The 72,089-nt window shown below is 40.5% G+C and overlaps 1 protein-coding gene and 1 long non-coding RNA gene across 9 annotated transcripts; one reads left to right on the top strand and one right to left on the bottom strand.

Annotated features, from left to right (window-relative positions):
* Nucleotides 1–34,506: 34,506 nt before the first annotated feature.
* On the bottom strand, nt 34,507–59,762 carry GNL3L (G protein nucleolar 3 like). Of its 8 annotated transcripts, none has more exons than XM_036930866.2 (17): nt 59,623–59,762; nt 59,054–59,143; nt 57,485–57,550; nt 53,545–53,585; nt 52,564–52,671; nt 51,781–51,897; nt 50,960–51,043; nt 50,660–50,795; nt 49,616–49,719; nt 48,134–48,278; nt 45,994–46,081; nt 45,326–45,500; nt 45,101–45,243; nt 44,643–44,779; nt 42,719–42,846; nt 36,407–36,626; nt 34,507–34,829 (listed from the first exon to the last, which is right to left on the bottom strand). In XM_036930866.2, exons 3-17 carry the CDS (start codon nt 57,501–57,503, stop codon nt 34,759–34,761), a joined length of 1,716 nt encoding a protein of 571 aa, XP_036786761.2. In that variant the 5' UTR covers nt 57,504–57,550; nt 59,054–59,143; nt 59,623–59,762; the 3' UTR covers nt 34,507–34,758. The 8 variants fall into 8 exon arrangements, with proteins under 8 accessions (XP_036786761.2, XP_036786765.2, XP_036786762.2 ...); XM_036930870.2 differs by having other exon boundaries at nt 59,054–59,138; nt 59,623–59,761; XM_036930867.2 differs by having other exon boundaries at nt 59,054–59,111; nt 59,623–59,752.
* Nucleotides 59,704–71,695, top strand: LOC130681973 (uncharacterized). Its single transcript, XR_008995276.1, has 3 exons — nt 59,704–59,841; nt 70,976–71,068; nt 71,569–71,695. It is a non-coding gene; the product is annotated as an uncharacterized LOC130681973 (long non-coding RNA).
* The last annotated feature ends 394 nt before the right edge of the window (nt 71,696–72,089 follow it).

Here is a 72,089-nt window from a genome sequence, read left to right as displayed (position 1 = left end):
CATTCACAATAGCATCAAAAAGAATAAAATACCTAGGAATAAACCTAACCAAGGAAGTGAAAGACCTATACCCTGAAAACTGTAAGACACTCGTAAGAGAAATTGGAGAGGTCACTAACAAATGGAAACTCATCCCATGCTCCTGGCTAGGAAGAATTAATATCATGAAAATGGCCATCCTGCCCAAAGCAATATACAGATTTGATGCAATCCCTATCAAATTACCAACATCATTCTTCAATGAACTGGAACCAATAGTTCAAAAATTCATATGGAACCATCAAAGACCCCGAATAGCCAAAGCAATCCTGAGAAGGAAGAATAAAGTGGGGGGGATCTCGCTCCCCAACTTCAAGCTCTACTACAAAGCCACAGTAATCAAGAGAATTTGGTACTGGCACAAGAACAGAGCCACAGATCAGTGGAACAGAATAGAGACTCCAGACATTAACCCAAACATATATGGCCAATTAATATATGATAAAGGAGCCATGGACATACAATGGGGAAATGACAGTCTCTTCAACAGATGGTGCTGGCAAAACTGGACAGCTGCATGTAAGAGAATGAAACTGGATCACTGTCTAACCCCATACACAAAAGTAAACTCGAAATGGATCAAAGACCTGAATGTAAGTCATGAAACCATAAAACTCTTAGAAAAAACATAGGCAAAAATCTCATTGACATAAACATGAGTGACTTCTTCATGAACATATCTCCCCGGGCAAGGGAAACAAAGGCAAAAATGAACAAGTGGGACTATATCAAGTTAAAAAGCTTCTGTACAGCACAGGACACCATCAATAGAACAAAAAGGTATCCTACAGTATGGGAGAACATATTCATAAATGACAGATCCAATAAAGGATTGACATCCAAAATATATAAAGAGCTCACGTACCTCAACAAACAAAAAGCAAATAATCCAATTAAAAAATGGGCAGTGGAGCTGAACAAACATTTCTCTAAAGATGAAATTCAGATGGCCATCAGACACATGAAAACATGCTCCATATCGCTAGTCATCAGAGAAATGCAAATTAAAACCACAATGAGATATCACCTCACACCAGTAAGGATCACCACCACCCAAAAGGCAAACAACAACAAATGTTGGTGAGGTTGTGGAGAAAGGGGAACCCTCCTACACTGCTGGTGGGAATGTAAATTAGTTCAACCATTGTGGAAAGCAGTTTGGAGGTTCCTCCAAGAGCTCAAAATAGAAATACCATTTGACCGTGGGATTCCACTTCTAGGAAATTGCCCTGAGAATACAGCAGCCCAGTTTGAAAAAGACAGATCACCCCTATGTGTATTGCAGCACTATTTACAATAGCCAAGAAATGGCAGCAACCTCAATGTCCATCAGTAGATGAATGGATATAGAAGATGTGGTACATATACACAATGGAATATTACGCAGCCATAAGAAAAAAAACAGATCCTACCATTCGCAACAACATGGATGGTGCTAGAGGGTATTATGCTCAGTGACATTAGCCAAATGGAGAAGGACAAGTACCACATGATTTCACTCATATGTGGAGTATAAGAACAAAGGAAAACTGAAGGAACAAAACAGCAGCAGAATCACAGAAACCAAGAATGGACTAATAGTTACCAAAGGGAAAGGGACTGGGGATGATGGGTTGGAAGGGAGGGATAAGGGCGGAGAAAAAGAAAGAGGTCATTATGATTAGCATGTATAGTGTGTGGGGGACACGGGGAGGGCTGCGCAGCACAGAGAAGACAAGTAGTGATTTTACAGCAGCTTACTACACAGATGGACAGTGACTGTGAAGGGGTATGTGGGGGGGACTTGCTGAAGGGGGGAACCTAGTAAACATAATGTTCTTTCTGTAATTGTAGATTAATGATACCAAAAAAATTCTTCATGACATTGATCTAAGCAATGATTTCATTGATATGACAACAAAAGCAAGACAAATGGGACCATATCAAACTAAAAACTTCTGCACAACAAAGGAAACAACAGAGTGAAAAGGTATTCTACATAATGGGAGAAAATAGTTTTAAACCATATACCTGATAAAGGGTTAATATCCAAAACGTGTAACGCACTACTACAACTCAATGGCAAAAAAAAATAGGAAAGGGTGTCCAAGATGACAGTGTAGGAAGAGCCCGAATTCACAACACACACACACTGAATTTCATCTACATACAGAAAACTTCCTCCTGAGGGAGAACTGAGGGCTGAGTGAACACTTTCTTCACAGTGAGGGATAGAAAGACCACATAAAAAAATGGCAGGAGAGACAGACCAATAGTGGGAACAACACCCACAACAGTTACCTGTTGTAGGGAGAGATATCACTGATGGACACAAGTACAGATTCACCTGCCCTGGAGCACATACACACACAAAAAAAAACACTCTGTTTAAAGGGCAACTAGACTGCAAGTGAAGGTAGCCAGTTTACAAAACTAAAGCATCCACCAAGTGGTGGGGAAACATAAGGAAATCTCTCTGGAATCAGAGGTGCTGGAAACTGGTATTGTTTAGTTCCTCCTGCACATTGATAGCACAGATAGAAGCAGTGTCTAGATGTACTCACCACCCCCAGACTTAGATGAGGTAGCCTCCCAGCCCCTGCCCACACCATAACATGCCTACCAGAGATCCAGCAGTCCTATAAAGGCAACACAAATACAGCACTCATGAAAATTCTCCTGGCCCACACCCCTCCACCTATGTGACTCCTGGATTGTGCCCCTCAGCCCTTGATCACCACCACCAGTTTGGCCCTAGCAAAGAACACATCCAAAAGCCCCTGGAACATATCCCAGAAACACCAACACTAGTACATCCCTGGCCCATGCTCAGACAGCCTCCAGCCAGCCAACCAAAACCACCAGGGACATGCAATCTACCTATGGGAAATCCATACAAAAGACCACTGCTTCTAGATGGGGAAAGGTAATCCTTTCACCTAATTCCTAAAAACACAGAAAGTTAAAGAAAATGAACAGACAGAAAAATATGCTACAAATGAAAGAACATGAGAAATTTTCATAAAAAGAGCTAAATTAAGTTAAGCAATCTATCTAAGAGTTCAAGGTAATGGTTATAAAGATGTTCACTGGACTTCGGAGAAAATTGGGTGAACTCAGGGAGGACATCAACAAAGAGACAGGAAATATAAAAAAGAACCAATCAGAGATGAAGAATACAATAAATGAAATGAAAAATACACCAGGGGATTCAGCAGTAGATAACAGGATGCAGACAAACAGATGAGTGATCTGGAAGATAGAGGAACGGAAAGCACTCAAGCTGAACAGCAGAGAGAAAAAAAAATTATAAAAATTAAGATAGGTTAAGGAAGCCTTTTGTGGGACAACATAAAACATACTAACATTTACATTATAAGATTCCCAGAGTGAGAAAAGAGATAAAATGGGGTGAAAAATCTATTTGAATAAATAATAGAAAAATTCCCTAACCTGGGGAAGGAAAGACACATCAAGGAACACAGAAAGACCCAAATGAGATGAATCCAAGGAGGTCCACACCAAGATGCATAATAATTAAGTTGTCAGAGATTAAAAATAAAGACATAATCTTACAGTAGGAAAGGAAAAACAGTGATTTATGTACAAGGGAAACCCCATAAAGCTATCAACTGATTTTTCAGCAGCAACTCTACAAGCCAGAAGAGAATAGCATGATGTATTCAAAGTGCTAACAGGAAAAAACCTATAACCAAGATTACAGTATCTGGAAAGGGTATCATTCAGAATTGAAGGAGAGAGAAATACTTTTTTGGATAAACCAGTTAACAGAATGCCTTCAAACTGAAGTGAACTTCAACTTAACATAGATTGCTATATATGTAAGATGTCATATATAAACCCCCATGTTAACCACAAACCAAAAACCTATGATAGAAACACAAAAAATGAGAAGAAAGGATTTCAATGAAACACCAATAGAAGTCATCATACACAAGTGAAGAGGGCGAGAGAAGAAATATCAGAGCAGAATAAAAACCAGGAATCACTTAACAAAATAGCAATAACTACATACCTACCAAAACTTACTTTATTTTTAAGTATTTTTTATTGAATACAGTTGCTATACAATATTATACTGGTTTAAAATATACAACACTGTCATGCAAGTTACACATATTACTGAATTCTCACCCCAATTAGTGCAATCACTATCTGTCTACTTACAAAGATATTAGAGAACCATTGACTATATTCCCCATGCTGCACTTCCATCACCATGATCAACCTATATTATGATTGAGATTTCTGTGCCACTTTATCCCCTTCACCCACCACACCAACCCATCCCAACCCCTGCCCCACAGTAACCATCAGCCATTTCTCAGTATCTATGAGTCTACTACTATTTCTTCATTTTGTTTTCTTTCAACACATATTCTACACATAAGTGAAATCATAGGGTATTTGTCTTTCTCCACCTGGCTTATTTCACTTAGCATACCTTCTAGGTCGATCCATGTTGTCCCAAAAAGCAGTATTTCTCACTTCTATATAGCTAAAAAATATTCCATTGTGTATATGTACCACACCTTCTTTAACCATTCATCTATTGATGGACACTTTGGTTACTTCCAAATTTTGGCTGTTGTAAATAACAATAAACATAGAGGTGAATATGACTTTTCAAATCAGAGATTTTGTTTTCTTTGTGTAAATTCCTATAAGTGGAGTTACTGGGTTGTATGGTATTACTATTTTAAGTTATTTGATGAACCTCCATACTGCTTTCCATAGTGACTATACCAATTCACATTCTCAGCAACAGAGGAGGAGGGTTCCCTTTTCTCCACATCCTCACCAACACTTTTTATTTCTTGTCTTTTGGATAGTGGCCATTCTGACTGACATCAGGTGATATCTCATTGTGCATTCCTGATGATTAGTGATGTGGAACATCTGTTCATATGCCTATTGGCCATCTGTTTCTTCTTTGTAAAAATGTCTGTTCAGGACCTCTATCCATTTTTTAATAGGGTTATTTTTTTGGTGTTGAAGCATATGAGCTCTTTATATTAATTTTGGATGTTAGCCCCTTATCACAATTTCACATACTGTATGTTGCATTTTTGCTTTGTTGATGGTGTCCTTTGTTGTGCAGAAGCTTTTTAGTTTTATATAGTCCCACTTGTTCATTTTTGCTTTATTATCCCTTGCCCAGGGACACGTGTCCACAAAAAAATTGATCATGCTTATTTTGTTCAAGAGATTTTTGCCTATGTTTTCTTCTAAGAATTTTATGGCTTCATGTGTTACATTTAGGTCCTTAATTCATTTGATTATACATTTGTGTATGGAGTTAGTAATCCAGTTTCATTTTCTTGCATGTAGCTGTCCAGCTTTCCCAAAACAATATTTGAAGAGATTTTCATTTCCCCATTGTATATTCTTGACTCCCATCTCATATATTAATTGACCATATGTGAATGGGCTTATTTCTGGGCTTTCTATTGTTACATTTATATATGGGACTGTTCTTGTGCCAATGCCATACTGCTTTGATTACTGTAGATTTATGGTATAGCTTGAAATCAGGGAGCATAATACCCCTGGCTTTGTTCTTCTTGCTCAAGATTGCTTTGCATATTCAGGGCCTTTGTACTTCCATATGAATTTTAGTATTTGCTATATTCATTGAAAAATGCCATTGGTATTTTGATAGAGATTACATTACATCTGTAAATTGCTTTGAGCAGGATGGCCTTTGTGACAATATTAACTCTTTCTATCCATGAGCATAGGATAGATTTCCATTTATTTCAGTCTTCTTCAATTTCCTTCACCAGTGTCCTACAGTTTTCAGAGTACAAGCTTTTCACCTCTTTGATTAGGCTTATTCATAGGTATTTTATTCTTAGTGATGCAATTGTAAATGGAATTGTTTTCCTGAATTCTCTTTCTGATTGTTCATTATTAGTATATAGCAATGCAAAATGTTTCTTTATTTTGATTTTGTATCCTGCAACTTTGTTGAATCCTGTTATTCATTCTACTATTCTTGGTGGAGTCATTAGGATTGTCTATATATAGTATCATGTCATCTGCATATAGTGAAAATTTTACTCTTCCTTACCAATTTGTATGCCTTTTATCTCTTTTTCTCAACTGAGTGCCGTGGCTAGGACTTCCACTACTATGTATGTTGAATAAAAGTGGTGAGAGGGGGCAACCTTGTCTTGTCCCTGATCTCAGAGGAAAAGTTTTCAGCTTTTGGCCAACTGTGGGTTTGTCATATATGGCCTTTATTATGTTGAGGTATGTTCCCTCCATACTCATTTTGTTGAGAGTTCTTATCATGAATGGATGTTGAATTTTGTCAAATGCTTTTACAGCATCTATTGAGATTATCCTTCTGTTTCTTAAAAAGGAAGGTTTTTATCCATTTGTTAATGTTATGTATCACATTCATTGAGTGATGAATATTGTACCATGCATGCATCCCTGGAATAAATTACAGTTGGTCAAGATCAATGATCCTTTTGATCTTGGTGTCAACTGGGTTTCATATGTTCTTTTTTCTTTAGATGTGAGTTTGGACTGTTTGGGATTGTCCTTTTCTCTTGAGGTATGCTTTTATTGCTATGTACAATTTTGTGGCATATGACATAGTTTGAACTGCTGATTTTTGCTTTCATTTGTTTCCATATATTGCTTGATTTCTTGTTTGATTTGTTCATTGATCCATTGATTATTTAGAAGCATGTTGTTTAGGCTCCATATGTTTGTGGGTTTGTTTTCTCCATGTAATTGCATTCTAGTTTCATAATATTCTGATCTGAAAATATGCTTGGTGCAATTTCAACCTTTCTTAATTTATTAAGGCTCTTTTTATGTCCCAATATGTGATCTATTCTGGAGAATGATTCATGTTCACTTGAGGAAGATGTGTATCCTGCTTCTTCTGGATTGAGCATTCTATATAGATCTGTTAAGTCCATGTTGTTTAATGTGTCATTAAATGTCTCTTTCCTTACTTATTTTCTGTCTTGGTGATCTGTCCATTGATGTAAAGGGGTGCTAACATCTCGAAATATGGCTGTATTGCTACTTCCCTTTTTAGGTCTGTTAGTACTTGATTTACATATTTAGGTGCTCCAATTTTGGACTCATAAACATTTATAATTGCCACATTCTCTTATTGGACTGATATTTTCATCATTATGTAATATCCTTATTGGTCTCTTGTTACTTTCTTTGTTTTGAAATCTATTTTGTCTGTCGTAAGTACTTCTTTTCCTGCTGTTTCTACCTTTTATTAACAAGAAATATCTTTTTCCATCCCTCCAGTCTGTGTATGTCTTTGGGTTTAAAATTAGTTTCTTGTAGGCAGCATATAGATGGGTCTTGCTTCTTTATCCATTCTGCCACCTTATGTTTTCTTATTGGTACATTTAGTCAATTTACATTAAAGGTAATTTTTGATAGATATATACTTATTGTCATTTTAGTAATTGTTCTCTATTTGTTTTTGTAGTTTCACACTGTTCCTCTCTTCCTCTCTTTAACACATCTTTTGTGATTTGATGGTTTTCTTTATTGTTATCCTTGGACTCCATTTTTTAAAATTTTTGTGTATCTACCACAGGCTTTGAGTTTGTGGCTACCATAAGGTCCATAGATAGATTCCTAAATAAATAACAGTCTATATAACGTTGGTGGTTGCTCTATATTGAACACAACCTAATGTACTACTTTTTTATTCTTCTTCCTCCTCCACACTTCATGTATTAGATGTCATTATCTGCATTTTATGTGTATCCCTTGACTGATTTTGTGTATTGTTGGTTTTACTACTTTTGTTTTAATTTCATACTTGCTTAGTAAGCAATTAGTTCACTGTATTTACTATAGGTTTATTTCACTAGTGGAAAATATTTAGCCTTAAGAACATTTCCATCTGTACAAGTCCCTTCAACATATTTGTTAAGGCCCACTTAGTGGTGAAGTCTCTTAACCTTCATTTATCTGAGAAATTTTTAATCTCTCCTTCAATTCTGAATGATAATCTTGCTAGGTAAGGGATTCGTGGTTTTAGGTTCTTTTCTTTACATATTTCAATTAAATATTTCATGCTATTCCCTTCTTGCCTGTAAAGTTTCTGCTGAGAAATCTGCTGATAGCCTTATGGAGTTTACTTTATAGATAACTGCTTCTCTCTAGCTGCTTTTAAAATTCTCCCTCTTTAATCTTTACCATTTTAATTACTGTATGTCTTGGTATTTTCTTCCTGGCTATCCTCTTATTAGGGGCTCTCTGCACTTCCAGGACCTGGGTGTCTATTTCCTCCCCCAGACTGGGGAAGTTTTCAGATATTATTTCTTCAAAGAGACTTTACACATCTTTGTCTCTCTCTTCTCCTTCTTGGATCCTTACTATGTGAATATTGTTTTGTTTGGAGTTGTCACATAGCTCTCTTGGCATCTTCTCATTTTTAGAAATTCTTTGATCTCTTTGTTCCTCAGCTTGGTTGTTTTCTTGTTCTCTAATTTCCTTCTCATTGATTTTCTCCTCCACTTCCAGCAGTCTACTATTCATTTCCTCCATTGTATTTTTCATTTCAGTTATTGTATTCTTCAGCTCTGAATAGCTCTTTTTCAAATTTTCTATCTCTTTGTTGAAGTTCTCACTGAGATCATCCATTCTTTTCCCCATGTCAGTGTGCATCTTTATGCTTCTTACTTTGAAATATTTATCAAGAAGATTGGTAATCTCCATTTCACTTAACCCTCTTTCTGGTGTCTTATTTTGTTCTTTTGTTTGGAACATGCCTCCTCATTTTGTCTGGGTTTTGGTGTTTCTTCCTTGTATTAGGTTGCTTAACAATGTCTCCTGATCTAGAATGTAATGTCTTTATGAAGAAGAAGTCCTGTGATGCCCAGTTCAATCCTCTTTGCTCATCAGTGCCTGGTTCTCCTTTGCAGTGGAGCCAGAGTTGCTGTTGGTGGGCTGTGGGTGAGGCCACTGCCTACCTGTGAGCATTGGCTGATCTCCCATCTGCTGAGGCTGACAGCTCACCTCTGTGGGCCCTTTATGTGCTGTGCACACTTTGTGTGTTGTGCAGTGCTTCTTCTGGTGTTGTGGGCAGAGCCACACTCTGTCTGCCAAGCAGCAATGTCAGCTGTTACTGGGCTAGTGTGGTGGATGGGACATGTGTGCAGGGGAGCACTACCAGAGGGCTAAGCTGCCATTGAGGGAAATGGAACATTTGTAGCTGGATCTTACAGGTTTCTCACCTGTTGGGCTGAGTGAGGGCAAGGAAATCTGCAAAAACATGCTGCCTGCCAAACAGCAAATTCTGATCACTGTTTAGCCAAGAAGACTGGGTGGGTGAGTGGGTGGGTGCTGAAGTGCCACTTTAACATCTCATTGTGGTCTTCTCTTCTTCACCAGGTATTTATAATCTGTTCTTCTATCTTCACATCATTTTCAGGGTTAGTCATATTTGCTGAAGTTGCTTCTTGGTGTGTATGTGGGAGGAGGTTTTTGCCTTGCCTTCCTACTCCACCATCTTTTCCACCGTTTTCTATCAATAATTACTTCAAGTATAAATGTCTTAAATGCTCCAATCTAAAGAGAGAGGATGACAGAATGGATTAAAAATCAAGACCTATATATACGCTGCCTAAAAGAAACACACTTCAGACCTAAGTACACACAGAGACTGAAACTGAAGAGATGGAAAAGATTCAATTCAACAGCAAATTATAAAATGTTGGAATAGCAATACTTACATAAGACAAAACAGACTTTAAAGCAAGGAGTGTAACAAGAGATGAAGACATTGTAAAATCAGGAGCTAAATCCAGCAAGAGTTTACTTAACAATTGAAAATATCTATGCACCCAAATAGAAGCATCTAAATATATAAAGCAAATATTAACAAAAATAAAAAGAGAAATTGACAATAACATAATAATCACAGGGGACTTTAATATCCCCTCTTACATCAATGGATAGACCATCTGGACAATCAGTAAGGAAACAGGGCTTTAAATGATACATTATAACATATGGACTTGACACATATACAGAATATTCTTTTAAGTTCACATGAAATATTCTCCAGGAATTATTACATGTTAAGCCTCAAATTAAATATCAATAAATGTAAGAATATTGAAGATGTATGAAGCATCTTACCCATAATAATATGAAACTGGAAGTTGATTAGAGGAAAAAACTGGAAAGAAACAAAACATCTGGAGCACAAACAGCATGTTACTAAACAACAAATGAGTCAATGAAGAACTCAATGAGATACTCAAGAAATACTTTGATAATAATTAAAATAAAAACACAACAATTCAAAATCTATGGGATGAGGCAGAAGCAGTCCTCTGGGAGATGTTTATAGGAATACAGGCCTACCTTAAGAAACAATAAATATCTCAAATGAACAGCCTAACACTACAGCTAAGGGAACTAAAAGGAGGAAAACAAAGTCCAAAGTTAGTAGGATGAAGGAAATAATAAAGATCAGAGTGGAAACAAATAAAACAGAGAATTAAAAATTAATTAAAAAATATCAGTGAAACTAAGAGCTGCTTGTTTGAAAGAAATAAAATTGATAAACTTACTGATAAACTTTTAGCTAGACTCATCAAGAAAAAATAAGATGTCTCAGTTAAGTACAGAAGTGAAAGAAGAGAGGCTGCAATTGACACAGGAGAAATACATGCAATTATGAGATTTCTATGAAAAACTATATGCCAACAAATTGGACAACCTAGAAGTAATGGCTAAATTCCTAAAAACATGCAATCTGCCAAGACTGAACCAGGAAGAAACAGAAAATATGAACAGACCAATTACTAGTAACAAAATTGAATCAGTAATAATAAGACTCCAAACATACAAAAAGCAAGTACCAAATGGCTTCACAGTGAATTCTACTGAACATTTAAAGAGTTAATACCTACCTTTCTAAAACTATTCCAAAAAATGGAACAGGAATGAAACCTTCCAAATTCACTCTACAAGGCCAGCACCACCTTGATACCAAAATTAAACAGACACTACAGCAAAAAAAGGAAATTATAGACCAATATTCCTGATGAATATAGATGCAAAAATCCTCTACAAAATAGCATATCAGCAAATCAAAAGACTTCTGGGAATATGGTGGCATAGAAAGAACTTGAACTCACTTCCTCCCCCCTTCACACTGTATACCTACAAATAGAGCAATTCATCTTGAGGAATATGGCATAGAAAGAACTTGAACTCACTTCCTCCCCCCTTCACACTATATACCTACAAATAGAGCAATTCATCTTGAGGAAGACCTGAGAACTGAGTGAGCACCTTTTGCACAATGAGGAACCACACTCCCAGCACAGCTACCCACAGAGGGGTGGGATATTGCTGAGGAATAGGGACATAGATTCCCTGCCCCAGGGCATAGAAAAAAACTGTGCTTTAAAGTGCATCTAAACTATAAGTTTAAAAAAATTTACAGAGCTATAGTACATGCCATTTGACAGGGGAACAGCTGGAACTCTCTCCAGATCACGGATCTGGCAAGCTCCATTTTTTTTTTGCACTCTTTTGGCACATTGAGAGTGATTCTGGGAGCAGGGTTGGGGTACACACACCAATTTCAGACTAAGTATAAGCAGCTTCTCTCCTGTACCCACTCCTTGACATATCAACCAGAGCACATTTGGGCCACAGCTGCTGCAATGGGATGAATCCAAGGGGAAGGACATTTCTGAGAAATGTGGGGAGAGTTCTGTCCTGGGATATAGGAAAAAGGTGTTTTAAAGTGCATCTAGACTATAATCAAAAAATTCTAATTTATAGAACTAAAGCACCCACTACTTGGTAGGGGTATGGCTAGAACTCTCTCGATTAGAGGTCTTAAAAATGCCACTGCTTGTACTTTCTCCTCATATTAAGAGTGATGCAGGAAAGATGGTTGGGACACGTACACCAATTTCAGATTTGGTCTGGGTGCCTGCCTATACCCTGCCCACACCCAGACCCATTAGCTAGAGAGAGTTCTTGGAAACAGTAGTCCTAAGGTCACCGAGTCAGTCAACCAAAACACCTGGTATGTGCCCCCTGGCCACCACTTCACTGTGGGAACTCAGCCAGTAACTGTGCAGGTGGGGCTTCCCTGGATTCAGTCATTGTGTTCCCAAGCCACTGCTGCACTGTGGACTCAGATTCAGAGCCATTGGCCCTGGGTGGGGCATTCCTGAAGGTTACCTAAGCTTGGGCTGCACCATAGGTGTGCAGCCAGTCTCTCACAACCCCTAGAGAACATGTCTGGGACCATTCCCTTCCCACGAGTATGGACTCCATTTGTATCTACTTGGAACCCCTCTAATTGGGCTCTTCTGACTGTGCCCCCCTCCAACCATGGCCTGAGATCCCTAACCTAAGACTCCCAGCTCATAAACTGTAGGCCTCCAGCAATCCAGACAAAATCATCAGGCACATGCATTCTACCAAGGGGACCTTCCATATATAAGACCAATCCTTAAAGACTGAGAGATGTTGCTGTGGATAAAGTGAAGGTTCCTATGGCCAGGATTCTCACCTGTCCCTGGTTGGCTAGTCCACTACACATGTGTGGGCAATATGTTATTGACTCTATATAAAGAGCTCCACCCAGTGCTCTGGGTGACATGGTGGCACAGCTGCAAGGCTGCAGGAGAGAGAGACAAGACTGGAGTGGTGGCAGCACCGAGGACAGATACTGAGATGGCTGCAGGGATAGAGAGGCCCAGAGGCAGAGGCAGAGACCAGCTTGCTGCATGCAGACTCGCTCTGAGTGGACAGAATTCTAGTGATTGACCTGCCACCATGGGAATAAAGTTGGGTGTAGCCCTTTCACCCCAAGAACATTCTACTGTCATTTCTTTTGTGTCATTGAATCCAGTGAACTTTTCCAGGGCTGAAACCCATTGGCAAGACAGTTGCTCTTTCTACTAAACCATAGAATCAACTACAGAAAGTCAGCAAAAAATGCAGAGGCAGAGGAGTATGTTTGAAACAAAACAACATGACAAAGCTTCACAAAAAGAACAAGATGAAACAGAATTAAGCAATCTACAGGTAGGGAATTCAAATTAAAGATTACAATGATGCTCACCAGACTTGAGAGAGGAGTACAGGAACTCAGTAAGAACCTCTACAAAGAAAAAATATAAAACAAGCAATCAGACATGAAAAATACAATAAATGAAAAGAAAAATAAACCAAGGAAATCAATAGCAGATTACAGGACATAGTAGAAAGGATTAGCAATCTGGAAGACAGAGTAATGGAAAGCACTTAAGATGAAGAGCCGAAATAAAAATGAATGAAAAGAAATGAAGATAGGTTAAGGAGATCTGAGTAAATATCAAACATTCAAAAATTTGCATTATAGGACTTCCAGAAGGAGAGAGAAAGTAGTATTATTTAAAGAAACAATACCTAAAATTTCCCTAACCTGGAGGAGGAAACAAACATCTAGGTCCAGGAAGCAGAGAGAGCTATTAACAAGATAAATCAAAGGAAGGCCATGACAAGACACATTGTAATTAAATTGTCCAAGAGCAAAGACAAAGGGAGAATCTTCAAAGCACCAAGAAAGGAACAGAAAAATGACAGAGTAGGAAGGCAAGGCAAAAACATCTTCCAATATACACAATGAGGAAGCAACCAACCCTAAAAATGATCTGAACACTGCAGAACAGATCGTCTACACATGGTAAAGAAAGAAAGAACAACATTTACAAAGGAAAAGGGGCAGAACCATGATCAATCAATCAGTACCCAAGCCCTTCCCCATCCATCCCACAATTGGGAGATAGAGGAGAAGTGGAGAGAGCATTAACATTAAGGAACCTGGCACAATTGCCTTGGAGATCTGCTTCAGGAATAGGAGTCTACATTGCATTGGGCTTTGGTAAAAAAAGAGGCTGGACACCAGGGGCAGTTGGAGCAATGTTGGGGGCTGAGACTCCTGCTGTTTGTGGAAGACAGGAATGCTGTCTTGGTCCTAATGATACCCAATAGAGAGATGAAAGAAATTTGAAAGATTTACCCGAATTTATAAGTGTGCCAGAGGGGTGGGGGTCAGAGTAAGCTCTCTCCAGAGAAGAAAGGACTTTCCAAAACCTCAATGAGCCTAGCTGGTCAGGTGCTTGCAGGATCAGCTCCAAAATGCTTCAGCCTCCATGCTCGTGGCTCAATCTTGCAGAGGTGCATTCCATAGTAACCACACCACCTGACCCGCTCAGCCTATCAGCAGTCCATCTTTGCTAACTGGCTGGCAGAGTGCAGCAGAAACTTTCCTGGCCTCCCCAGCCTGCCTTCCTCCAGCCCAAGTGGTCAGGAGCTTGTGGAATTCCGCTCTGAAATTCTCCATCTCCTTTGCTGGTGGCTAAAACCTGTGGTGGAACTCCCTTACATACCCACAACACCCAGCAAACTCAGCCCAGAAACAGTCAGATTATGCTGAATGTCAGGCAGAAGGTGAACTACACTTTCCCACCTCTCCAGGCCCTCCCTCAACTCAACTCCCATATGTTTCTGGGACCCAGTTCTAAACTCTCCAACTGCCCATTGGCTCAACACCAGCAAACAAGAGCATGACTGCCCCACCCAGTACACTCAACCCAGAAGTAAGCTGCCATTGATGACAAGCAGGCAGAGGACAGCCCAGCACAAAATGAATCCCAAAGAAAGACCTTACATCACAAAAAGGGTACACAAAAGGAGCTCATGGAGATTAGCCACTGCTCGCAAGCAGGCAGAAAGGTGGGCCTCACACAAAGCCTACCAAGAGCAATTATGATTCCCCGACAAGATAAAACCAGACATGGGTGAGCAAAGGATCTTGAACTTCTAGGCACCACAGGATGACCACTTCATAAAGCCATTGTTTTCAAGACCAGGAGGCATAGCTGCTTTATACAATACAAAAAAAAAAAAAGGAAACATAGAGACCCACAAAAAAAATGGGGAGGCAGGGGATTATGTAGCAAACAAGAGAAAAAAATAAAACACCAGAAAAGGGGCTAAATGAAATGGAGATTAGCAATCTTCTTGATAAAGAATTCAAAATAACAGTCATAAAGATGATCACAGAATTGGGGGAAAGAATTGATTATCTCAGTGAGAACATAAACAAACAGATAGAAAATATGAAAAAAAGCCACTCAGGAAGGGGAGCCAAGATGGTGCCGTGAGTAGTTCAGTGGAAATCTCCTCCCCAAAACATATATATTTAAGAAAATACAATAAATACAACTATTCCTAAAACAGACACCAGTGGATGCAGTATGACAGGCAGGATACATCTACATCTGCGAGAACTCAACATCACATGAAGGGGGTAAGATACAAGCCATGGCCCGGAGGGACCCGAACACCCCCCAACCCCAGAACCTGCCGGGAAGAAAGGAGTCGGAATGGGGAGGGAGTGAAAGCCCAGGACTGCTAAACAACAAGCTCTAAGAATTCGCACCCGGAGCACAAACACATGGTGCATGGGGTGCTGGATATTAGAGAAATGGAAAAGCAAAACCTGTGGGCAGGTCCCCGCAACTGGTGCCCCTGAGACAAAAGAAAAGCAAGTGCTTTTTGCAAGTCTTAAACAGACAGGGACCTCACAGCTGGATGAAGTAGTCCAGCACACTAAGCCAGCAGCTGGGAATCCTGGGGAACTTTAGGTACCCTAACCACCTGGGTGGCAGTGCAGCACTGAAGGCCTTCACGGCAATAAGCAGCCTGCTGGTCGATCCCCCAACAGGCACGGACCCCAACACAATGGCCCAGTCGTGGGAGAGAGGCAGCATGCACCGGGGGAGGTGGCACCAGAGGGGAACGGGAGCAGCCTGTGTGAGCCCAACATGGCAGAGACCAAGCGGACCGGGAGTGGCCCATGCACGCTGGTGACCGCGGCGCCACAGGGTCCCGGGAGAGGCCCGTGCAAGCTCACGGTGGCGGCGACCGAGCGGCCAAGAAGCGGCCCACATGTGCCGGCAGCGGCAGCGCCAGAGGGGAACAGGAGAGGCCCATGCACACCTGCGGCAGTGCCAGAGTGGCCCAGGAGCGGTCCACATGTGCCGGCGGCGGCAGCACCAGAGGGGAATAGGAGAGGCCCATGCACACCTGCAGCAGTGCCAGAGTGGCCCAGGAGTGGCCCACAGGAGCTGGCGGCAATGGCACAGGTGCAGCCCAGTAGCAGCTACACCCCCAGCAGCCGCCAGGAAACCCAGACCGACACACAGCCACCCTGGCCAGACCCAAAGGCCACTGCCGGCACACAGCTGTGCAGCAGGAGCGCCGCTTTCATGTGGGAGCACACCCAGCATGCCTGCCAACCCCCTCAGGGCTCAGGGTGGCTCTGATGGAGACCCTGCCCACAGCAGCTTAGGGGATTAACCTGGTGGCTGCTCCAGAAGTGTGGGTAACCGACACAGGCAGCGGAGAAGGGTAAGGCATCCAGAAAGCAGGAAAGGACTTTCTTCTCCCAGCTGACACACCCGCTACCTGCCAACAGCCAGCACTATCACTATGAAAAGGCAGAAGAATTTAGTACACTCCAAAATAGTCCAGACAACCCCTGAGAGAGGACCTATGGAGACAGACCTAACCAGTCTCCCTGAAAAAGAATTCAAAATAACAATCATAAACATGCTGATGGATCTGCAGAGAAATACGCAAGAGCTAAAGGAGCAAGTACAGAAGTAGACTACAGAAATAAAACAATCCCTGGAAGGACATAAAAGCAGAATGGATGGTATGCAAGAGGCCATTAATGGAATAGAAACCAGAGAACAGGAATGCATAGAAGCTGATGCAGAGAGAGATAAAAGGATCTCCAGAAATGAAACAATATTAAGAGAACAGCGTGACCAACCCAAAAGGAACAATATCTGCATTGTACGGGTACCAGAGAAGATGAGAGAGAAAAAGGGAAAGAAAGTGTCTTTGAAGAAATAATTGCTCAAAACTTCCCAAAACTGGGGGAGGAAATAGTTGCTCAGACCATGGAAGCACATAGAACACCCAACAGAAGGGGCCCAAAGAGGAAAAAACCAAGACACATAATAATTAAAATGGCAAAAATCAAGGACAAAGACAGAGTATTAAAGGCAGCCAGAGAGAGAAAAAAGGTCACCTACAAAGGAAAACCCATCAGGCTATCATCAGACTGCTCAACACAAACTTTACAGGCCAGAAGAGAATGACATGATATATTTAAGGCAATGAAACAGAAGGGCCTTGAACCAAGGATACTTTATCCAGCATGATTATCATTTAAATATGAAGGAGGGATTAAACAATTCCCACACAAGCAAAAGTTGAGGGAATTTGCCTCCCACAAACCACCTCTACAGGGTATCTTAGAGGGACTGCTCTAAATGGGAGCACTCCTAAAAAGAGCACCGAACAAAACACCCAACATATGAAGAATGGAGGAGGAGGAAAAAGAAGGGAAAGAAATAATCATCAGACTGTGTTCATATCAGCTCAAAAAGCGAGTGAGGTCAGACATTAAGGTAGTAAAGAAGCTAACCTTGAACCTTTGGTAACCACAAATCTAATGCCTGCAATGGCAATAAGTACATATCTTCCAATAATCACCCTAAATGTAAATGGACTGAATGCACCAATCAAAAGACACAGAGTAATAGAATGGATAAAAAAGCAAGACCCATCTATATGCTGCTTACAAGAGACGCACCTCAAACCCAGACATGCACAGATTAAAAGTCAAGGGTTGGAAAAACATATTTCAGGTAAACAACAGAGAGAAAAAAGCAGGTGTTGCAATACTAGTATCAGACAAAATAGACCTCAAAATAAAGTAACAAGAGATAAAGAAGGACATTACATAATGATAAAGGGCTCAGTCCAACAAGAGGACATAACCATTATAAACATATATGCACCCAATACAGGAGCACCAACGTATGTGAAACAAATACTAACAGAATTAAAGGAGGAAATAGAATGCAATGCATTCATTTTGGGAGACTTTAACACACCACTCACTCCAAAGGACAGTTCCACCAGACAGAAAATAAGTAAGGACACAGAGGCACTGAACAACACACTAGAACAAATGGACCTAATAGACATATATAGAACTCTACATCCAAAAGCAACAGGATACACATTCTTCTCAAGTGCACATGGAACATTCTCCAGAATAGACCACATACTGGACCACAAAAAGAACCTCAGTAAATTCCAAAAGATTGAAATCCTACCAGCCAACTTTTCAGACCACAAAGGTGTAAAACTAGAAATAAATTGTACAAAGAAAACAAAAAGGCTCACAAACACATGGAGGCGTAACAACATGATCCTAAATAATCAATGGATCAACGACCAAATTAAAATGGAGATCCAGCAATATATGGAAACAAATGACAACAACAACACTAAGCCCCAACTTCTGTGGGATGCAGCAAAAGCAGTCTTGAGAGGAAAGTATATAGCAATCCAGGCATATTTAAAGAAGGAAGAGCAATCCCAAATGAATAGACTAATATCTCAATTATCAAAATTGGATAAAGAAGAACAAATGAGGCCTAAGGTCAGCAGAAGGAAGCACATAAAATGATCAGAGAAAAATAAATAAAATTGAGAAGAATAAAACAAAAGAAAAAATCAAAGAAACCAAGAGCTGGTTCTTCGAGAAAATAAACCAAATAGATTAGCCTCTAGCCAGACTTATTAAGAGGAAAAGAGAGTCAACACACATCAACAGAATCAGAAACGAGAAAGGAAAAATCAAGACGGACCTTACAGAAATACAAAGAATTATTAGAGAATACTATGAAAACCTATATGCTAACAAGCTGGAAAACCTAGGAGAAATGGACAACTTCCTAGAAAAATACAACCTTCCAAGACTGACCCTGAAAGAAACAGAAAATCTAAACAGACCAATTACCAGCAACGAAATTGAAGCAGTAATCAAAAAACTACCCAAGAACAAAACCCCCAGGCCAGATGGATTTACCTCAGAATTTTATCAGACATATAGAGAAGACATAATACATATTCTCCTCAAGGTTTTCCAAAAAATTGAAGAGGAGGGAACACTCCCAAACTCACTCTATGAAGGCAACATCACCCTAATACCAAAATCAGGCAAAGACCCCACCAAAAAAGAAAACTACAGACCAATATCCCTGATGAATGTACATGCAAAAATACTCAACAAAATATTACCAAACCGAATTCAAAAATACATCAAAAGGATCATACACCATTACCAAGTGGAATTCGTCCCAGGGCTGCAAGGATGGTACAACGTTCGAAAATCCATCAACATCATCCACCACATCAACAAAAAGAAGGACAAAAACCACATGATCATCTCCATAGTTGCTGAAAAAGCATTCAACAAAATTCAACATCCATTCATAATAAAAACAATCAACAAAACGGGTTATAGAGGGGAAGTACCTCAACATAATAAAGGCCATATATGATAAATCCACAGCTAACATCATACTGAACAGTGAGAGGCTGAAAGCTTTTCCACTGAGATCGGGAAGACAGGGATGCCCACTCTCCCCACTATTATTCAACATAGTACTGGAGGACCTAGCCACAGCAATTAGACAAAACAAAGAAATACAAGGAATCCATATTGGTAAAGAAGAAGTCAAACTGTCACTATTTGCAGATGACATAATATTGTACATAAAAAACCCTAAAAACTCCACTCCAAAACTACTAGAACTAATATCAGAATTCAGCAAAGTTGCAGGATACAAAATTAACACACAGAAATCTGTGGCTTTCCTATACACTAACAATGAACTAATAGAAAGAGAAATCAGGAAAACAATTCCATTCACAATAGCATCAAAAAGAATAAAATACCAAGGAATAAACCTAACCAAGGAAGTGAAAGACCTATACCCTGAAAACTACAAGACACTCTTAAGAGAAATTAAAGAGGACACTAACAAATGGAAATTCATCCCATGCTTCTGGCTAGGAAGAATTAAAATTGTCAAAATGGCCATACTGCCCAAAGCAATATTCAGATTCGATGCAATCTCTATCAAATTACCAACAGCATTCTTCAATGAACTGGAACAAATAGTTCAAAAATTCATATGGAACCACCAAGGACCCAGAATAGCCAAAGCAATCCTGAGAAGGAAGAATAAAGTGGGGGAGATCTCACTCCCCAACTTCAAGCTCTACTACAAAGCCACAGTAATCAAGAGAATTTGGTACTGGCACAAGAACAGAGCCACAGACCAGTGGAACAGAATAGAGACTCCAAACATTAACCCAAACATATATGGTCAATTAATATACGATAAAGGGGCCATGGACATGCAATGAGGAAATGACAGTCTCTTCAACAGATGGTGCTGGCAAAACTGGACAGCTGCATGTAAGAGAATGAAACTGGATTACAAACCCCACAGATAAAAGTAAATTCTAAATGGATCAAAGACCTGAATGTAAGTCATGAAACCATAAAACTCTTAGAAAAAAACATAGGCAAAAATCTCTTGGACATAAACATGAGTGACTTCTTCATGAACATATCTCCCTGAGCAAGGGAAACAAGAGCAAAAATGAACAAGTGGGACTATATCAGGCTGAAAAGCTTCTGTACAGCACAGGACACCATCAATAGAACAAAAAGGTACCCTACAGTATGGGAGAATATATTCATAAATGACAGATCCGATAAAGGGTTGACATCCAAAATATATAAAGAGCTCACACACCTCAACAAACAAAAAGCAAATAATCCAATTAAAAAATGGTCAGAGGAGCTAAATACACAGTTCTCTAAAGAAGAAATTCAGATGGCCAACAGACACATGAAAAGATGCTCCACATTGCTTGCCATCGGAGAAATGCAAATTAAAACCACAATGAGATATCACCTCACACCAGTAAGGATCACCACCATCCAAAAGACAAACAACAACAAAAGTTGGCAAGGTTGTGGAGAAAGGGGAACCCTCCTACACTGTTGGTGGGAATGTAAATTAGTTCAGCCATTGTGGAAAGCAGTATGGAGGTTCCTCAAAAAGCTCAAAATAGAAATACAATTTGACCCAGGAATTCCACTTTAGGAATTTACCCTAAGAATGCAGCAGCCCAGTTTAAAAAAGACAGATGCACCCCTATGTTTATCACAGCACTATTTACAATAGCCAAGATATGGAAGCAACTTAAATGTCCATCAGTAGATGAATGGATAAAGAAGATGTGGTACATATACACGAAGGAATATTATTCATCCATAAGAAGAAAACAAATCCTACCATTTGTAACAACATGGATGGAACTAGAGGGTATTATGCTCAGTGAAATAAGCCAGGCGGAGAAAGACAAGTACCAAATGATTTCACTCATATGTGGAGTATAAGAACAATGTAAAACTGGAGGAACAAAATGGCAGCAGAATTACAAATCCCATGAATGGACTAATAGTTGCCAAAGGGAAAGGGACTGGGGAGTTTGGGTGGGAAGGGAGGGATAAGGGTGGGGAAAAAGAAAGGGGGCATTACAATTAGCATGTATAATGTGGGGGGGGGGTACGGGGCAGGCTCTACAACACAGAGAAGACAAGTAGTGATTTTACAGCATCTTACTACACTGATGGACAGTGACTGTGAAGGCGCATGTGGCGGGGACTTGCTGAAGCGGGGAGTCTAGTAAACACAATGTTCTTCATGTAATTGTAGATTAATGGTACCCAAACAAACAAACAAACAAACAAATAAATAAATAAAAGAGAAATGAAAAAAAAAAAAGCCACTCAGATTTGAAGAATAAAACAACTAAAATGAAAAATACAATAAAGGGAATGAATATATGACCGATATAAGCAGAAGAAATCATCAGTTTGATGGAAGAGAGAGAATAACAGAGTAACCAAGTTCAGGAACACAGAGTTAAAAGAAATTCTAAAATGAGACGATGCTAAGAGAGTTGTGTCCCAAATTTAAATGAAACAATACTTTCATAATATGGGTCCCAGAAGGAGAAGAGAGAGACAATAGAGTAGAAAGTCTCTTTGAAGCAATAATAGCTGAAAACATCCTCAATCTGGAGAAAAAAATAGACAATCAGACCCTGGAAGTGCAGAAAGCCCCTAACAAAAGGAACCCCAGAAAGACAATCGCAAAACATTTGGTAATTAAAATGGTAAAAGTTGATGATAAAGACATAATCTTAAAAGCATCAAGAGAGAAGCTGATAGTCAACTATAAAGGAAATTTCATAACCCAATCAGCAGATTTTTCAGCAGAAACCTTATAGGCCAGAAGGTAATGGAATCAAATTGTCAAAGTATTGAAAGGGAATAATTTACAACTAATTATCTACTGACCAAGGTTATCAGTCAGATTTGAAGATTAAAATTTTTCCAGATAAAAGAAAGTGAAAATAATTCACCATGACTAAACCAGTTGTACAGGATATGTTAAAGAGACTTTTTTAAAACTTAAATGTCCTTAAGTCCGAATATTTTTCATCAAGGGAAATAAGCTTGTACTAAATGTAGTATACCAATTACTTACTAAGCAAAAATGAAGTTCAAAGAACAAAAGTAGTAAAATCAACTCTACACAAAATTAGTCAAGGGATACACAAAAAATGTAGGCTATGATACATTGAGTGCAGAGGAGGAAAAAATAAAAACAATACATTAGGTAGTGTTCAAAATAGTGTGAACATCAACTTATTATAGACTTGTATATTTAGGAAACTATCTATAAATATTATCATGACCAAAAACCTAAAGCTTATTTTATATATATATATATATATATATATATATATATATATAACTTTTAAAAAAGGAATCCAATCATTATACTTAAGAAAACCATGAAATCACAAAAAGGTATAAGAGATGAATAAAGGAACAGACAGGAACTATATAAAAACAACCAGAAAAGAACTAATAAAATGTCAATAAGTACATAACTGTCAATAATTACCTTAAATGTAAATGGACTAAATGCACCAATCAAAAGACACAGGGAGGCAGAACGGACAAAGTAACAAGACTCATCGATATGCTGCCTAACAGGAGACACATTTCAGACCTAAAGACATATATGGGAAAAGAGTGAAGAGATGGAAAAGATACCTCATGAAAATTAAATGGAGAAACAGCAGGAGTAGCAGTACTTATGTCAGACATTAGACAGCAAAACAAAGAAAAAAGAGATGAAGAAGGACACTACATAATGGTAAAAGTGGCAGTCCAACAAGAGGATATAACCATTACAAATATCTATGCACACAACATAGGAGCATAAAAATATATAAAACAAATACCAGCAAATCTAAAGGGAGAAACAAACAGCAACAGAATCATATTAGGGGATTTTAGCACCCCACTTAAAGCAATGAATAAACAATCCAGAGAGAAAATAAATAAGGAAACAGAGGAGTTGATGACACATTACACCAGTGGACTTAACAGATATATACAGAACAGTCTACACAAAAACAATAGGGTACACTTTTTTCTCAAGTACACATGGAATATTCTCAAGAGTAGATCACATATTAGGATGTAAAACGAGCCTCAATAAACTTAAAAAGATAGAAATTGTATCAAGCATCTTTCCAGACACCATAGTGGTATGAGACCACAAATCAACTACAGAAAAAAAAATAACGTAACATATGGAGGCTAAATAACATGCTTCTAAGTAGTCAATGGATCAATGAACAGATGAAAACAAAAGTTGACCTATAATGGAAGTAAGTACCAATATAGGCCCACCTCAAGAACCAAGAATTATCCCAAATAAATAACTTCAACTAATTACTAAAGGAACAAGGAAAAGAAGAACAATGCCCAAAATTAGTAGAAGGAGGGACATAATAAAGGTCGGAACAGGAGTAAATAAACTATAGAGTAAGAAAACAATAGAAAAATATCAATGAAACCAAGAGCTGGTTTTTGGAGAAGTAACCAAAATATACAAAACCCTAGCTAGATAAAGAAGATGTGGTACATATACACAATGGAATACTATTCAGTCATAAAAAAAATCCTACCATTTGCAACAACATGGATGGAGCTGGAGGACATTATGCTCAGTGAAATCAGCCATGCAGAGAAAGACAAGTGCCAATTGATTTCCCTCATTTGTAGAGTATATCAATGAAACAAAACTAAAGGAACAAAACAGCAGCAGACTCACAGACTCCAAGAAGGGACTAATGGTTACCAAAGGGGAGGGGTGTGGGAGGGTGGTTGGGGAGGGAGGAAGATGGGGATTGAGAGGTATTATGTTTAGTACACATGGTGTGAAGGGTCATGGGGAAGACAGTGTAGCACAGAGAAGGCAAATAGTGAATCTGTGGTATCTTACTACACTGACGGACAGTGACTGCAATGGGGTATGGGGGGGGAACTTGATAACATGGGTAAATGTAGTAAGCACATTGTTTTTTCATGTGAAACCTTCATAAGAGTGTATATCAATAATACCTTAATGAGAAAATTAAAAAAAGAAATAAAAGGCATCCATATTGGTAAGGAAGAAGGCAAACTGTCATTGTTTGCAGATGACAGATATTGTACATAAAAAACCCTGAAGAATCCACCCCAAAACTACTAGAACTAAAAAATGAATTCAGCAAAGTTGCAGGATATGATACACAGAAATCTGTTGCATTCCTATATACTAACGATGAACTAGCAGAAGGAGAAATCAGGAAAACAATTCCATTCACAACTGCACCAAAAAGAATAAATGCCTAGGAATAAACCTAACCAAGGAGGTGAAAAACCTATAGTTTGAAAAATACAAGACACATATGAGAGAAGTTAAAGATACCAATAAATGGAAATTCATCCCACACTCTTGGGTAGGAAGAATTAATATTGTCAAAATGGCCATCCTGCCTAAAGCAATCTACAGATTCAGTGAAATCCCTATCAAAATACCAACAGCATTCTTCAATGAACTGGAACAATTAGCTCTAAAATTTATATGGAACCACAAAGGACCCTGAATAGCCAAAGCAATCCTGAGAAGGAAGAATAAAGCAGGGGGGATCTCACTTCCCAACTTCAAGCTCTACCACAAAGCCATACTAATCAAGGCAATTTGGTACTGGCACAATAACAGAGCCATAGATCAATGGAATAGAATAGAGAGTCCAGATATAAACCCACACACATATGACCAATTAATATACAATAAAGGAGCCATCTATATACAATGGGGAAATGACAGCCTCTTCAACAATTAGTGTTGGCAAAACTGGCTACATGTAAGAGAATGGAACTGAACTACCATCTAACTCCATACACAAAAGTAAACTTGAAATGGATAAAAGAACTGAATGTAAGTCATCAAACCACAAAACTCTTAGAAGAAAACATAGGCAAAAATCTCTTGAATATAAACATGAGCAACTTTTCCTGAACACAACTCTTTGGGAAAGGGAAACAAAAGCAAAAATGAATAAATGGGTCTACATCAAACTAAAAAGCTTCTGTACAGCAAAGGACATGATCAGCAGAACAAAAATGCATCATACAGTATGGGAGAATACATTTGTAAATGACATATCCAATAGGGATTTAACATCCAAAATACATAAGGAGCTCACACACCTCAACACCAAACAAGCATGGTTAAAAAATGGGCGGAGGATCTGAACAGACACTTCTCCAAAGAAGAAATTCAGATGGCCAACAGGCACATGAAAAGATGCTCCACATTGCTAATTATCAGGGATATATAAATTAAAACCACAATGAGATATCATCTCATACCAGTTAGGATAGCCAACATCCAAAAGACAAGGAACAACAAATTGCTGGCAAGGATGTGGAGAAAGGGGAACCCTCTTACAGTGCTGGTGGGAATGTAAATTGGTGTGACCACTGTGGAAAGCACTATGGAGGTTACTCAAAAAGTAAAAATAGAAATACCATTTGACACATTAATTCCACTCCCAGGAATTTATCCGAAGAAAAAAAGATCCCTGATTCAAAAAGACATATGTACCCTTATGTTTTTCACTGCACTATCTACAATAGCCAAGATATGGAAGCAAGCTAAATGTCCATCAATAGAAGATTAGATAAAGAGATGGTACATAAACACAATGGAATATCATTCAGCCATAAAAAGACAAGATACCCTACCAAATATTTTCAACAACATGGACAGAGCTAGGGGGATTAAGGGACACTATAATTCACAATCACAATACAGATGGGTCATGGGTAAGGCAGTACAGCATGAAGATGATAAGTAATGACTCTGTAGCATCTTACTATGCTGATAGACAGTGACTGCAAGAGAGAGGGTGAGGACTTGATAATATAGGTGAATGTTGAAGTCACGGTGTTGTTTATGTGAAACCATCATAAGATTGTATGTCAATGGTACTTTAATAAATGCTTTAAAATTTTTTAATAAAAAAACCTCAAATAGGTAAGAAGTAAAAGGATGAAAAAGATTACCATGCTAAAACTGGTCAAAAAGAAACTGCAGTGGCTATATTTATACCAGACAAAATACATTTCAAAACAAAGAATATAAAGAAGTTCATTTCATAATGATAAAGGGGTTACTTAGTCTAGAGGACATAAAAATCCTAAATGTTTATGACCTAACACAAGAGGTTCACAATACACGAATTAAAACTGGTACCAACTACAAGGGGTAACAAGACATATCCATGATTATGGTCAGAGACTTTAATACTTTTCTCTCAATAATTGAAGATCCAGCAGGCATAAAATCAGCATGGATATAGCAAACAAGTGCAACACTATCAACCAACTTGGCATGACTTACATTTATGGAACCCTCCACCCAACAACAGGAAAATACATATTTGCTTGAAGTGCACGTGAAACATTTTACCAGTAGAGACCATATTCTGGGCCATAAAACAAGCCTTTATCAATTTTCAAGTATTCAAGATATAAAGTACATTCTCTTACCACAATGGAATAAATTAGAATAAAGAACAGAATGATCTCTGGAAAGTGTCCGCATATTTAGAAGTTAAATAACACATTTCTAAATAGCCCATAAATCAGAGAAGAAATCAAAAAGGAAACTAGGAAGTATTTTGAACTTAATGAAAATGAAAACACTACATATCAGAATTTGTGGGATGCTACTAAAGTACTTAGGAGAAAGTTTATAGCACTAAATACCTATATTAGAAAACAAAAAAGGCCTCAAATCAATAGATGCCTCCTTAAGAAATCAGAAAATAAAGAGCAAATTTAACCCAAAGTAAGCAAAAGAAAGTAATAAAAATCAAAGCAGAAATCGATGACCTAGAAAACAGAAAGGCAATAGAGAAAATCAATTAAATCAAAATGTGGTTCTTTGAGATGGTCAACAAAAGTGACAAACTTTTAGCCAGCCTGATCAAGAAAAAAAGAGATACAAATTACTAATGTTAGGAATGAAAAAGGTGCCATCTCATTGTGCTAATCCTTCAACTTTGTTCTTTTTTCTCAGAGTTGTTTTGGCTATTTTCTAAGTCCTTTGCATTTCTTTATGAATTTTAGAATTAGCCTGACAATTTATACAAAGGGAAAATAAGAGACTATTATGAATCAGTTCATGGCAATAAATTTGACAAATTATATCAAATGAAGAAATTCCTTGACAAAACAAATTCAACCCTCATGTAAGAAGAAATATAAGCTGAATACCCTTATATGTATTTTTTCCATTGAAATTGTAGTCTTAAACCTTCTTACAAAGAAAACTCCAAACCCAGATGGCATCACTGGTAAATTCTAACAAACATTTATGTAAGAAATGAAACTAATTGTACACAAATTCTTCCCAAAAAATGAAGAGGAGGAAACACTTCCTAAAGCATTCTGTGAGGTCAGCATTACACCTGATACCAAAGAAAAAGACATTAAAAAGAAAACTTCAGGCCAATATCCTTTATGAACAGATATAAAAATTATAACTACAAATGTATCAAGTTGTATCTTGATAATGCCTCTGACCCCCAAAGATGTACAAATTCTAATCCCCAGAACTTTTGAACATGTTATTTTACATGGTGAAAGGGACTTTCCAGATGTCATTGTTAAGGATTTTGAGGTATGGAGATTATCCTGTATTATCCTAGTGTACTCAATGCAATAGCAAGAGTCCTTATAAGTGCAGGGGGATCAGAGTCAGAGAGAGAAGATGTAAGGATGGAAGCAGAGATCAGAGAGAAGATACTACATTGCTGCTTTGAAGATGAGAGAAAGGACCATAACCCTAGGAATCTAAGCAGCCTTTAAAAGCTGGAAAAGGATTTTCCCCAAGTCTGTGGAGTGTGGCCCTGCCAAAACTTTGATTTTGGTCCAGTGAAAGCCATTTGGGACCTCTGACCTCCAAACTGTAAGATGATAAATTTGTGTTGTTTTAAGTCACTAAGTCTGCGGTAATTTGTTACAGCAGTATTAGGAAATTAATAAACCAACCAACATATACTAAAAAGATAACACATCATGACCAAGTGGGATTTATTCACAGGAGTGCAGGATTGGTTTAACATTAGAAAATCAATCAATGTAATTCACTATAAACACAAATGAAATTCAGCCATAAGAAGAAAACAAATCCTACAATTTGCAACAACATGGATGGAGCTAGAAGGTATTATGCTCAGTGAAATAAGCCAGGTGGAGAAAGACAAGTACCAAATGATTTCACTCATTTGTGGAGTACAACAGCAAAGCAAAACTGAAGACACAAAACAGCAGCAGACCCACAGACTCCAAGAAGGGACTAGTGGTTACCAAAGTGAAGGGGGTAGGGAGAAGGGGATTAAGGGGCATTATGATTAGCACATGTAATATAGAGGGGTCACGGGGAAGGCAGTATAGCACAGAGAAGACAAGTAGTGACTCTACAGCATCTTACTACACTGATGGACAGTGTCTGCAATGGGGTGTTGGGGGGACTTGATAATATGGGTATAATAACCACAATATTGCTCATGTGAAACCTTTATAAGACTGTATATCAATGATACCTTGATTAAAAAAATGAAAAACGAAAAGCCATGTGATTATCTCAATAGATGTAGAATAAAGGTTAAGAAAATCCAGTATCCATTCCTAAAAAAAATCTTGGTACCTCATACTGGTAAAGGTAAATACAAAAACACACACACACAAAAAAAAACTGCAGCTAACATACTTAATGGTTAAAAACAGAATTCCTTCCCCCTAAGATAGGAAGAAGTCAGGGACGCCCACACTAACCATTATTATTATTCAATGTTGTACTAGAAGTTTCAGCCATCACAATAGGACAAGAAAATGAAATAGAGGTATACAGATTAGAAATGACAAAGTAAAACCATCTTTATCCAGAGATGACATGATTGTCTTTGAAGAAAATCCAATGAACTTTACAAAAAAGCACCAGATATAATTATATTTATAATTAGCAAAGTTTCAGGATATAATATCTATATATAGAAATCAATTGTATTTTTATATACTAACAGTGAATGATTAGAAACTGAAATTTTAAAAACACTCATAGAATCCAAAAATAAGACATTTTTAGGGATAACTGAAAAAAACATGAAAGACTTGTACATTGAAAACTACAAAATATTGCTGAGAAAAACTAAAGAAGGTCTAAATAAATGGAGGAATATACTTTGTTCATGAGCCAAAGATAGTATTGTTAAGATGTCAATTCTTCCTTCTCATAGATCTATATCAATGCAATCTCAGTCAAAGTCCCAGCAGACTCTTTTGTAGAAATAGACAAGCTGATTCTAAAATTCATGTGGAAATCAAAAGACTTACAGAGACAAAAAAAATTCTAAAAAAGAACAACAATGAAGGACTATCTGGTTTCAAATATTTTTATAAAGCTACAGTAATCAGAACACTGTGGTATTGGCATAAAGATAGACAAATACATCAGTGGAACAGAAGTTCCAGAAACAAACCTGCACATATATAGAGAATAGATTTTTGACAAAAGCACAATGGCAATAAAATGGAGAAAGGATAGCCTTCTCAACACATACTGCTAGAACAACTGGGTAACTATACACTTAAAAAAATAAAAACATGGATCCATACATTGTACCATATACAAAATTAACCTGTAGACATGAATATAAAACCTAAAACCTAAAACTACAAAACTCATTAAAGGAAGCACAGGAGAAAACACTGTAATCTGATGTTAGGCAAAGATTCCTTCAATGTGATACCAAAAACATGATCCATAAAAGAATAAAATTATAAATTAAAATTCATCAAAATAAAAAAATTTCTTCTCTTCAAAAGACACTTTAAGTCAACAAATAGTGTTGGGAAAACTGGATATCCACATGCAAAAGAATGAAGTAGGACACTTATTTTACACCATATACAGAATTAACATAAAGAGCTAAAACTATAAAACTCTTTGAAGAAAACATAGGGGGAAAGTACCATGTCATTGGATTTGGCAGTAATTTCTTAGATATGACACCAAAAGCATAGGGAACAACAACAAAAAAAGAAACTACATCAAAATTTAAAATTGCATTAAAGGACACAATCAACTGAATGAAAAGGCAGTCTACAGAATGGGAGAAAATATTGCAAATTATATATCTGATAGGGGATTCATATGCAGAATATATAAAGAACTTCTACAATTCATCAACAAAAAGACAACCCATTTAAAGATGGGCAAAGAACACATACTCAAAGAAGATATACAGATGACCAATAAGTAGATGAAAAGATGTTCAACATCATTAATCATTAGAGAAGTGCAATGCAAAACCACAAAGAAATATCACCTCGCACCCATTAGAAAGACTACTATCAAAAAAAGAGAGAAAGAAAGAACAAGTGTTGACAAGGATGTGGAGAAACTAGAACCCTAGAGCACTGTTGGTGGGAATGTAAAATGGTGCAGAGCTACAGAAAACAGTATGACAGTTACTCAAAAAAATTAACAATAGAACCATATGATCCAGGATTTCTACTTCTGGTATGTACCTTTTGAATTGAAGACAGGGACTAAAAGAAATATTTGTACACCCATGCTCAAAGCAGCACTATTCACAATGGCCAAGAAGTGGAGGCAACCCAAGTATACATCAACAGATGAATGGATAAACAAAATATGGTATATACAATGAAATATTATGCAGTCTTAAAAAGGAAGGAAATTGACACATTACAACATGGATGAACCTTGAAGACATTATGCTAAGTGAAATAAGTCAGTCACAAAAGGACAAATATTGCATGATCCCACTTATATGAGGTACCAAGAGTAGTCAAATTTGGAGACACAAAGTAGAATGCTGGTTGCCAGAGAGCAGGTGGGGGGGTGGATTAGTGTTTAGCGGGCAGTTTCAATTATGCAAGATGAAAAGAGTTCTGAAGATGGATTATGGTGATTGTTGCACAACTAATGTATTTAATGCCACTGAGCTGTAGACTTAAAAATGGTTAAGATGGTAAATTTTATGTTATTTGTATTTTACCACAATTTTCAAAAATTAAAAAAAATCGGTTAAAAGAGCTTTTTGCAATGAAAAGAACACACTTTTTAGAGAATGAAGAGACAAGCCACACACTGTGGGGGAAATGATACAAAGCATATATCTGATAAAGAACTTGTGCCATATATACATATATATATATATATATATATATATATATATATATATATATATATAAAATTCTCAAAACTCAACAAAATAAACCCCAACACAAAATGTGTGAGAGATTTGAACACTCTGCCAAAGAAGATATATGAATGGCAATAAGCATAAGAAAACATGCTCAAATGACTAGTCAGGAGGGAAACACAAATCAAAACCACAATGAGATACCACTACATCCTACTAGAAAAGCTAATGCCAAAAAGCTTACAATGACAAATGCTGGAAAAGCTGTGGAACAACTGAAACTTTCACACACTGATGGGAATGCCAAATGGTAGCTAATATAAGAAAACATTTAACAGTGCCTGAGAATGTTACTATATAGTCCATAGTCCAGCAATCCAACTCAAAGTATTTAGAGAAATGAAAACACAAAAAATTGCATGCAAATGTTTATAGCAGCTTTCTTTGTAATCGCCCAAAACTGGGAACAACCCAGTGTCCCTTCATCTGGGGAATGGATAAACAGTGGTAGGTCCATACTGATAAACCCAGGAATGCAGGTGAATCTCAGATGTCTTATGCTTAGTGAAAGAAGCCACTCTCAAAAGACTATATACTGTATAATTCCACTTATACGACATTCACCAAAAGACAAAATTAAATGGACAAAGAACAAATCAAGGTTACCAGGAGTTAGGGGTAGAGAAGTTTTTACTATAAAGTAGCAAGAATTAATTTAACAGTGGAAAGCAGGGAGTAACGGAACTATTCTATATATACCTCAGCTGTGTTGGTTACACAACTCTATGCATTTGTCAAAACTTACAGAACTGTATACCAGAGGGAATTTTATTATATGCAAATTTTAAAATAAAAATTTTAAAATCTATAGGCATAAAATAAGCCTACATGCTGTGATTCTTTTTACATGATACTCATGCTAAGCAAAACTATAAGGACAGAAAATAGATCAGTGGTTCCCAGGATCTGAAGGTAGGGGTAAGGGTTGTTTACAAAGGGGCCTGAGAGTTTTGGGAGTGATGTAACTATTCCATATCTTCACTGTGGTAGCACAGAACTTGTACTATAAAGGGTGAACTTAACTGTATGTAATCTACACCTTAATTTTTTTTAAGAGGGAAAAGACTCAAGAAACAACTTCTTAAAAAACTTGTGATATGCTGTAAAATCTGGAGTCCCAAATTCTTATCCTGACATGACTACTTTGGTTCTGATTTGTGTCAAATTATGTACCAGTGCTGTTTCTTACTCATCTAGATACCTCTTATTTCTAGTACTTAGTTCCCAGTATCTCTTAGGAGTAATAGAAAATATCTTAAATGTTAAATGATGAAAAGCCATATATCTGTAACAGCCTTGGCTGTCTTGGCAATGTTTCATTGTAACACTATTATATACCAGGAGAGTGATAAGATAGTGTAAAATAAGTTTGACCCCATTCAAGGAGACTCGGAGTGGAATTTTAGCAAGACCCAATTTTTTTAAAACCACAAAAAGAGAATGTATTTAAAGGGCCTGATAACAGAGGCTGGCACACAGTAGATACTTAATCGATGTTAAGGAGGCAGTATAATACAGAGGAAAGGGCCTGCATAAGGTTATAAAACCTAGGCTCCAATCCTGGCACCAACACTTAGTATGTCACCTTGGGTACATCCTGACAAATTTCCGAGACTGTTAATCTTTCATATGGGGAGACTCATCCCTTATTGGTAGAGCTTTATTGAGGGTTAAAGGAGTTGGTATAACAGGTTTCCAGGATTTGGTGCAGTTTGTACTCAAGAGGTACATAATTCTCTTCTTTGGCTGCCCCAGAATGCAGGAGTGGTCTGTACTTCCCTGCCAATCAGCCTGCATGGTTCCACTCTTAGGACATGGCAAATTAATGGTGTGGCAGCATGTTAGGCAAGGCTGAGGTGTGGGCATAGGCCCAAAGATAGTGTGGATGTTTGGGGTACAGGGCAAAGACGGAAGCAATCTAACACCCACTCTCTTCAAATGTGTTCTGCTTCAGGTAGACTGCTGGGAACTGAGGCCATAATGCATTAACCAAACCACCTCTGGTAAAGTAAGATTGTGTTCCTGATGCCATCATCTACCCCAGTCCCTTTCTGAGGGCCCCTAACACTACACCAGCCCACTGCATGGGGTAAGCTGATGGGGTGGGCTCCCCTGAGGAGCTGGCTAATTACATTTTATCGCAGTATAATGACTTGCAGACACCAGAAAATGAATAGGCTAGTACATCCCAGGTATGGCAGTGCTCTTGAGGTTGCAGCCTGTGAACAAATGGTACCAGAAACCTTTTGAATCATGGAATTCAAATGCTAGTGAAGGAGATGCAGTCACTCAAGGGCAGGCCCAGCCTGAATGCTTCATTCAGTTCAAGGGATTCCTCCAAATCAGTCTGCCCAGAAATTCCAAAAGGTGGAGTTTGCCCCTAAGCCACCTAGCCACCCTACAAATAGCTGCCTTATTTTCCCTTCATGCAAACTAGTGCTTACTATACTTCAGCACCATCCAGGCTTGTGTGTTATTTTTCTGTCCTATCCCCAGACCCTTCCAGAGACACAGAATGCTCACCACTCTTGCCCCTACTCCCACTGCCACTCAGGTAAGGATCTATGGACTTAGGTGGGAGGAAGATAAGTGGGCTGCAGAAATGCCTTGCTGCTGTTACCTGTTGTGGACTGGTAAAGAAATCATCATCCTCTCAGGGACCCCCAGGTCTGCCAGCAGCCTAGCCTCCAGTTGCATGTTTAACTGTCCAAGAGGGTTTTGTGAAGGGTTAGCACTCCCACCAGCTCAGCCTACAGAGTGGGGGATAAATTGTTAGCATCAGGGTTCTTCTGATAATTTCTTTTATTTCTCTTGTAAAACAGAGTAGGGGTTAAATAAAGGGTACTGGGTTTGCCAGTTCCAGGGACTTGGAAGTCTTTTCCTGGAGAATGCAGGGAAGAATGGGATGAGGGATGATGGGGGAAGCGTTTTTCTAATATGCAGGTGCCTCAGGGAGAAGCAAACCATTTTATTTCATCTATATTCTGCTATCCCACATCCCACTTGAACTGGTGTTTGGAGAGGAGGGAGGTGAGATCAGTCACCAGCGTTGCCTGAGAGGTCGAGGACAGACATCATGGAATCAGACAGCTTGCTGGCGAGTTTATCTGCAGATGGAGAAATACAAGCAGTCACTTGGTTGCTGGCTAGCCAACAGAAGGCCTGCAGCAGCTGGACTACACCTACCTTGGTTCGCACCAAACTCCCAAACTGGCTCACTTACCCCACAACATTAAACAAAAACAACTGGTGGACTCCCAGTAGCCACTATTCAGCTTCACAAGTAGACCCATTTGTCTCCCTGTGAAATGATCACCCCAACACAGCTTCTAACTCAGAGTGTCAGACTCACTGGCTTCAAGTACTTTTATCCCTTCTTAATATCAAAACAGCAATTTTCTTTACTGTGTTGAACTCAGCACTATGCCACTATCCTCAAAGATTTGACAGCAAAGAGGTAGCATGGCAGTAAGTGCTTTGAGCCTGAATGCTCACCTCCAATCCTCTAGCCACACCCTACTGTTTTTCAGGATTCCCCAAAAATCACTTCCCCCAGAAAGCCTTCTCTGATCACCCTTACACCACCATCTGGGTTAGGTTCACCAAGCTGGTTTGGGTTCCTTCACTGTGCTTTCTGGGGGTCTTCAGTGATTACTCTGTGTTGTCAGTGTCTGTTTTCTTGTCTCCTCCCAACTCCTGAATAAGACCAGGAATTCAAGGGCAATTCACCTCTAGGTTCCCAGGACTCAGTGTAGAACTAGGCTAAGAGTGAATAGTAATGAACACAGCCTAATTCAAAGAACAGGGCTTATGAAATCAATCCTAGGTTTGCATTTTAGCTCCATCAAATACTAGCTGTCTTACCTTGAGTGTGCCATTTAATGTCTCTGGTCCTGTTTCCTCACTTGCCAAATAAGGTAAGACCTTTGTAATGAGTTAGTGAATATTAGTATAGCATAAGAACCTACAACAGGCCAGCTACACAGCAGACCACCATTAAAATGAAGGAAGAAGTTCTTTCATGAGTTGACATGAAAATATCCCTAATATATATTTAATGGAAAAATAATGTGGCAAAATTACATATTCAATAGATCAGCACTGGTACAGAAAAAGAGAAAAAAGACTACATAGACTATTTGCCTATGTACCTATCTCAGGAATTAGACACAAGAAATTAACTGGTCACCTCTAGAGGGAAGTCTGGATAACTAGGAGTTTAAGAGAGAGCCTTTCCTTCTATACCTTTTTAATTTTGAGTGTATTGCCAATTGATAAAGTAAACATTAGACTGTAAGCTTCCTAATACATAGGAAGCAGCTAATAAATAACTGCTGGCTATCTGATACACAGACTAGGCCAGTGGTTCTCATCCCCAGAGGAGCAACATCAGCATCAACTGGGAACTGGTTGGAAACACAAATTCTCAGGCCCTACAGCCAAGCTACTCAATTAGAAACTCTGCAAGTAGGTCCCAGAAATCTGTTTTAATAAACCCTCTAGGTGATTCTAGTATAAGCTAAACTTTGAGAGCCAGTGTGCCAGTAGGTAAGCTTCCTCACCCATTCCTGCCCGCTAACCCTGGGCTGGGGCTGGCCATATGGAGTTGCTCATTCAGGAGCTCCTAATCAAGGCCCCAGAGAAGCCCCTTTTGGAATACAAGGCGGTGGTCATGTGCCCCCACCTGTACGCTTCTGCATCTTCTTCTTATTCTTCAGAGCAGATGCCAGAGCCTGGCCCTGGTACAGGGGGTCTGTCTCCATGATCCTCTGCAGCATTGGGCGGCGGTCCACAGGGCAAACGTCCACCATGTTGCTGTTCCTGGGGCGGTGGTCCACATTGCGCTTAGCCCACCCCATCTGATGATGGTTCAGACTGGTGCAATACCCAGTGAGATCTCCAATCTGGGGAGAAAGAGGACAACCGTGAGGTCTGGGTCTCCTGAGTACCTCCAGAGATTTCTGCAAAGGAGGCAGGGACAGGCTTCGGTAAGAACAGAGAGCCTGGAGCCATGCACAACTAAGCTCCACCTCTCAGCTGCAGTTTGCTCACCTGTCAAATGGGGGTGGACAATGGGTAGCTTGCATGGCTTTTACAAGAATAAAATGAAAAGGTACAGTTAGTTGATCAATAACAACAACTGGTATTACAATGATCTTTGTTCAAGTGACCCTTCAAGTCTTATTCAATTTAATAAATATTTTCTGACACCTACTTTGTGCTGAGCTCTGTGTGAGAAAATGCTGGAGAAATGAGTCAGAGGCAGTCCCATCTTTAAGAAGCACCCAGGTTAAAGAGGATATAACCAACCATACCACAAGTCAGTGTGTTAAGTGTCTACCAGAAAGGTCCAGTGTAAATGACAGAAGTTGAGGAGATGGTAGTAGTCAACATATTTCTAATGGGATTATCATTCCTGAATGAACCCCAGAAAAGCAAAGAGCACACCTGGGCACTCAAAAGGGTGTCTGTTTGGCTGGAGCAGAAGATACACCTGGATAATAAAAGCTAATACTGACAGAAAGCTCACTATGTGCCAGGTACCATTCTAAGCACATACGTGCGTGCACACACACACATACATATACATACATATACATATATATATGTGCACATATGCACACACATGTGTGTTTTACCTCATTTAATCCCTGCAACAATGCTATGACAAACAAGGCACCTAAGAGCACACAGCTATAAGCAGTAGAATAAATTAGAACCTAAGCAGTCAGGCTTATATGTATGACTACCCATTACATTACAATGGGGGAAAAGGCAAGGATACCACACTGTACAACTCTGGGGCTGCAGGGGGCACCATTCACAATATAGCACACCTAAATGGTATCTCCCAGAATTGTGCAATGGAGTGGCTGTGCTTAAGTCCCTGAAATAAAAAGCTATATTCTAGGGCTCACTGAGAAATATTACTGGAAGATGGCCTGAAATACACAACTTTACACTGATTTTCCTGTAAGCACCAGGGGAATCTTTCAAACTCTGTGAAGATGCAAATGGCAGGCCTCATCATCTCTTACAGAGTACAGGCAACAGTTTCCTTCCTGGACTCCCTGCCTCCACCCTGGCCCCTTTCTTTCTATACTGATTTTTACCCAAGAATGACAGTTATAATACACAAGTCTGACCATGTCACTTCCCTAAAGTTCTGGGAAGTGAGGAGTCCTTTCTTCCTAGCTTCCCCAAGATCTGCTTGTAATGGTGGTGAGGTACAGGTCTTTCACTCATTCCCTGTGGGCTCCCTGGGCACCTGGCAGAGTGCATTCTTTGTCAAGCAATGGCAGGTCCAAGGAGGGGGCATGCTCTCTCAAGCATCTTTCCCAGCCTGGCTCCAGCCAGAGAATACATATCACTATCTAGCTATCCATTTGTTTACGTTGTAAATCTGGGTACCCATGATTCTTCCATCCCTCTAACTAGTATCCAGAATCCCAAAAACAGTCACCAAGCCCTGTGGCTTCTCCCTCCTAAATCCCTGAGAAGCAGTTGGCTTCTTTCTGCCCCTACCATTCCTGTAACCCTAGTCTAAGCTTTCAAACCTCTCTCCTGGACATCTGACCCATGGTCTCTAGTAGCCCAATTTGACCACATCACCTACCCTTTCATGGCTGCCCAGCACCTACAGAATCAAGTTGATACAATGTGCTATGACTCCTGCAGGCATTTTCAGCCTTTTCTACCAGTCGCCCCCATCTCTACCCTTTGGGAGGTCACAGTTCAGTGGGTTTCAGACACAGACATCTGCACTGTGATGGAAGATACACTAGGCTGAGAGTAGAGGCACAGGTTGGGAAAGCATGGATGTGAGGGACTAATTTATACTACTTGTGGATCAAGGATGTCTTCCTGGAGGCCTTGACACTTGTGCCACTTCTTGAGGGCTAAGGAATTCTCTGGCAGTGGTGGCAGTAGACCATGGGCAGGGGTTACAGCTATGCTCCTGCCAAGGCCCCAAAGGGTAAGAGCATGGTGCTTTGGGGAAATAACTAGTGTGGGGTGGCTTGGAGTTGGGGTGGAGGCAGGAAAAGATGAATATGAAGTCAGAACACAGAAGGCCTTGAGGTTGATTTTAAGCTATGAGTAATAGGTTTAAACCATGTAATGATTTTGAACCATGGAAGTCTGTCATTTTTGGGGGTCAGTGTTTTCATTTTGTTCTGTTTTGTTTATTTAAAATATTTTTCTTTTTCTTTATAGTTTGACTAGGTAATATGTGTAACATGGTATAAAACTTAAAAGTACTGAATACAAAGAAGCTGAGGCACAGAGAGAAAAAAGGATCTCTAAGAAGGAAAGAATATTGAGAGAACAGTGTTACCAATCCAAACGGAACAATATTCACATTATAGGGGTACCAGAAGAAAAAGAAAGAGAAAAAGGAATAGAAAGAGTCTTTGAGGAGGAAATTGCTGAAACCTTCCCCAAAGTGGGGGAGGAGATAGTCTCTCAGGCCATGGCGGTGCACAGATCTCCCAACACAAGGTACCCAAGGAAGACAACACCAAGACATATAGTAATTAAAATGGCAAAGATCAAGGATAAGTACAGACTATTAAAAGCAGCCAGAGAGAAAAATAAGATCACATACAAAGGTAAGCCCATCAGGCTATCATCAGTCTTCTCAGCAGGAACCTTACAGACCAGAAGGGAGTGGCATGATGTATTTAATGTAATGAAGCAGAAGGGCCCCGAACCAAGAATATTTTATCCAGCAAGATTATCACTTAAATTTGAAGGAGGGATTAAACAATTTCCAGATAAGCAAAAGCTGAGAGAATTTACCCCCCACAAACTGTCTCTACACTGTATTTTGGAGGGACTGCTATAGATGGAAGTGTTCCTAAGGTTTAATAGCTGTCACCAGAGGTAATAAAACCACACTAAGAAAGAAGAACAGTTAATTACTAAGCAAATGCAAAATTAAATCAACTATCCCCAAAGTCAATCAAGGGATAGACAAACAGTATAGAATATGATACCTGATATATAAAGAATGGAGGAGGAAGAAAAAAGAGGAGAAAAAAAGAACCTTTGGATTGTGTTTATAGTAGCATATTAAATGAGTTAAGTTAGACTCTTAGATAGTAAAGAAGTTAACCTTGAAACTTTGGTAACCATGAATCTAAAGCCTGCAATGGCAATAAGTACATAACTATTGATAATCACCCTAAATGTAAATGGACTGAAGGTACCAATCAAAAGACATAGTCACTGAATGAATTAAAAAAACAGGACTCATCTATATGCTGCCTACAAGAGACTCACTTTAAACCCAAATGACATACACAGACTAAAAGGGAAGGGATGGAAAAGGTATTTCATGCAACTAATAGGGAGAAAAAAGCAGGAGTTGCAGTACTTGTATCAGACAAAATAGACTTCAAAACAAAGAAAATCACAAGAGACAAAGAAGGACAGCATCCAAGCTTTTCCTTTAAGATTGAGAACAAGACAAGGATGCCCACTCTCCCCACTTCTATTCAACATAGTACTGAGGGTCCTAGCCACAGCAATCAGACAACACAAAGAAATAAAAGGCATCCAGAATGGCAAGGAAGAAGTTAAACTGTCCCTGTTTGCAGACGACATGATATTGTATACAAAAATCTAAAGAATCCACTCCAAAACTACTAGATCTAATATCTGGATTCAGCAAAGCTACAGGATACAAAATTAATACACAGCAATCTGCTGCATTCCTATACACTAACAATGAACTAGAAGAAAGAGAAATCAGGAAAACAATTCCATTCACAATTGCATCAAAAAGAATAAAATACCTAGGAATAAATCTAACCAAGGAAGTGAAAGACTTATACTCTGAAAACTACAAGACAGTCATGAGAGAAATTAAAGAAGATACCAATAAATGGAAACACATCCCGGGCTCATGGATAGGAAGAATTAATATTGTCAAAATGGCCATCCTGCCTAAAGCAATCTACAGATTCAATACAATTCCTATCAAAATACCAACAGCATTCTTCAATGAACTAGAGCAAATAGTTCTAAAATTCCTATGGAACCACAAAAGACCCCAAATAGCCAAAGCAATCCTGAAAAGGAAGAATAAAGCATGGGGGATCTTGCTTCCCAACTTCAGGCTCTACCTCAAAGCCACAGTAATCAAGACAATTTGGTACTGGCCCAAGACCAGGCTAATAAACCAGTGGAATAGATGTGAGAGCCCAGATATAAACCCAAACATATATGGTCAATTAATACATGATAAAGGAGCCATGGACATACAATGGGGAAATGGCAGCCTCTTCAACAACTGGTGTTGGCAAAACTGGACAGCTACATGCAAGAGAATGAAACTGGGTTATTGTTTAACTCCATACACAAAAGTAAACTCAAAATGGATCAAAGACCTGAATGTAAGTCATGAAACCATAAAACTCTAAGAAGACAACAAAGGCAGAAATCTCCTAAATATAAACATCAGCAACTTCTTCCTGAACACATCTCCTCAAGCAAGGGCAACAAAAGCAAAAATGAACACATGGGACTACATCAAACTAAAAGTTTCTGTATGGCAAAGGACACTATCAACAGAACAAAAAGGCATCCTACAGTATGGGAGAACATATTTGTAAATGACATATCTGACAAGAGGTTAACATCCAAAATAAATAAAGAACTCACACGCCCCAACACCCAAAAAGCAAATAACCTGATTAAAAAATGGGCAGAGGATATGAACAGACAATTCTCCAAAGAAGAAATTCAGATGGCCAACAAACACATGAAAAGATGCTCCACATCACTAATCATCAGGGAAATGCAAATTAAAACCACAATGAGATATCACCTCACACCAGTAACGATGGACAGCATCAAAAAGGCTAAGAAAACCAAATGCTGGCAAGGATGTGGAGAAAGAGGAACCCTCCTACACTGCTGGTGGGAATGTAAATTACGTCAAGCATTGTGGAAAGCAGTATGGAGGTTCCTCAAAAACTCAAAATAGAGATACCATTTGACCCACTCCTAGGAATTTACCCTAAGAATGCAGCAGCCCAGTTTGAAAAAGACATGCACCCCTATGTTTATCACGACACTATTTACAATAGCCAAGAGATGGAAGCTACCTAAGTGTCCATCAGTAGATGAATGGATAAAGAAGATGTGGTACATATACACAATGGATATTATTCAGCCATAAGAAGAAAACAAATCCTACCATTTGCAACAACATGGATGGAGCTGGAGGATATTATGCTCAGTGAAATCAGCCAGGCAGAGAAAGAAAAGTGCCCAATGATTTCCCTCATTTGTGGAGTATAACAACAAAGCAAAACTGAAGGAACAAAATAGCAACAGACTCACAGACTCCAAGAAGGGACTAGTGGTTACTAAAAGGGAGGGGTGTGGGAGGGCAGGTCAGGAGGGGGGGAAATGGGGATTGAGGGGTATTATGTTTAGTACACATGGTGTGGGGGATCATGGGGAAAACAGTGTAGCACAGAGAAGGCAAACAGTGAATCTGTGGCATCTTACTACACCAATGGACAGTGACTGCATTGGGGTAGGGGTGTGGACTTGATAATATGGGTAAATGCAGTAATCGCATTGTTTTTTCATGTGAAACCTTCATAAGAGTGTATATCAATAATACCTTAATAAAAAATATTTTTAAAAAAGAAAGGTACTAAAGAGCATATGGTGAAAAAGTAACTTCTGTCTTGCTTCTGTCTCTCAGCCACCTTGCGTCCTTCACTTGGAGATAGTCACTATCAGTTGACTTGAGTGTCCTTTCAAAGCTATTCCATCTTTATACATATACATATATACACATAAGCAGATAGAGACCTATTTTAATTCAAATAGTAGCATGATATTCATATTCTGCATTTTGCTTATTTCACTTACAAATTCATCTTGTAGATTGTTCCACATGATTACTTAAAGAACTGTCCTTTATTTTTGACGGCTACAGAATATCTGGAAGGGTATGAAGAAGGAGGATAGGTACCTTATACACGGTGGTTTTATTTTCCATGGCATCTGCTATTTTCACCATCGGAGAATGGAGCCACTTGATCTCCATTTCAAGTGGGTCCATGTCACTCAACAGCTCATCAGATTCTCCAGTGGCCAAGCCTTTAACACAACCAAAACCACTGTCAGGGCCCAGACTGCTTCCTGCTGCCAGCCCCCTGAGGTCAGGCCTCAGTGGGTATGTGAATGCTGCCAAGGAGATCTAGGAGGGAAGCTTCTTTCATTCCTGCTGGGAGGCCACATGACAAAGGATTAAAGGCATGAATTTTTACAGTGGGCACTCGCCTCCTAGGAGTGGTCTTGGAGCCTCAGCTTCCTCTCTGGAAAATGAGAATGCGACAGACCTGACAGGACTTCTGTGAGTCACAGCAGAGGATGCCTGAAATGCACTGGCTTGAGATGCTGTTCTAAATAACAGCCACTGGGATTCTCTACCCAGAACCAGGCCTCTCTCCCCTTCCCTCTGGCCCCTTGCCTGGAGCTGGTTGTCAATGCAAACCAATAATGGGTCCATTCATTGACCTAGGCCCCCACTACCCTCACATCTGCTTCTAAACTGCCTCCATCCCTTTCCCTAGGCCTCTAATCCCTACTCACTCTTCAAGATCCAACACCAGGGCCAACTCCTCTAGGAAACTCTCACCATTAACCTCTCCCTCTTCTTAATCCCCCAGACCTCAATCTTTTGCCCAAGTACATTGTTAGTGACAGAGCCCCTCTTCCCCTCACATACAGCCAGGATCAAGCAGCATCATAAGAACACAAGCTCCAGTTTCTCCCAACTACCCACTTGGATGAAAAGAAAAGTCCAGAAAGGGGACTGACTTGCCTGAAGCATCATGGGGAATAAACTCTGAGGCATGCAAGTACTCCTGTCCTCATTTGTAATCAAAGGACACTAAAACGGCCAAAGAAGGAAAGCTACAAGCCCTCAAAAGAAACACAGAAACTAGAAGCCAGGAGAGCCTGGGCTTTCTCCATGACCCCAGAGTGTCCATAGACAGGCCCAAAGTGCACTGACACCTTTCTTTGGTGGGGTAGAGAAGGAAAAAGAAGCCATAAGCCAGAGTTGCAAACGGTAGCATCTGAAGACAACAAACTACCTAAAGGAGTTTCTGAAAGCCACACCTCTGTACACCAGCAAATAATTGTCTTAGTAACACCTAATATTCACAAAACAAGTACTAAACCTAGGCATGGCTCTATATGTTTTTACATATAAAATAAGTCTTCATGACTATTTTATCAGGTAGGTGCTATTAACCCCATTTTACAGATGATGTCATGGAGATATGGAGAAGTTAACTTGTGAAGCATCATACATATAACAAGAAACAAAACTTGGATTTGAACCCCGTTAGTTCATTCTTTTAACCAGTTAGCTCCTGTGAAGCCCAGAGAATCTTCAACAAAAGGGCAGAAGAGCTAGTTTGAACAGCACCTCTCCCTGCCACTGACTACACACCATTCAGCAAATATCACCTTTCCTTGACTCAGATGCCTCAACTGCCAATGGGTGTGAGAATGAAAATCTAGAAATGGACATGCAATGGCTGAGGCAAAGCCTAGGGCAGCATGACAGAAGGAGTTTTGTAGGAGTGACTCAGTCCACTCCAGGACCCAAGAGACAAGGAAAGGGAGTTGCATTTCCTGAGCACCTCGCAGTGTACTCAGCACTTTGTTGATTTTTCTCCTATATACTAAGCCCACAATCACCTCCCATGGCCCATAGAGTTCTCTACACCTTTTGGGAGATGACATTAAGCTTACAACAAGTTAAACAACTTTCCCAAGCCAGAGTAGGGGGAGGTCAGATGTGGGATTTTTTGTCAGGTGTGTGTGGCTCCACTAGGGCAAGACAAAGTGTCGAGCAAGCCAGTTCACTTGCCCCCACTTACATTCCATGGTATCTTCATTAGCTTGCTCAGTATCCTCAATGTCGAAGACCTCAGTCATCTCCTTTACAATCTCAGCACTGAGATGGGTGGGCAGAGTGTGGGTGGCTGGTGGGAGTGTATAGAAGCTGATCTTCCCACTGCATCAGGACGTTGGGATGAAATTGGTGGTGATGTCATTAAGAGAGCAAATGACCAATCAAAGAGAGAATGAGTTTTCAAGTCGGAAACAGTGAGGAACAAGAAAACCCAGACAGTGCCTTCTGGACAGTAAGAGGTTGAGTTACTGTGTAATTATGGGCCGTAAATTCCCAAGTGGGACATGCCCTGGCACCCTGACCTTCCCATGTCCGGGGACCCAGGAAGTCAGGCTTCCCTGCCACTGCAATGAACACAGAGGAGTCCCTTTGTGGGACGTGACTCCCAGCAGACCTCACCCTTAGCCCTAGTCCCCTCCTCACCTCACCCAATCAGCCAGGACAGCTTTGGCTGCCTGCTCCTGACCGTACATGCCTCCCTTCTTCTTCTTCCCCAAGCGGTGGGCCACTGCAGTCAGAAAGTGCTCTGTGGTCTGGAACTGAGACACACCATAATAGCTGGAAATCTGGGGGAGGAAGAAAAGCAATCAGGAGGAAGAATGAAGGGCCCTTGGGGTAAAGTAGGGCATGAGCAACAGTCCTGCATACCTCCTCCAGGTTGCAGCGCTGCAGGATGGTCTCCACTGGGGTCACAGGGTCCGCCAGCTTCTGCACATGGATGCAGTTGCGCAGGATGGTGCCCACCTCCGAGTTGGGTCCGGGAACAATGCCTGGGGCATCCAGCAGCCTGATGAACTTATCCAAGTAGACCTCCTGCATGAATCTGGGGAGAGGACACTGATGAGCCTGGAAGTCTGGCATACTCTAGACTATAGGCAAACAGCTGGGAGAAGGGGTGAGTGGCAGAGAGCATACAGAATGAAGGCGGAGAAATGTGAGGCCAAGGGCTCTGGGGCCCTACAGACCTGTGACTGATTCTAGTCCAGCCTCTGCCACTGGGGATTGAGTTGCAGGACCAGGGGCAAACTTCTGACTCTCTGAGACTCAATTGCTTCATCTAGGAAGTGGAGCTGCTTATTCGTAGTCCAAACTTGCTTGGCTATTCAAAGACTTCAAGGATCTAAGTGGGGAGGCACCCAGCTGAGCATCTGGCCCAAACCTAGGCTGTGCCAGGTCAATGAAGGCATTTATTGAGACTTCCTGGCAAGACTTGGAGGCGATGCAACATAAGGAAAGGGGCAGGAGCTGAAGGCATGGAAGTTGGGGGTATGGCGGGGTCAAAGAGCTGCAGAGTGTAGGTGTAGGTGGGTGCTTACTTGGTGACCCCAGGAACGGCCCCCACACTGCAGGCACGGCTGCGCTTCAGGCTATTGATCAGGCTGCTCTTCCCAACATTGGGAAGGCCTACAAAGGAGAAGCAGATGGCTCACTGCAGGAAGGTCTCTCAGGAACATCTGGGCTAACCTGTATGTGGGTGGGCCAGAGAGGGGCAGTGACCAGGCCACGGAGAAGCCAAAAACAGAGCCTGGCCTCCTATCTTCCCACCCCAGGCTCTGACCAAGCCCCCACATGGCTTTTGTGTCCCTCTCCTCCATTTGTGAGCATACTGGGTAGATGTATCCCTCTCTCTAGATATGAAACTCACCTCCCACCTACAACCAGCCTGGGAAAGGTACTCAATGCAAGGCCTCTGTGACATGATCCAACAAAGGGTAGACATTGGAAAGTGTCTGTGAAACAGAGCACCATCTGTCCTACTGTATAATTCACAAGTGGGTGGTTGCGGGGAGGTTAGGCAGCATATCATCTCCACATGTCAGTCTCTCTCAGAAGCTGCCTGCCTGTCATGTGTGTTGTTCTGTTTGGTTACCTGTGAGCACCTCTCAGCCTGTGGATGTCTTTGTGTTTCTCCCTCACCAGGCCTCTCATTCTCCTCATTCCCTTGTACCTTATGCTAGAATTTACATGTGTCCTCTCTCACAAATGTGCCTGTGCATGTGCCCCTCACGTGGGGAAATCTCTGTACATCTCTGTGTGTCTTCGTTTTCCTTATTTTAAATATCATTGCTTTTTCCATTTTTATCTTTTTCTCCTGCTTAGGTCTTTTTCTCTCATATCTTTCTCTGTGTATCTCTGTATCTAAGTACCTCTTTCTCTGACAGTTTTTCTCAATGTCTTTCACTCTGACCATTGTCCTTTCTGATCCTCCCCACCCCAATCTGCCTCTTTGTAACTCCCTCTATGCCTACTTTTCTTAGTCTCTCTGTATGTGTTCCTTCTTTGTGGGCTTATGACCCTCTGGATGTGTTTCACTGTGCGTCTTTTACTCTCTCCCTGTCTGTGGCTCCCTCTCTCTCTTTGTCCCTATTTCTCTCTCTATGCACATGTCCATCTCATCATAAGAACATATGTGTATTTGCTTCTTTGACTCTTGGTGCTCGACTATGTCTGAGAGTCAAGTGTATCTGGGCACATGAGTCTCTCTCTGGCTGTATTAGTTTGGGGAGAGCAGAGTTGGGGTGACTGTGTGGGAAGGGCTTGGTCTTCATGTGGTTTGCCTCTGGGTTAGTACATTTCTCCACATGTATGGATCTGTACACGTGTGATCCATGCATGTGTGTAGGTCTGTATGTGTTCCTCTCTGTTCCTGCCATTATGTGCATCTCTCTCTGACTCTGTCTATTCCTATTTAACTCTCTCATTCTTTCTTTGGTTTTACATGTCTGTCTCTGTATACATAGGGTGTCTCTCGCCCTTTCATGTCTCTCTCTGCAGGTCTCTGTGCATATTTCTATGTCCTTTTTGGTATTTCTTTGTGATCTTATCTCCTTCTCTCTGCATAACTTTGTCCTTTAAATCTGTCTTCCCTTTCCACTCACCAATCCTGCCATTTGGCTTCCTAGTTGTTCTTCTATGTCTGTTCAGGTATGTGTAACTGTACCTTTTTCTCAGTGTCTAGCTCTCCCTTCAATGTCTTCTCTCTTGGTTTCACTTCCTCTCCCTGATGGTCTATCTGTGCCTCTCTCAATTTCCATATTCCCTTCCCACCATCCTTTCCTTGGTGCCCTGGGTTCCAGACAGGCCTAGGTATAAACCTCAGCGCTGCTTTGTCTAACACAAGGCTAAGTCCCACAAGTTCCTTTCCCTTCTCTGGGTGTCAGTGTTCTTACTTGAAAAAGGGAGACACTCACTCCTCCCTCCCACAGCTCTAGTAGGATGAGATGGTGCCAACTCCAGGCCCAGTCCCACACATTTGGCCCATGGTTCCAACACATGGTGGTGATTCTGAATATGCCTTCCCACGTCCACCAATCCAAATTGCAAATCACAAAACCCTTCCTAATCTGCACCTCTCTTCCCCAAAAAGGTAACACAAAGTTCCCAGAATCCTCTTCCCCAATGAAGCCCCTACCCAAGGAAGGAGCCTTGGCCCCATGACCTCCCTACATGCCTTACCCACAACGCCCACACGGATATGGGTGTGCACTTCACCAAGGCGGCAATAGTTCCTCAGAACCCTCATGAGGTTTTCAGCTCCAAAGCAGGCTTTGCTTTTCAACAGTGACTCAGAAGCCTGCTCCACTGGCATACTGCAACGATTCTGGAAAATGAGAGGTATTATACAGAAGCATTAGTTAGGAGATGTGGGCTGAGCCCAGATTTCCAACTTTCAGGGCTGCCTCCCCTTGTTCACTGAGATCCCCAGCCAGATGTACAGGGCTTCTTACACAAGCCCCAAACACCTGCCATTTCCCTGCTCCCACAAGGCTGTTTTTCCACTGTCTTTGCATCTCCAGTTTCCTGTCCCTGCCTCTGCCTAGACACACCTCTCTCACCTCATTCGGCAGGGTCAGGATGGCATCCTGGCCTCTAGACAAGCCAGGTCTAAGTTCTAGCTCTGCCTCTCACAAGTACATGCAAGTCAAATCTGCTTCCTTTCTCTGGGCCCTGGTGCCCTAGCCTACATGACAGGGACACTGACCCTCCCTGCCTATGGAAGGAAGAGAGAATGCCTGGTCCACAGCCTATCTTCCCTTGATTCCTCACACAGGACAAGGCCATTCCAGTTTCCATCTCCTTACTCCTGATGCCACCTCCTCTGCCTAGAATACCCTTCCATCTCTTTCTCTTTCCTTATGCACCACAGCATTGCAAAATAGGAATTAACCTAAATAGCCATGATTAAGAAACAGGTGAAGGAGATATATTCTTAAGGGGGAATACAAATGAAAGAGCTATTAGAAAAGGATGCTTACCACATTTTTGACATCAGAAAGGCCAAAAAATTATAAATGAGATACCAGGTTTCTCCCAGATGAGTAAACATTAAAATGTTTAATCATATCAAATGTTAGTAAGAATGTAGGGAAACAGACCCTCACACACATTCATCTATCCCACTGGTGAGAAGATAAACTGGTATAGCCATGGGGCAGGGGTGGCAATTTGTCAGTGTAAATGTAAACCACATAAAGCCTATGACCTAGCATGCCACCTCTCAGTGCCCACCTCACACAAACACCTGCCCACCAGCCAAGAAGACATGCAAGGGTGTGTACTGTAGTACTGATTATAATGATAAAAAATCTGGAAACCAATTTTATTTAGCATCAAAAAGGTAGCTCTCCAAGAAAAAAAGAAAAGTAAGCCTTAGGATGACACATCTGGTAACTCCCACTCTCTTCTCCCTCCCCAACCTGTGTGTGTGTATATATACATATAAAGGAGTGAAATGACTCCTCCCACATACACACACACACAATATAGAAAGGAATGAAACAAAATTAATATTAAGAAGTCATCCAGTAAAGCAAAAAAGCTCAAAGTTGAAGAACCCAGTTCAATTAGCAAAGGGCTGGAGGCCCTGGTCCAAGCCATGATCCCCCAACCCTGGCTACAGGCTACCTAGAGTCTGTTATGACCCTGGCCCCAGCTTACCAGGTTTTTAACCTGATGCTGGGTGCTCGCCTTGAAAGCCACAGTTGGCAGCTCATTCCGAAGGTAATCCAGCCACTTTTCAATAACCTCCTTAGGGACCAAGTCTGGGGAAAACAGGAACAGACAGGACTGGTAAGGAGAACATCACCACAATGGCTCACTCCAGAGACATATTCTTCCACACCCAAAGCTAGACTCACCTCCTGCCAACAAGATATCTCCCTGGACCTGCCAGTCCCTGTCCAGTTCCCACGTTAGAGTTAGAAATGACAGTCTAGTCTCAGGGACCAGTTGGCCCTCCCTGAGAGGAACTCTGCTCCCTTGAAGACAACAGGTAACTAGCTGTTTGGCCCCAGATACCTTCCTTCCAAGCCAGGATGACCATAGTGTCAGAGACTTTCCAAAGACTGGGTTTCCCCTTCCCTCTCTGGATCATTCTAGGTTGGGCCAAATGTCAAAAATAACTCTGACAAGAAGGGCTACCATTTGTGAAGTACTGACCATGCATATAACAAGCACTTTATCATTAATTCTCACAACAACCCTATGAGGTTGGGATGAGCCCAAATAGGCTCGAGGGACATGGACTCATCCAAGATCCCAGAGAAAACAGAGAGCACAACTGGGATAAGACCCAAACCTGAGTAACTGATAAGCTCATGTGCTCTTTTGTCTAGTTTTTGGATTCCAGAGGAAACATGAACTTTCCAGCATTAGCCAGTTTTGTGATTTGCAATTTGGATTAGCCTGTCATGTAGGCTAGGGCACCAGGGCCCAGCCATTTGCCTCAAAATGGCAAAAACAGGGAAATAAACGGCAGACAGGCTTGGACTCCATTCCCAATTTCTGCAACACTGGGTATGAGTGTCAATGTGTATATGTCCTTAGACGAGTGACTTCCTCTCTGATTCCTAACTTTAAAAACTAGAACAAGAGTATCTACTTCACACAACTGTTATGAACGCTACTGAGTTGCCAGTTCTCAGGGTCTGGCCCAATCTAGTCTTTCAAGAAGGCCTGGCCTCTACCCTACCCAATACCCACCAATCTTGTTCAAGACAAGGACCAGCTTCTTGTTGCCTTCTGTCCGCAGGACAGCCTCCTCCATTTGGAAGCAGCGACAGCCCAATGGGTCCCTGGCATCCAGGACTTCCAGAATCACATCAGAATATTCCACCACCTGCAAGGCAGAGGACATGGGGATGAAGGCAGGGAAAAGACTGGGTAGTAGTCACATAGGCCCATGAAAGCAAAGGTCTCCATCTCAGGAAAAAGAGAAATGGAGAGGAGATGGGACTGGACTGGTGCCCTCCCTAAAGGGCCTTAAGAAATGGGCCCCCATACCTTATGGAACTCCTTGTAATAAGCCTTCCTTGTGGCCTCATCATCCAACTGAGGAAACATGTTTAATTCCTGCAAAACTTCCTCCTAAATAGGAAACAAAAGAGAATGGTACGGGGGAGGAAAGAAAACAACCCAGGGCTTTGGAAACGATGGGAAGCTGGGGGAGCCATGTGAGTTCCAGCCTGCCAAAGAGTAGCTTTGACCAACCAACAAAGCCAAGAACTGGAAGAAGAATAAATATACCTACATGGTGCATGTGCCTATGTGTTAAGTGTGTGTTTGAGTACCAGAGGCCTGAGTGTGCATCTTGGGGTGCAAAGGAGGAGTTTGAGGAGGTATATGTGAAAAAAACAATTTATGGGGGACATGGGCTGGTGGGGGCAAAATATGTACCTTATGTTAGAAAAGGGCCTTTGAGTTGGAAAGTGCATATTCTGTTAGTTGTGAACATATGCCAAAAGGGCAGTATGCAGTCCTAGAAGCAAGATAACATGCCGTCACGTATACTCCTCCCTCAAACCTCCCCTCATACTCTCTCCCCATGTCTCCCAGTCCTCTGTCTCCCTGTCCCCACTCCCCATCCCTAGTCTTTGGGTTCCAGGATTGTCCAGTCACAGATAAGGCTCAAAATGGCCCCTTACCTCCCTTTCATTCTCCCTCCTTCACTCTGTCCTCACTGTTTCCCATCTTTTCTACACTGATTACTTACTTCCCCTCCAACAATCTCACACTGTTCCCCTTTTCCTTTCAGAGTAATGGCAAAAGATGCTTTTGAGCAAGGCCACACCAGTCCTACCTAGAGGCAAAGGCTACTCTTTTACCTTGCGCTCAAACTCCTCCTGGCGTCGCAGGACATCCTGACAGTAGCTCTCAATCGTCCTGCGTCTGTGTTTCTCTTGCTCCCGGGCAGCTTGCTGCTTTTCCCTCCTCTCTTCAACCTAACAAATGAACACGTATTACCAGGACTGTTGCTGACTAGCTCTTCAGTCTAAGGGAGTGATGGGAGACCAAGAGTAAGGGAAAGGGTGACAGAGGAAGGAAAGAGTGCGACATGGCAGAGATGGGAGGGGCAGGGGTACAGGAAGAAGGCAGATATGACTGCAGGAGATAAGGGGTTTGAGAGAAATAAAAAGACAGATGAAGGAAGGGAAAGCATGACAGAGAAGAATAAAAAGAGGCCATGTGGAAGCTGAGTGAGAATGTGTTCTAGGCAGAGGGAAGCATTTATGACCAGAGGGGACAGGAGGACAAGGTCCTGGGATGCTCCTATCGATTAAAGAGCAGGAAGAGGAAGGAGCAGCAAAAGAGACTGAAAAAGAGGAAGGACTGCCAGGAGCATGCAATCATAAGAAAATTGAAGTGAGAGTGTTACAAAGAAAGAGTTATTTCAGTGGAATGGTTGGAACATAAGCTGGACAGCAACAGACTGGGAGGTAAGCAAATGGTAGCACTAAATCAAATATCAAAGTGACTGCCTTCCCTTCCACTTTCTACAAACTGTCTCAATAAGTCTAACAAGTCTAGCCTCTGCACTTCCATTCTCCACTTCTGTGCACCTGGCAGTCAAGCCAGGCCCTCTCTCTTCCCCAAGGTAAAGAACTTACCCTCTTCTTCTTTAATTCAGCCTCCCGGTTGGTATGATCACTGGAGTGAACAAGCTGGAGAGAGGAGGCCACTTTGGAAACTGTTTTCTTCCTATTCTGCTTTATAGGCTGGTCACAACACAGGAGGAAAAAAATTAAACAGAGCTAATGAACCTGTGGAAATCAGCCCTCCCAGGGGTTTAAAGTGGCTCAGAAGTAAAAGAAGGGCCCTGTCCCCCGAGGTGTGCTTATGTGGCTGGAAAAAGACCCTTCTACCCCTAAGCAGGCAAGGACTGACTGAAGAACTGAGGGAGAGAACCTGAAAGGTTTCCCAAGAAAAGGCAAGGGAAATGCTAAATAGCTCCCCAAGTGTGGTCCTTGGACCAGCAGCAGCAACATCACCTGAGAACTTTAGTTAGAAATACAAATTATCAGATGCTACAACAGACCTACTAAATCAGAAACTCAGAGATGGGGCTTATGTTTTAACCAGCCCTCAGGCTGGTTAAAGTCTGAGAATTTTAGCCACACTAAAATTTAACACCCACTGCTCTGGCCCAAGTCTTACTTAGCCACAACTTTCCCAGCAGGACCCAGATATCCAGGAGCTAGGGCCAAATATTATGTTTCAGCTTCCCTCTCCTCTTCAGAGCAATAGGGACTTTGGAATCAGACAGACTCAACTCCTAGCTGTGCTACCTTAAACATTAGAACGTTCTCACTAAGGCTTGATTTCTTCATCTAAAACATGGGACAATGACAATCCCTACCAAGGTAACTAAGCACAAAGCAACATATGGCTTATGGTGGAAACTTCATTAAATGCTGCTGATTTTCTGCTGCAGCCTCCCAGAGAAGGAAGAAAAGCTGATTCCAATGTGGTGATATCTGGAGTCACCCAACATCTACTAGGTTTTGTGGGCCTCTTCTAGGGCAGGGAACCTGTTCCTGACCTTATCCCCAACAACAGGTATACCTTACCTGACAGTGGGGCCAACTTACCTTCCTGCAGCCTTTAAAACCTTTACCTGGCTTTTTATTTTCTACAAAAAAAAAAAAGCCATTATCCACCTACCCAACATATGCTGACACTTTATTCAAGACCAGCCCATACTGGGAACCTAAGGAAGCCCGAGACACCATGTCTGCCCAGACCCAGCAGAAGACAGACACAGAGATGGCAGCAACAGTGTCAGAGGAAGTACTGGATATAGTGTTTAGGGCATTATTTCAGTGCAAATGGAAACAATTCTTAAGGGAATCCTGTGAACAGAGTGAACCATATTTGCACTTGTACCTCCACTCTCTCCCCCAACTTTTGGCTGGGGTCAACTCAACAATTTCGGCACCAGGCTGAGGTAAGTGGCTGGCAGCATGGGAAGATGATCTGAGGAGTCACAGCCACCTAAGCCAGGGCAGATGCTCTTAGCAATGGGGAGAGAACTTCCCCTTCCTGCCAACCATGCTCAGGCCATTGCCTCCAAAGGGACTAGTCTTAGTCAGCTAAGCTGCAGCCTCCCTTGGATACAAGTGGAGAGCTCACCTTCTCCAATCACAACTTAACAAAACCCAGGAACTTAAGAGCCTTCTCCCCACTTCCATGATAACTCTGTCTATCATCCCCTTCTCAGCTGGCCTCTTGGGAAACAATGGCTTCTCTTAACTCTCACCACCTGCAAGGGGGCTAAGGGAATTCCTAGAGTTGGAAGTTCTAGAAGGTCAGGATACACACAAAAAAATAATAGGAGCAGCTTGTGGTAACCAGACAGGGAACAGGTGCCCCAATCACATCACATGGTTCACACCAAAGCAGAATTAATGTACAAAACAGACTGTAAATACTACTATAAGCTCTTAAGGAGTTTCAAGAAGATACTTCAAAGGAACAGTATGAGAAAAACATCTCCAAAACTTGATGTTGAATAAAAATTCAACAGATGTAGTAAAAAACAGAACAGACCACTAACAGCCAAATTAATAAGCTAGAAGAGCAAGGAAAAGAGCTTGCTTAAAATAGAACAAAAATCCAAAGAAAAGGAATTTATGGGTAAAAATAGAAAATGAAGAATGGACTCATGGGAGCTAATATCTAAATAACAGGAGTTCCTGAAAAAGGTACAAATGGGTAAGCAATTGTTATTTTAAATAATAGATGGAAGTTCCCCACAAAAGACCCCAAATAGCCAAAGCAATCCTGTGAAAGAACAAAGCTGGGGGGATTATACTCCCTGACTTCAAGCTCTACTACAAAGCCACAGTAATCAAAAGGTACTGGCACAAGAACAGACCCATAAATCAATGAAACAAAATAGAGAGCCCAGATACAAACCAACACATACATGCCAATTAATATGTAATAAAAGAGCCATGAATATACAGTGGGAAAAAGACAACCTCTTCAACAACTGGTGCTGGGAAAATAGAACAGCTACATGTAAAAGAATGAAACTGGATTGTTGTCTAACTCCATACACAAAAGTAAACTCAAAATGGATCAAAGACCTGATGTAAGTCATGAAACCATAAAACTCTTACAAGAAAACATAGGCCAAAATCTCTTGAGTATAAACATGAGCAATTGTTTCCTGGACACATCTCCTTCAGCAAGGGAAACTTGAAAAGATAAAATATGAGCAAAAAATAAAAAATGAGCAAGTGGAACTACATCAAACATCTGTACAGCAAAGGACACCATCAGCAGAACCAAAAAGCATCCTACAGTATGGGAGAATATATTCATAAATGACTCATCTGATAAGGGGTTAACATCCGGAATAGAGAAAGAACTCATATGCCTCAACACCCAAAAAGCAAACAACGCTATTAAAAAATGGGCAGAGGATATGAACAGACAATTCTCCAAAGAAGAAATTCAGATGGCCAAAAGGCACATGAAAAGATGCTCCACATCGCTAATTATCAGGGAAATGAAAATTAAAACCACAATGAGATATCACCTCACACCAGTTAGGATACAGCACTGAAAAGACTAAGAACAAATGCTGGTGAGGATGCAGAGAAAGGGGAACCCTCCTACACTGCTGGTGGGAATGTAAACTAGTTCAACCATTATGGAAAGCAATATGGAGGTTCCTCAAAAAACTAAAAATAAAAATACCATTTGACCAAGGAATTCCATTCTTAGGAATTTACCCAAAGAATACAAGTTCTCAGATTCAAAGAGACACATGCACCCATTTATCACAGCAGTATTTACAATAGCCAAGATATGGAAGCAACCTAAGTGTCCATCAGTAGATGAATGGATAAAGAAGAGGTGGTACATATACACAATGGAACACTATACAGCCATAAGAAAGAAACAAATCCTACCATTTGCAACAACATGGATGGAGCTGGAGGGTATTATGCTCATTGAAATAAGCCAGGCAGAGCAAGACAAGTACCGAATGATTTCCCTCATTTGTGGAGTATATAATGAAGCAAAACTGAAGGAACAAAACAGCAGCAGACTCACAAACTCCAAGAAAGGACTAGCAGTTACCAAGGGGGAGAGGTTGGGGTGGGTGGGGGGAAGGGGAAGGGGATAAACGTGCACAATAATTAGCAATCATAATATAAATTGGTCTCCAGATGGTAGTACAGCACGGAGAATACAGTTAATGATTCTGTAACATTGATAGATTGTAAGAGCACTAGAGGGAGTGAGGATTTAATATGGGTAACTGCTGAACGACTGTGTTGTATATTTGAAACCAATATAAGATTGCATATCAAGAATACTTTTATTTAAAAAAGAGCCCACGAATCACATTTTTCTCCTCCCTCTTGGCTATAAGCATAATGGTGGGAGGAGGATCAAGTTAGCTCTACTAACTGACACATTCTAGTTCCTGACACACAATAAGTACCAAATAGCTATGCCTGGTCACACTATAGCTATGGTCACACACATAGCTGTGCCATGGAAAGTCCTCCTTTCCATGGGCCCTTGGGACACAAAGATGAACCAGATGTGGGTAAGAACTTAATAGTATAGTAGAAGAGGCAGACCCAATCATATAGTGACCATTGCCCCTGTTCCTGTAGGGGCACAGATGAGTGGAAACCAAGGGAGAAGGTTGCAGGGAGGGATTCCTAGAAGTGATACAGAAGTTGAAAACTGAAAAACAAGCAAGTTATCCAGTTGAAAAATGATGGGGAGGAATGGGAGAATCCTGAAGGCAGAAAGAAGAGCAATTTTTCCACATTGTCTGTTTCACAGTTAAAAATCCAAAGCTGAAGACAAGTCAATCATTTGATGACAGGAGAGTATACACATCCTCTAAGGGTCTAAATTCCAAAGAGAAATGAAGAGATTTAATCTTTTAAGATAATACTTACAATACTTACAGAGCACTTATTATGTGCCAGGCACTGTTCTAAGCATTTTACCTATTTAACTCATTAAATCCTCACAACACTATTATGTAAATGCGATTATGCTACTAGATAGACACTACTATTACCCACCCAATCCTCCCAGTCCCTCCACCCTGGTTTGTAGATAAGGAGACTGAATAATATGCCCAAAGCCAAACAACTAGTAAGTGGGAGAGCTGAGATTCAAACTCAGTCTGGCTCCAGAGTCCATGCTCTTAAACATTGGTACAATTTATGGTATCAACTTAAAGGTACAACTTATAAAGAAAAATGTTAGGGCACACTAAGATTACAGGCAGTGTGATGTAGTTTTTACTGCTATTCACCTCCGATCAAGTCACTTAACCTTGCTGGACCTCAGTTTTCTCATCTGTAAAATGGTAATGAGGGATAAAGCAAGCATCACCTCACAAGAAGTTGGGAAGACAACAACGATACCCTATGTAAAGGACAGACTGAATGATCTGGCACATACTAGGTAATTTTTAAAAGTTGCTGTGAAATAGTATGAATATTAATTAAAGCTAAGAATTGGGAGGGAGTGGTAGAAGAAACTTACTGTGTCTAAGTTTCATCATGGCAACTAGCTTGAAAGCAGGTAGGTTCAAATCTGAAGGTTTTCTTCCTGTCAGAATGGAAGAATCAATTTGAACACAGAGAAGGGAACCACAATACCACCAGCTCCCTTCTGAGAGCCCTAAAGGCAAAATAAATGTTAAAGAATTTAAGGAAGTCCTAATAATTAGAGGAACTAGGAGAAGGGACTATACTGGAACTGGGGCCTGGTATGGCTGAGTCTACACAGGGAAGGCAGTGTCTCACTACCCAGAGAGAGGCGTTTAAACCTCCTTTCCATGGTGAGTGCCTCAATGTATCAGAGAGGGTCCTTGGTCCTCAATCCTTAACTCTGTAGTGTCACATACCCTAGGGAAGGGACAAGCACTAAACCTCTCTATGCTGAGAGGAGGGGCATATACAAGGACTGTTTCTACATAGGGTAATAATAAGACCCCTTCTCCCAGGTAAGGGGTTCTGTGTCTCATCTACCCTGGAAATGTGTGGAAAGATAGGTCTCAAGAGTCTACCCTGGGGAAAAGGGACCTCAGGACAGGGCTTTTTATCTGTGTGCTTATGTGGACTGTGAAGTCAGTGCAAAATCTTGGGGTTGGGGAGAAAACACACACCTGCATGTGTGGTTAGGGTCTGTTCCTTGGCAATTATGGGAATAGGAGCAAGATGCCTTGACACTCTACTCTGAAGTGCAGAGTAACTGGGGAAACCAGCACAGTGGCTATGTGCATCTCTGCTACCCGGCAGAGAAGCAGGGGTCTGTACATCTGTAAGTTGTGCAGGGGTTGGGTCCTGAGTCTCTTTACCCTGGGGAGGACTGTGGGGAGGGACTGATATGCCTGTCACCACAAGGTGACATTAGTGCTACACAAAGGAATTACAGTTTTGCATAATTGGCATCTGCACCTTGCCTACAGTGGGCTATTCTAGACCCTTCCATGGGAGGTGGGATGGGGATGATCTGTTTATCTTTTACATGGGTTGAAGTCACCAGTGCACTACCACTGAAGGGAATAAGACCTCTGGGGGCGGGGGGGAGAAGGGGGGGAGGAATGCAGCTATAAATTCAATGGATTAGCCCTTACATTTGGGGAAAGAAATCAGATCTCCTCTCCCTTGGGTAAGGGGGGAGCCCATATGCCATTACTGTGGGGTGATCATTGACGTCACTGCTTCTCAACACTGCAGAGAGGGAGCAAGGAAAGGATGACCTGTGTCTACCTCAAAAGGAGAACAAATCTGAGGCCCTCTACTTCAGGTGCCCCTCTATCCAGGACCCCACGAGGGCCAAATCTGATGGTCACTTCATGGGTTAAGGTCTGTTCCTGTTTGCTGCGGGGCATTTTGGGGGTCAGGCCTTTACAAATTCGGTAATCCAGAGCCTCCTATGGGGTGGGGGAGGGCCAGGTCTGATTTCCCACAATAGGGACTCACTGTAGGCTATGAGGAGGGGAAAATCGTGGTTCTCCTGGGGCTGAGGTTAGTGCCTCACCACTTAGAGGAGGGGTGATCTAACGTCTCCGCAGGAGCGAGGGTGGGGCTTCCTTCTATTACTTACTGTGGAGAGGCTGGGAGGTCTCTTGGTCTTGACACGAAGGGAAGGAGGTTCTCTCCCTCTGTATAATAATCGTTTCTGAGTTCCTCTGTACTGGTTGTAGGGTGAGAGGGGGCGGGGGTGGGGTGGGAATACATCAAAGCGTCCGCCCTTAGCAGAGGTCCGCGCCTCTCAGCCTTGTGGGGATGGGGATATACGGGTGGGCTAGAAGCCTATTTATACCGGGGGAGTGCGGAATGGAGCCAATCAGGAAGGTAGGATGGCACTCAACGCCTCTCCACACAAGTGGGGTCTGTAACTCTCTACACAATGTGTCCGGAGGTCTACACCTGCCTAAATGGAGTGTGGCCGTGCCACTCTACCCAGCAAGCTTTCATCTGAAAGCATGTCCACATGCGTAGCGATCCCGGCCCCTCATCTGGGCCCTTCTACCCTAAAAGGGAAGCGGCTCTCTATCCCTCTATTTCAGAGTGTTGGACAACTCGGGTTTTCACCTCAAACAGACGATCCTTACCGCGCAGCTGGCTGGGTGAACACGCTCACCAGTAGAAAACAGAAGGGCCGTCTCTTACCTCCACTTCCGGCGGGGATCTTAAAGGAGAGCACAGCTCGACAACCCGGTTGGCCCAGAGGCTGCGCTGGCTCTGCCAGGCTGCGACTTCCAGATCCCAGCTTCCCGGCGCTGACTCAGCCCACCGTGCGTCCCAGGGGCGGGGATTCGGATTGACTGCTAGTGTCCCCCTCCCCTACTGTGCGGCTGTGCTGGCCCCGCCTCTCGGCTGCTCTGTAAGGTGAGGAAATAGCTAAGGGGAGGGTGGAGGAGAGCAGGGAAGCGGGGGGAGGGGGTTGGAGGGGGCGGGGAAGCGGGAGGGCGGGGAAGCGAGGGAGTGGAGGAAGGAGGGGAAGCTGGGGGTCGGAGAGTAGCGGAACGACTGGTGTAACCAGGTAGCCTACTTGTAAACCAAGGTCTTGTCTGCGGGCCACTGCCTGGCCCTAAATATGCGTGTTCCCAAATCTTACTGACCAGGCGATCACTACGACCACATCAGATAAGGGGGAGCGGGGTTAGTGCCTTTGTGTATTATGGAAGATGGCGACGGTCAGGGTGTGAGAAAATGGCCGCCTGGGTCACATGTTTTGCCGAGCATTCCCCTCCTGAAGTGCCTTGGTTAGCTGTTTCTGACAACCTTCCCGGCTTGTAGAGCACCAGACAAACCCTGAGGCAGCCACTTACATCTCTTTCTGCAGAAGTTCAGATCCCTGGTCACCAAACAACTGGATGCTTACCCCTCCTGCCCTCCTCCTCCTCCTCCCTTCCGTCCTTCCCTCAAGCCCCACAGAAGGCGTCTGCGGAAGGGAATCAATTTATGTCCCTGGAATGGGGAGCAAATAAGGGTTCCTGCAGAAACCATCCCAAGGAGCTCTTGACCAAGCTGGAGAATAAGGTCTCCACCTAAAAACAGTAAATACTAGTCTGAAAATGCCTTCTTCCTGATAATTTAATTTCAGCTCTTTCTCTTCCTCAAACCTAAACTTTGGGTTAGGGCTGAGCCCCTCTACCCTGAGCGTATGTACCTCCACTTCAACAATATCTAGGCAGAAAATGACTCCCTCTGCCTACTCCTACCTATCAACATACCCAAGACTCACTGCCCCCTTCATCAATGGAAGGCTTCTAATCTCTCACCCTAGAGACACATAAAACTCCTCAGGACCCCAAACAGCCCTGGCCACCTTCACCCTTTCCCCTGCATTAGCAAATTCTTCCTGTTTCTTTAAGACCTAAAGAAACTTTTCTGTTTCTTGTCACTTCTATGAACTTTCCCAGCTGAGTTAGAAACTCAGAATACCTTGTCACACTTATCCCTTAATCGTTTATGTGACTCTGTCTCCAAAGGAGAGTAAACTCCTGTGAGCAGGGGCCACATATCTTTGTGCCCTCAAGATTCAGCACAAAATTTCAGCAAACAGCCTTCAGCAAATGTTTTTTAAACGGTGGGTTTACAGGCCTGTACCACAAATCAATGGGAAATGGACATTTTAGTAGACAGCATGGGAAATTTGGCTAGTCATAAGAAGAAAAATAAAACTGGATCCCTACTTATTTCCACATAAGAGGGTAGAGAATATCTTTGTGACCTACGACTTGGGAAGGACTTCTTAAAGTCCCAAATGCACAAGCTATAAAGGAAAAACTTGTAATGAAATCTTTGATAGGAATGAAAATTGGTATTACTACTTTGGAAGACAATTAGGAAGTATCCAGAATAGTTGAAGATGGTCCTGGAACCCAGCAATTCTACATGTATATATCCCCTAGACTTTAAATCCTGGAGAAGTTCTTATACATATGCACAAGAAGGCATGTGCAAAAATGTTCATTGCAGAACTGTTGGCAACAGAGAAAAAATCTGAACAATCTTAAGTTCACCAACAGGAGAATAAATAAATAATGGTACAATACAAAAAATACAACAGTAAAAAGAAAAGAACCAGAGTTGCATGTATCAACCCAAATAAATTTCAAAAACACAATGCTGAGGTAAAATACAAGTTGTAGAAGGACACATGAAGTATGAGACACATACAGCTTTTTTTTAATCTAGGGAAAAATGCACTATGCTATTTGAGATTATATAGTTAAATGAACTAGTTTTAAAACAAGGGAATTAAATACCAAATGCAGAATGGTGATTACCTCTAAGGAAAGAAACAAAAGAACACAATCAGAGAGATACACAGGACTTCAACTGTTTAATATTTTATCTAGGTAGTAGGTACATGGGTGTTTGTTATATTGTTCTCTTAACTTATTTATAAGCCTGAAATATTTCATAACTTTTTTTAGAAAGACTACAAGGTCTACAACAAAATTCATGATGGTTAAATCTAGACAGTGGTTAGACTTTGGCCAGCATCAGAATCATCGGGAGGGCTTGTTAAAACACCAATTGATGAGCCCCATGCCTAGAGTAGTGTTTCAGTTAAGTCTGGTGTAAAGCCCAGGAATTTGTATTTCTAACAAGTTCCCAAGTAGTTGTGGTGGTGATGGTGATGAGGAAGCTGTTCCTGTTGCTGTTAATCCAGGTATCACATTTTGAGAACTGCTGACAGAGAATGAGATTATCAGTGAAATTTGTTTTCTTCATTGTGCTTTTCTCTTTTTCCACACAATCAATGAATATGTATTACTTTAGAGAGAGGTTGTTGTTTCTTAAATTCCCTTTAATCTCTACTTCCCTTTCATTTTCCTCCTGTAGGCAACCATACTAAGGTGCTTTATGTATCTTCTGTTTATATGTGTTCTTTCGAAACATGTATTCCCCCAAATTCTTAGTTTTCAGTTTTTCAAAATTCAGAACAATTGAATGGTACAATGAAAGCCCATATATCCTTAGTATTTTGCCGAATCTGCACTACTTCTCTTTATACATGTATGTATACATTTTCTTTTTTGATGAAACATTTGGAAGTTGCAGACAGTACACTTTGTCCCTAAATATTTCAGCATATATCTACTGGAATAAGGATGTTCTTCTGCAAAACTACAATACATTATCACACCTAAGAAAATTTAACAATAATTAAATAATGTCATCAAAGATACCCTACGTTCAAATTTTCCAGTTGTACCCAAAATGTTTCCAGACCTGCTCTTATTTTTTAATCTCAGGATTTAATCAAAGTTTATACATTACATTTGGTTGTTGTAGCCCTTCAACCTCTTTTAATCTAGAACAGTACCCTACATTTTTTGTGTTTCATAGTACACTGATTTTTTTTTACCTCATCTCTGATTTTATTTATTGAAGTATAGTTGATACACTGGTATTTTCGAAGAGGCCAGGCCAGTTTCTTAGAATGTCTCACATTTTGAATTCATCTGCTCTTTCCACATGATTAGATTCAGATTAAATATTTTCAGCAATAACAGCACATAGGGGATATTGTTTACTTCATATTATATCTCCTCAGGAGGCATGTAACATCATGTTGTCCCACTATGGAGGATGCTTTGTGTGTGTGCATTTTTATTTCATGTAAGTGAAATCTCATTCTATGTGTTTTTTTTTTCATTCAGCCTGTTTTTAAAATCTATCCATATTGCTGGGTATACATCTAAACCATTGCTTCTAACTGCTCATGCTAACCACAGTGTACCTTTGCTACATTTTCCCTGAATATTCCCCCAATGATTGACAGCAAGATTGCCTCCAGCTCCACAATACCACAAATAATACAGTGATGAACATCCTTGTGCATGTCCCTTTATTGGTCTGTATGAGAATATCTTTTGGAATATATACCTAGGAGCAGAATGATTACATCATAAAGTATGAGTATACTTATTTTGACTAAGAATATCAATACTAGTAGATGGTTTTCTGGGACAGCTACACCAGTCCACAGTTTTACCATTAATGTACAAGAATTCCTGTATCCTTACATCCTCACTAATGCTTAACATTTGCCAGCTTTATAGTTTTTGCCACTCTAATGGATGTAATGTCTTATTTTGTTTTAGTTTGCATTGCTCTGATTGCTAACAAATCTGTGAGCATCTCTTCATATGTGTGTTAAATGCATCTTCTGAAAATCAACTACTTGTACAGTTGGCCCATTTTTTCTATTGGTGTTCCTATCTTTCCTGTTGATTTGCTAGAGTTCCTTAGATAGTCTAGCTATTAGTCTCCTGTCAGTTTCAGACATTACAAATATTCTCTCCTTTTTTAACTTTGCCCATGATAGCCTTCTTTGAATTGAAATTGTTCATTTTAATGTAATCAAATTCATCAAATTTTTGCTTTATGGTCTTTGGTTTGGGGGTTTTATTTTAAAACGTAGTTCCCTCCTCCTAGATGACAAAGATGTTCTCCTACTTTATTTTCTATTAACTTTATAGTTTTACTTTTCATCTTTAGGTTTTAATCTATCTAGTATCACTGTCATATGTGGTGATAGGTAGGGATGGAATTTTATTTTTTCCACATAGGGAGCCTCATTTCCCATCATCAAATATTAAACAATCTTTCGTTTTTCATTGATTTACCATGTCACCTTTGTCATATATTATGAAACACACACATAAGTCTGTTTCTGTTCTTACACTAATACCACCTTGTTTTTAATAGTATTAAATGTGTCTTAACATCTGACAAGGCAAATCCCTCCTTTCTAGTCTTCTTTTAGGGTTGTCTTAGCTATATCTCCACATAAAGTTTAAAGAGAGTCTATCAAGCTCTTCAAAAATCCAACTAGAATTTTTATTAGGATTGCACTGAATTTACAGATTAAGTTGAGGGAGTTGACATCATCAAAATATTAACTCATCCCATTCAAGAGCACAGAATAAGTCCTCATTTGTTCAGTTCACCCTCTATCTTTGTTCTTTATTTAGAATATAAAGTTTTCTCTTTAGAATTGTTGTTTTTACTAATTTCATTTCTAGTTACTTTATATTTTTGTTACTATTGTGAATGTTTTATTTTTAATTCTTTTTTGATCATGCACATTTTGAATATCAAAACTATGTAAAAATTATACTTTGAGAAGTGTGACTCACTCTTGTCCATTCCACCCAGTTGCCACCATATAACCCGCAACAGTTACCAGTTTTATTAGTTTATTTTGTATTCTTCCAGTGTTTCTTAATGCAGATACAAATATAAATGTAAATCCTATTCATCTCCCCTTTCTTACATAAAAGATGATATATATATGTAATCTATATATACACATATATATGTGTGTGTGTGTATATATATATGTATATAGTTATATATGTTGCTTTTTTCACTTAATAATACATCCTGGAGGTCTTTCCATATCAGAGCAGAAGTTTCCAGTACATAGAAAGTCACTGTATGGAATCACATAGAGTACTTCCTCAAAGTGTTATATTATGTAGATGTACAATAGTTTATTTAATGACTGCAGTCCTCTATTGAATGCTTAGGGTATTTTTAGTCCTTTGATACTACAAACGATGCCATAATGAATAGAGATTTCATACATATGCAGATATTTCTGTAGGATAATTTCCAAGAATTATATTTGTAATTTTGGTAGGTAATGCCAAAATTTCCTTCTATGGGTGTACCATTTTGCACTTAACCGCCATGTGTGATTTTATCTATTTTAGCACAGTCTCTCTCACAAAGACTTCTCAATGTTTGACAATGTGATAGGTGAGAAATGGTATCTCATTGTAGTTTTACTTAACATTTCTTTAATTATGAGCCAGGTTGATCATCTTTTCATATATTTAAGGGTCATTTTTATTCCTTTCTCTATGAATTGTCTATTTATATCATCTATATTTCTGTTGGGTTGATGGCCTTTGATTTCCAGAACCTTGTTCTATAATTAGATTAGATCTTTGTGAATGATATCAATTGTCAGTATTTTTCTCACTTTGTCATTCTTTTGATTTTGCTAATGGATTTTTCCCCAAAATTCCAAACTTTATTTTTATGTATACAAATTACCTATGTTTTCTTTTATGGATTGTAGATTTTGAATCTTAATTTTGAGATAGATTACATTAATGACCCCAATTTTTCATATGTCTCTGTATCCATACCCTTTGGTAATGCCCTCCCATATTGATTCTGAGTTTGGCCATATAAGTTGCTTTAATCAATAGGACAGTAACAAACGATATAAGCAGAGACTTCAAAAAGGCTCTTGAATATTCTGCTTCCTCTCTTGGCCCCCTGCCACTGCTACAAGAAAGTACCCAGGCTAGCCTGCAGGAGGGATGAGAGAGACACATAGAAATGAGCCTGGTCCTCCCAACCAGAAAGTCCTGTAGGAAGCCAACCTCCAAGCCACCAACTTAGTGCAGACCATGAGCTTGCCCAGCTGAGATCAACTGAGCCTGATGCAGATCGTGGAACCTCCTAATTCCCCACAGACTCTTAAGTTTTGGTATATAAATACTCATTTTGGTTTTTTACAGAGCATTATTGTGGCAATAGTCCCCCATCATTGTTCTTCCTTTTCAGAGATATCCTACTGTGCTTACTTGTTATTTTTCCATTTGAACTTTAATTCAGCTTGTCTAGTTTCAGAAAAACAAAAACAATGGGTATTTTTAATGTGCTTACACTAAATTTGTAAATTAACTTGACATCTTTATAATTTTGGGTCTTCCTATTTAGGAATATGGGATGCCTTTCCATTTGTTCCTTCAAAGCATTATAAATGTTTTCTCAGAAACATTGATCTTGGACTTCCCAGCCTCCAGAACTATGAGAGATGTCTGTTGTTTATAAGGCTCCCAGTCTATGGTATTCTGTTATAGCAGCCCCAACAGACTAAGACAGTGTTTATCTTTTTGGCTGCTTTATTAAATGGAGACTTCTCTGCCATATATCTTCTAACTGAATGATTTCTACATGCAGTTGACCTTAGAATAACATGGGAGCTAGGGGCGCCTCCTGCCATGTGCTGTCAAAAATCCATGTATAAGTTTTGACTTCCCAAAACTTTTACTAATAGCCTACTGTCAACTGGAGGCTTTAACAGTAACATAAACAGTCAATTAACATATATTTTGTATGTTATTTTCATTGTGAATTGTGGCCTTTTTTGTCTCAATTTTTTTGTAACAAGCTTTTTTTGGAATAATTTTAGATGTATAGGACAGTTGCAAAGATAGTGCAGTTTCCATATACCCTTCACCTAGTGGCCCCTCATGTGAATATCTTATATTACTACATTTGTCAAAACTAAGACTAGCATTGGTACATTGCTATTAACTAAACTCTAGACTTTATTCAGATGTCTCCGATTTTTCCACTAATATCCTTTTTCTATTCCAGGCCCCAATCCAGGATCCCACATGCATTTAGTCATCATATCTCCTCCAACTTATGACAGTTCCTCAGAGTTTTCTTGTTTTTCATGACCTTGACAGCTAATTAATACCTTTTGTTCTGAGTTCCTAACTTGTCTGGTAATTAAGATTGTAATCCCTGCTTTCTTTATTTGCATTTAACTGCTATATCTTTGCTCTTTCTTGTATTTTTAACCTTTCTGAATCAATTTGTTTTAATTGACTCTCTTGAATATAGCAGTTAGGTTTTGCTCAGTGATCCAATGGAAAATGTTTTTCTTTAAACAGGTGAGCTAAGACCATTTACATTTATTGATAGAAAATATGTTTTATGTTAATATTGTCATTTTAATTTTATTTTATTTTTTAGCTATAGGTTTAATATTAAAGCATTTTACTGTGTAGTCTATTTTGTTTGATCTTTTTGTAGTTATCCTGACACTCAGAAAAGTTTATATTTTGGTCTAGTGATTATTGTTAGGTATCTTGCTTTTCATTACTTTTTCCTAGTTGTTTATTACTAATGTAAAGAAATACTATCGCTTTGATTTTGTACCTGGCAACCTTGTAAGCTCTTTAATTCTAGTAGCATGTCTGTTGAATCTGTTAGTTTTATCTCTCCTCTTCCAATCCTTAACACCTCTCATTTCTTTTTCTCCTTTTGTAGTGTTAAACAGTTAAACAGTAGTTGGTGAGAGTATCTAGTCTTATCCTCAATCTTCAAGGAAATGCATCTTAAGTTTCTCTATTTAGTATAAAATATGCTGTGAAGTTCTGATATATACCTTCACCAAGTTAAGAAATTTGGCTTCTATTCCTAGTTTGCTTGGAGTTTTGATCATAAGTAGGTATGTAACATACTTTTTCCATATTAACTGAGATAATCATATGATTACTCTCCTTAAGTCTATTAATGTGGCAAATTACATTGATAGATTTTCTGAGGTTGAACGAACTCTCGTTGCATTCTTGGAATCAATTCCATTTGATTTTGATGTTTTTTTAATCATACAGTTGGATTCATTTAGCTAATATTTTATTTAAGATGTTTACATCTATAGTTGTAAGGAAAATGAGTCTATAATTTTCTTTTATTGTTCTTATCTGGTTTTAGCATCAAGATTTCAAGATTGTACTAAACTGACCATATGAGCTGGGTAGCTTTCTCTCCTTTTTTATTTCTGCAATAATTTGTATAAGAAGTACATTCCTTGAGAGTCTGGCACAATATACCTATAAACCCATCTGGGCCTGAATCTGGGGAGAAGGGAGGTCCTTGCCTGCTATTTCAGTTTCATTAATACTTAGTGGTCTATTCAAGTTCTCTACTTCTTCCTATACCATTTTTGTCATTTTATAAGTTTTCTAGGAAAAATTTTACCTAGATTTTCCAACTATTTCTGTCTAGTTCCTAACAGTCATATTTCTGGCTTAAGTACCTGGTGGTGCCTTCAGGGGGTTGGGGGGGCTAGAGGAGCAGCCTGTCTGTCATTTGGGGGCCAGAGGGCATTTGGCTACCTTTGCACTTCCGGCAAAGCAATGGCTCTGTGTGATTTGCTGTTCCTTTGGATATTTGTGATTGTATAAAAATGTGCACACTTCTATAAATGTGTGTGTTTATACATGTTGCTGTGATGTGTTTCTGTTTACATGAAAATACCAGACCAAAACAAGACAATTTTTCAAAGGGAAATTAGCCAGGTGATTCTCTGTGGAGCTATTTTTCTGTATCTCTTTGCATGGGTCTCTGAGCTGTGAGGGGGTAATTCCATGGGTCTCTCAATATCCCTGTGTACATCTGCATTTCTGCCAATGTGTGATTCATCTATGTGCTTTTCCATGTCTCAGAGTGTCTGCAATGGTGAGGGTTTGTGATTCTATGTGTATCTTTATGTCTCTGCATGTGTCTGTGTCTCTAAGGGCGGGGAGATTCTGTATGCATTTCTGTGTTCACTGTAGAAATATGTGCATGGAGTGCACATGCTACGTGGCAAGTTCAGACTCTCCAAGTCTGGAAGAAACATTACAACAGGAAATGCTCTGGATTCCAGCTTCCGGATGGAATTTCACTCAGAAAAATACCCCTTCCTGGTCCTCCGAGTAACTGCAGCATTCTTTGTCATTCTTCAAGAGGCTGGTTTGAGGGGGTTTATGCTAACCTTGACCTCAGAGACCATGACTTTCAGGAGGATTTGGCAGAGCCATGAAATTCCACACCCTGCCACTTGCCTCTTGCCAGGCCAAGCCTACTTCTTCCTCCTAAACACTTTTCTTAGCTCCATATCATCTACCAGACCAATTCCAATCTAAATTGTCCAGAGAGGCCAGAGGAAGGCACAGGGAGATGAGGACAAAGAAACAGAATAAGATTTTCTTAAGGAAATAGATAAATAAAGATAGATATGGGAACAGAGGAACAGACAGAGAAATGAGAACAGGAAATAAAGACAAAGAGAGACCAAGAAATAGGGCCTGAACAGTGGGAGCAGATAGTCAGAAATGGGCATAAAGAAACAAAGGATGGGGGCAGAGAGATGGAGTAGGTAGGGTAGAGAAGAAGAACCAACAGAAATGAGGCAGGACTGTAGGGAGAGAGAGAGATGGGGACAGAGAGTGATTGGGGTCAGAGACAGCTACATAAAAGATGGGGACAGAGAGAGGCACAGATGTTAACAGTGAAACATATAGGGAGGGAGGGACTGGAATTACGAAGACAAAAGGAGGGAGTGACTGGGATTAGGTAGACAAAGATAGAAATGGTGATGAGGAGAAAGAGGTTGATGATGTAGAGGCTAACATTTTTGAGTGTTATGTCTGAGGCATGGTTCTATAGGCTGTACATATGTTAGCTTATTTAATACTCATGGTAACACTGAAGCAAGTACTGCTGCCAGCCCTATTTTCTAGATGAGGACACTGTGGCATGGCAAGTCAGTGGCACTATGGGATTGGAATACAAACAATCTAGCACCAGGGACCATACTCTTCACTACTATGTCAGTGACAGAGAGATTGAGACAGGGAGCTGGGAGTAAGAGAGCAAACAGATGAGACACACATAGGAACAGAGAGATGGAGACAAGAGACAGGTACACGAGGAGAGCCACCCAACAACAAAGATGGTAAAAAGATAGAAAAGGATTGATAAGAGAGATGAGGAGCAAATCAAATAGGGAAACAAAGGCAAGAAGACCAACATAGGGGATAGGGGTGTGTGTGTGTGTGTGTGTGTGACAGAAACAGAGACAAAGAATGTAAATGTTGGGGATGGGAGATGAAGACAGGGATTGGAACATAAGGTTGAGAATAGAGGAAAATAGGTGGGGAAGAGAGACATGAATGCAGCAACACAAATAGAAAGATGAGGACCAGGGGGCAGAGATAATTAAGTAGGGACAGAGTAATGGAGACAGAAGGGCAGACAGAAAAGAGGCCAAGGAGCCAAAGGAAATGGAAAGAGAAACAGAAAAGAAGAAATTCTGGAATTCACAGACATTCAGAAGCACATTGTAGAGCAATGTAATGTTATATATGTGAGGATGGAGACACTAAGCAAAATGAGAACCACAAGTTAGATGAAGACAGGATGGAGATGAGGTGACCCCCAACATAGGCAATATAGACAGAGAACAAGGGCAAGAGGGGGAGAGAGATTGAGAAAGAATAGGAGAGACTGGAATAACAAACCACCAGAGAGATGTAAACAGAAAGACAAGAGAAAGCAAAATAGAGACACAGATGGGGGGAGGGTGTCTGAGGTAATGATAGTGATAGTGAACTATAGGGAAGAGAGAGTAAAAAATAAAGGAGAAATAGAGACAAAAGGTGAAGTCGTTTTGATCCAACAGCCATTCACAAGTCTCTCAGATAGATCAGGGCTGGTATTGGACTATGAACGCACGAAGGCAGGGCCCTGGCCTTTGGTGTTCACTACTGTATCCTACACCCACAATATAGTCCCAACCATGTGGCAGGTTACTGTTTATTAAGGATTAGGTACTGGGGACTATGCATGTGTTGCATGGATTATGTTATCGAATCTTCACAACTCTGATTATAGTAGGAATTATTATTATCATCTCCAGTTTAAAGATGGGGAAACTGAGACTCAGAGTGATGAGTAACTTGTCCAAGGCTACACAGAGGAGCTAAGAGTGAAGCCCCAGCTTGGACCAATGGTGAGTGTATTATGAACCAAGAATTACAATAAATCCTGTCCATCTGTGCAGTTGAGGTGCAAAAACACAAATTCCAGTCTGGGGGACTCCAAGGCATACATGTTCAACCACCATGCCATGCTGTTTCAGTGTAGACTTGCTGACAGACTGGTGGAGGAGAACTTGGCCAAGGTAAGTGTGTCCTGATTCCTTACCTTCTGGAGCTCCCAGTATCTAGTAAAGGAGGCTGACGTGGCTGAGAAAGACTGGAAAAAGTCCTGTGGATGGCAGGAATTCTCTCCCTGTGGGAGAACCTAAGCCTGGGAAAATCAGAGAATGCTTCCAGAAGGAGGAGATATTCCAAAGAGACCAGAGGCAGACTTACATCAACATCAGTGAAGCTTCAAGGTCCCTCATTTACAAATGTCCCTTTCAAGCCCCTGATTAACAATAAGTAAAATATTAGAGTACTGAAAATTTGTCACTCTACAAGAAAATTGAAATGCCCTGATGTCTTACAGGTCATATATGAAAGAAACTAAACAGAGGTCTCCTCAAATTTGGCCACAGTCCTAAAAATGTACATTATTGTAAAGCTGAAGTGTTTCTAAACTATCAATAGTAAAAAAATAAATTTCCATCAACCATACTACTAAGACTAATGAATATTTCTATTCTCTCTGTAGAAAATTACCTTGCCTCATGCTTGAACATCAGGAATTGTTACAGGGCCCACATCTTCCTGCCACTGAATCTCTAAACCTCCCAATATCTGCATTCATCCTTGTTTCCTTGCTTCTGGTTACAGTGAGGGGCCTGAGGACCTCTCCTCTCTGAGGCCTTGTGCTCCAGAGCTCTCCTGTCTCTTGCATTTACTCCATTTCTCTTCTGTATTGTCATCCTCTCCCTCTCTCTGGATCATTCCCAGCAGCAAACAAGCATAGGCTAGAATCTCCCATCTTTAAAGAAATCATTCTTTGACCCTCCTCCTACCATCACCTTATTTCTCTGGGTTCTGTTCCCATTCACAGCCAAGTTTCTC

This window comes from Manis pentadactyla, chromosome X, assembly GCF_030020395.1.
Source record: "Manis pentadactyla isolate mManPen7 chromosome X, mManPen7.hap1, whole genome shotgun sequence".
Lineage (NCBI taxonomy): Eukaryota > Metazoa > Chordata > Mammalia > Pholidota > Manidae > Manis > Manis pentadactyla.
The sequence above is the reverse complement of the archived record's forward strand: the minus strand, read 5'-3'. Positions and strand labels throughout refer to the sequence as shown.

What these genes read in the sequence shown, in the direction of transcription:
- GNL3L (XM_036930866.2), bottom strand. An exon ending in GCCGTTCCTGGGGTCACCAA is followed by an intron (nt 45,501 to 45,993) that starts GTAAGCACCCAC and finishes TCCTCTCCCCAG; the next exon opens with ATTCATGCAGGAGGTCTACT. An exon ending in AGCGCTGCAACCTGGAGGAG is followed by an intron (nt 45,244 to 45,325) that starts GTATGCAGGACT and finishes TTCCTCCCCCAG; the next exon opens with ATTTCCAGCTATTATGGTGT.